Genomic DNA, 72089 nt, shown 5'->3' with positions numbered 1-72089 from the left:
AGGAGAAATTGATTTAATGACAGGCTTGATACGAACCAAAGCCTGTACAAAACAATAAATATCAGAAAGATTAGCAATTTTTCTGTGAAACAGAACTGAAAGAGCAGAGATTTGTCCTTTCAAGGAACTTGCAGACAAACCCTTATCTAAACCATCCTGAAGAAACTGTAAAATTCTAGGAATTATAAAAGAATGCCAAGAGAATTTATGAGAAGAACACCATGAAATGTAAGTCTTCCAAACTCGGTAATAAATTTTTCTAGACACAGATTTACGAGCCTGCAACATAGTATTAATCACTGAGTCAGAGAAACCTCTATGACTAAGCACTAAGCGTTCAATCTCCATACCTTCAAATTTAATGATTTGAGATCCTGATGGAAAAACGGGCCTTGAGATAGAAGGTCTGGCCTTAACGGAAGTGGCCAAGGTTGGCAACTGGACATCCGAACAAGATCCGCATACCAAAACCTGTGTGGCCACACTGGAGCCACCAGCAGTACAAACGAACGCACCATTATGATTTTGGAAATCACTCTTGGAAGAAGAACTAGAAGTGGAAAGATATAAGCAGGTTGATAACTCCAAGGAAGTGTCAACGCATCCACTGCTTCCGCCTGAGGATCCCTGGACCTGGACAGATACCTGGGAAGTTTCCTGTTTAGATGAGAAGCCATCAGATCTATTTCTGGAAGCCCCCACATCTGAACAATCTGAAAAAACACATCTGGGTGAAGAGACCACTCTCCTGGATGTAAAGTCTGGCGACTGAGATAATCCGCTTCCCAATTGTCTATACCTGGGATATGGACCGCAGAAATTAGACAGGAGCTGGATTCCGCCCAAGCAAGTATCCGAGATACTTCTTTCATAGCTTGAGGACTATGAGTCCCACCTTGATGATTGACATATGCCACGGTTGTGACATTGTCCGTCTGAAAACAAATAAACGGTTCTCTCTTCAGAAGGGGCCAAAACTGAAGAGCTCTGAGAATCGCACGGAGTTCGAAAATATTGATTGGTAATCTCGCTTCTTGAGATTTCCAAACCCCCTGCGCTGTCAGAGATCCCCAGACAGCTCCTCAACCTGAAAGACTTGCATCTGTTGTGATCACAGTCCAGGTTGGATGAACAAAGGAAGCCCCTTGAACTAGATGCTGGAGATTTAACCACCACGTCAGAGAGTCTTACATTGGGATTTAAGGATATTAACTGTTATATCTTTGTATAATCCCTGCACCATTGGTTCAGCATACAAAGCTGAAGAGGTCTCATATGAAAACGAGCAAAAGGGATCGCGTCCGATGCTGCAGTCATGAGACCTAAAACCTCCATACACATAGCTACTGAAGGGAATGATCAAAACTGAAGGTTCCGACAAGCTGCAACCAATTTCAGACGTCTCTTGTCTGTTAGAGACAAAGTCATGGATACTGAATCTATTTGGAAACCTAAAAACCATGTTTTCAAAGAAACAACACTAGTTGATTTGTGTGAGATTCTGCAGAACGTAAAGACTGAGAAAGTACCAAGATATCGTCCAAATAAGGAAACACTGCAATACCCCGCTCTCTGATTACAGAGAGTAGGGCACCGAGAACCTTTGAAAAGATCCTTGGAGCTGTCGCTAAGCCAAAAGGAAGAGCAACAAATTGGCAATGCTTGTCTAGAAAAAGATAATCTCAGAAACTGATGGTGATCTGGATGAATCGGAATATGAAGATATGCATCCTGTAAGTCTATTGTGGACATATAATTCGCTTGCTGAACAAAAGGCAGAATAGTCCTTATAGTCACCATTTTGAATGTTGGAATTCTCACATAACGATTCAAAATTTTTAGATCCAGAACTGGTCTGAAAGAATTCTCCTTCTTTGGGACAATGAAAAGATTTGAATAAAATCCCAAACCCCGTTCCTGAACAGGAACTGGCACAATTACCCCAGATACCTCCAGGTCTGAAACACACTTCAGGAAAGCCTTTTCTGGGTTCACTGGAATGCGTGAGAGAAAGAAACTTCTCACAGGTGGTCTTACTTTAAAACCTATTCTGTACCCTTGAGAAACAATGTTCTGAATCCAATGATTTTGGATTTAATTGATCCAAACATCCTTGAAAAATTTTAATCAACAGCTGAGCTGGAATGAGGGCCGCACCTTCATGCGGACTTGGGGGCTGATTTAGATCTTTTAAATGGCTTGGATTTATTCCAGACTGAAGAAGGCTTCCAATTGGAAACCGTTCCCTTAAGGGAAGGATCAGGTTTCTGTTCCTTATTTTGTCAAAAGGAACGAAAACGGTTAGCAGCCTTAAATTTACCCTTAGATTTTTTTATCCTGTGGCAAAAAAGCCCCCTTCCCCCCAGTGACAGTTGAAATAATTGAATCCAACTGAGAACCAAATAATTTATTACCTTGGAAAGAGAGAGATAGCAACGTTGATTTAGAAGTCATATCAGCATTCCAAGATTTAAGCCATAAAGCTCTTCTAGCTAATATAGCTAAAGACATATATCTGACATTAACTCTAATGATATAAAAAATGGCATCACAAATGAAATTATTAGCATGTTGAATTAGCTTAACAATGCTATACACATTATGATCTGATACTTGTTGCGCTAGGGTTTCCAACCAAAAAGTTGAAGTAGCTGCAACATCAGCCAAAGAAATAGCAGGCCTAAGAAGATGACCATAACATAAATAAGCCTTCCTTAGATAAGATTCAAGTTTCCTATCTAAAGGATCTTTAAAAGAAGTACTATCTGCCGTAGGAATAGTAGTACGTTTAGCAAGAGTAGAGATGGCCCCATCAACTTTGGGGATCTTTTCCCAAAACTCCAGTCTATCAGACGGCAAAGGGTACAGCTTCTTAAACCTTGAAGGAGTAAAAGAGGTACCCAGTCTATTCCATTCCCTAGAAATTACATCTGAAATAGCATCAGGAACTGGAAAAACTTCAGGAATAACTACATGAGGTTTAAAAACTGAATTTAAACGTTTACTAGTTTTAATATCAAGAGGACTAGTCTCCTCCATATCTAATGCAATCAACACCTCTTTCAATAAAGAACGAATATACTCCATTTTAAATAAGTATGAAAATTTGTCAGTGTCAATATCTGAGGCAGAATCTTCTGAACCAGATAGATCCTCATCAGAGATAGATAAAACAGAATGTTGTCGGTCATTTAAAAATTAATCAATTTTATGAGAAGTTTTAAAAGACCTTTTACGTTTATTAAAAGGTGGTATGACAGACAAAGCCTTCTGAATAGAATTAGAAACAAATTCTCTCACATTAACAGGAATATCCTGAGCATTAGATGTTGAAGGAATAACAATAGGTAATTGATTACTACTAATGAAAATATTGTCTGCATGTAAAAGTTTGTCATGACAACTATCACAAATTACAGCCGGAGGTACAGTTACCACAAGTTTACAACAAATGCACTTAGCTTTGGTAGAACCGACATCAGGCAGCAGGATTCCAATAGTGGATTTTGAAACAGGATCAGATTGAGACATCTTGCAATATGTAAGAGAAAAAATAACATATAAAGCAAAATTATCAATTTCCTTATATGACAGTTTCAGGAATGGGAAAAAATGCAAACAAAATAAGCCTCTGGAAACCAGAAGCAAAAATAAATGAAGACTTAAATAATGTCAAAAAGTCTGGCGCCAAGTATGACGCCCACAACTGACAAAATATTTTTGCCGCCAAAAACGTCTGCAACAAACACGAGCGTCATAGATGACGCAACTACGTGAAAGTTCTTGGCGCCAACTAAGACGCCAGAAATGACGAATTTACGTCAACAAACGTAATTCTCGCGCCAAAAAAGTCTCGCGCCAAGAATGACGCAATAAATTATAGCATTTTGCGCACCCGCGAGCCTAACAGCCCGCCATTTAGAAAGAAAGTCAAATAGAAAATTTCAGGTAAGAATTTTTTTATTTTTTTTTTATATGCATTTCCCAAAATGAAACTGACAGTCTGCAAAAAGGAAATATACTGATAAACCTGAATCATGGCAAATATAAGTACAAACATTATATTTAGAACTACATATAAAGTGCCAAACCATAGCTGTGAGTGTCTTAATAAAGGAAAACATTCTTACCAAAAGACACTCATCTACATAAAGTAGATAGCCAAACCAGTACTGAAACGAGAATCAGCAGAGGTAATGGTATATAAGAGTATATCGTCGATCTGAAAAGGGAGGTAGATGAATCTCTACAACCGATAACAGAGAACCTATGAAATAGATCCCCGTTAAGATGACCTTTGCATTCAATAGGTAATACTCCCTTCACATCCCTCTGTCATTCACTGCACTCGGAGAGGAACCGGGCTTCAGCATGCTGAGAAGCGCATATCAACGTAGAAATCTAGCACAAACTTACTTCACCACTTCCTTAGGAGGCAAAGTTTGTAAAACTGAATTGTGGGTGTGGTGGGGGGTGTATTTATAAGCATTTTGAGGTTTGGGAAACTTTGCCCCTCCTGGTAGGAATGTATATCCCATACGTCACTAGCTCATGGATTCTTGCCAATTACATGAAAGAAACATACATTACCTGAGGAACTAAACACACATGGACATGAAAGAACACACAGCAAACTCCTGCCTGCTTTAGATGTTGAGGAACCTAAAACGTAAGTCTATTAAAAAGGTTGCACAGTAGATTTCTCACATCTCCGATGATGAAGAACCTAGAACATATGTACTTTTAACATGAACTACACTATTACTTATCAGGATGGCAATAAACCTAGACAAGTTTGAAATTAAAGTTAAAATACACTCACCGGCCACTTTATTAGGTACACCTTGCTAGTACCCGGTTGGACCCCCTTTTGCCTTCAGAACTGCCTTAATTCTTCATGACATAGATTCAACAAGGTGTTGGAAACATTCCTCAGACATTTTGGTTCATATTGACATAACATCACGCAGTTGCTGCAGATTTGTCGACTGCACATCCATGATGCGAATCTCCCATTCCCCCACATCCCAAAGGTGTTCTATTGGATTGAGATCTGGTGACTGGAGGCCATTGGAGTAGTGAACTCATTGTCATGTTCAAGAAACCAGTTTGAGATGATTTGAGCTTTGTGACATGGTGCATGATCCTGCTGGAAGTAGCCATCAAAAGATACACTGTAGTCATAAAAGGATGGACATGGTCAGCAACAATACTTAGGTAGGCCGTGGTGTTTAAACAATGCTTAATTGGTACGAATGGGCACAAAGTGTGCCAAGAAAAAATCCCCTCACAACATTACACCACCACCCTGAACCGTTGATACAAGGCAGGTTGGATCTATGCTTTTATGTTGTTTACACCAAATTATGACCCTACCATCTTAATGTTGCAGCTGAAATCAAGACTCATCAGACCAGGCAACGTTTTTTCCAATCTTCTATTGTCCAATTTTGGTGAGCCTGTGTGAATTGTAGCCTCAGTTTCCTGTTCTTAGCTGGTCTTCTGCTGCTGTAGTCTTCTTCAAGGTTCGATGTGTTGTGCATTCAGAGATGGTATTCTGCATACCTTGGTTGTAACGAGTAGTTATTTGAGTTACTATTGCCTTTCTATCACCTCAAACCAGTCTGCCCATTCTCCTCTGCCTCTCACATTAACCCCCTTTTTTCCCCCTTCTGATGCTCGGTTTGAACTTCAGCAAGTCGCCTTCACCACATCTAGATGCCTAAATGCATTGAGTTGCTGCCATGTGATTGGCTGATTAGCAATTTGTGTTACCAAGCAATTGAACAGGTGTTCCTAATAAAGTGGCGAGTGTGTGTGTGTATATATATATATATATATATATATATATATATATATATATATATATATTTACACACACACACATATACACACACACACATACATATATATATTTACACACACACACATATACATACACACACATACTTGTCCAGTTGAACCATCAAGAAAATACACCATCCATCAGTAGAACAAGGCGTAGCACAAAAAACAGAATTTATGCTTACCTGATAAATTTCTCTCTCTTGCGATGGATCGAGTCCATGGATTCATCCATACTTGTGGGATATTCTCCTTCCCAACAGGAAGTGGCAAAGAGAGCACCCACAGCAGAGCTGTCTATATAGCTCCTCCCTTAGCTCCACCCCCCAGTCATTCGACCGAAGGTTAGGAAAAAAAAGGAGAAACTATAGGGTGCAGAGGTGACTGAAGTTTTTTAAATAAAAATATACTCCCTGTATTAAATAGACAGGGCGGGCCGTGGACTCGATACATCGCAAGAGAAAGAAATTTATCAGGTAAGCATAAATTCTGTTTTCTCTTGCAAGATGTATCGAGTCCACGGATTCATCCATACTTGTGGGATACCAATACCAAAGCTTTAGGACACGGATGAAGGGAGGGACAAGACAGGTACCTTAAATGGAAGGCACCACTGCTTGTAGAACCTTTCTCCCAAAAATAGCCTCAGAAGAAGCAAAAGTATCGAATTTGTAAAATTTGGAAAAAGTATTAAGCGAAGACCAAGTCGCCGCCTTACAAATCTGTTCAACAGAAGCCTCATTTTTAAAAGCCCATGTGGAAGCCACTGCTCTAGTAGAATGAGCAGTAATCCTTTCAGGAGGCTGCTGGCCAGCAGTCTCATAAGCCAAACGGATGATGCTTTTCAGCCAAAAAGAAAGAGAGGTAGCCGTAGCCTTTTGACCTCTCCGCTTACCAGAATAAACAACAAAATATGAAGATGTTTGACGGAAATCTTTAGTCGCTTGTAAGTAGAACTTTAAAGCATGAACCACATCAAGATTGTGCAACAGACGTTCCTTCTTGGAAGAAGGATTAGGACACAGCGAAGGAACAACAATTTCCTGATTGATATTCCTATTAGAAACAACCTTAGGAAAGAATCCAGGTTTGGTACGCAAAACCACCTTATCTGCATGGAAAACAAGATAAGGTGAGTCACACTGTAAAGCAGATAACTCAGAAACTCTTCGAGCCGAAGAGATAGCTATTAAAAACAGAACTTTCCAAGATAGAAGCTTAATCCTTTGAGTGCTAAGCTGAATTCTATATTTTCTGTTTTTAAAAAAAACTTTTTTTAAAACTTTTTTATTTTTCCCCCAGATCCCCAAGACTTATACCATTGCAAAAGGCGATTACCTTTCCAATGGTAGGCCTTGGGGGTCTGTAGCTGCTTAGATCCCTGAGATACAGGTTTCTAAGCAGCATGCCCCCTTTCCCTATACTTTGTATGGAATATTTTAAATAAAGTTGCGCGGTGACGTCATCACGTCATTGCGCGTGACGTCACTACACGCAACGGGAAGCCCGATCGCCGGGGTAGGAGCTGGTGGGGGCCCGCAGATTGGAAAAAAGTAGTTGAGTGCTAATGACGGCTCTGAGCCGTCATTAGCACTCAAGGGGTTAATATCTATGGAATGCATAGGTTCAAACGGAACCCCTTGAAGAACTTTAAGAACTAAGTTTAAGCTCCATGGCGGAGCAACAGGTTTAAATACAGGCTTGATTCTGACTAAAGCCTGACTAAACGCCTGAACGTCTGGGACATCTGCCAGACGTTTGTGTAAAAGAATAGACAAAGCAGATATCTGTCCTTTTAAGGAGCTAGCTTATAATCCCTTCTCCAATCCTTCTTGGAGAAAAGACAATATTCTAGGAATCCTAATCTTACTCCATGAGTAACCCTTGGATTCACACCAATAAAGATATTTCCTCCATATCTTATGATAGATTTTCCTGGTGACAGGCTTTCTAGCTTGAATCAGGGTATCGGTATCAATGACCGACTCAGAGAAACCACGCTTTGATAAAATCAGGCGTTCAATCTCCAAGCAGTCAGACGCAGAGAAATTAGATTTGGATGCTTGAATGGACCTTGGATTAGAAGGTCCTGCCTCATCGGCAGAGTCCACGGTGGAACAGATGACATGTCCACCAGGTCTGCATACCAAGTCCTGCGCTGCCACGCAGGTGCTATCAAAATCACTGAAGCTCTCTCCTGCTTGATTCTGGCAACCAGACGTGGAAGGAGAGGAAACGGTGGAAATACATAGGCCAGGTTGAAGGACCAGGGCACTGCTAGAGCATCTATCAGTACTGCCTGGGGATCCCGGGACCTGGACCCGTAACAAGGAAGCTTGGCGTTCTGACGGGACGCCATCCGATCCAATTCTGGTGTGCCCCATAGCTGAGTAAGCTGGGCAAATACTTCCGGATGGAGTTCCCACTCCCCCGGATGAAAAGTCTGGCGACTTAGAAAATCCGCCTCCCAGTTCTCTACCCCTGGGATATGGATTGCTGAAAGACGGCAAGGGTGAGTCTCCGCCCATCGGATTATTTTGGTCACCTCCATCATCGCTAGAGAACTCCGTGTTCCTCCTTGATGATTGATATAAGCTACAGTCGTGATGTTGTCCGACTGAAATCTGATGAATTTGGCCGTAGCCAGTTGAGGCCATGCCTGAAGCGCATTGAATATCGCTCTCAGTTCTAGGATGTTTATCGGGAGGAGAGCCTCCTCCTTAGTCCATAAACCCTGTGCTTTCAGGGAGTTCCAGACTGCACCCCAGCCCAGTAGGCTGGCATCTGTCGTGAACCTGTGACAACCACCAAAGAAGAGAATCTCTGGTCTCCTGATCCAGATGTATTTGAGGAGATAAATCTGCATAATCCCCATTCCACTGTTCGAGCATGCATAGTTGCAGTGGTCTGAGGTGTAGGCGGGCAAAAGGAACTATGTCCATTGCCGCTACCATAAGTCCGATTACCTCCATACACTGAGCCACTGATGGGCGAGGAATGGAATGAAGAGCTCGGCAGGTGGTTATGAGTTTTGATTTCCTGACCTCCGTCAGAAATATTTTTATTTCTACCGAGTCTATCAGAGCCCCTAGGAAGGAAACTCTTGTGAGAGGGAAGAGAGAACTCTTTTTTATGTTCACCTTCCACCCATGAGATCTCAGAAAAGCCAACACGATGTCCGTGTGAGACTTGGCTAGCTGGAAAGTCGACGCTTAAATTAAGATGTCGTCTAGATAAGGCGCCACTGCTATGCCCCGCGGTCTTAGAACTGCCAAAAGGGACCCTAGCACCTTTGTGAAAATTCTGGGAGCCGTGGCCAACCCGAAGGGAAGGGCCACAAACTGGTAATGCCTGTCCAGAAAGGCGAATCTGAGGAATTGATGATGATCTCTGTGAATAGGGATGTGCAGATACGCATCCTTTAAGTCCACGGTGGTCATATATTGACCCTCCTGGATCAGAGGCAGAATAGTCTGAATAGTCTCCATCTTGAACGATGGTGCCCTGAGGAATTTGTTTAGAATTTTGAGATCCAAGATTGGTCTGAAAGTTCCTTCTTTTTTGGGAACCACAAACAGGTTTGAGTAAAACCCTAGCCCTTGTTCCGCTTTTGGAACTGGGCGAATCACTCCCATGTTTATGTAGGTCTGCTACGCAGCGTAAGAACGCCTCTCTCTTTGTCTTGTTTGCAGACAATTGAGAAATGTGAAATCTCCCCCTGGGGGGGGGGGGGGGGAGTCTTTGAAGTCCAGAAGATAACCCTGGGTAACAATTTCTAAAACCCAGGAATCGTGAACATCTCTTGCCCCAGCCTGGGTGAAGAGAGAGAATCTGCCCCCTACTAGATCCAGTCCCGGATCGGGGGCTACCCCTTCATGCTGTCTTAGAGGCAGCAGCAGGCTTCTTGGCCTGTTTACCCTTGTTCCAAGCCTGGTTAGGTCTACAGACTGACTTGGATTGGGCAAAATTCCCCTCTTGCTTCGCAGCTGGGGAAGAGGAAGAGGGACCACCCTTGAAGTTCCGAAAGGAACGAAAATTATTTTGTTTGGTCCTCATTTTATTTGTTTTTTTGTTTTTGATGAACAAAAATTTTCTTTAGGAGACCCTCTAATTTTTTATCCATAGGATCTTTGAAAGCACAACTGTCTTCGATAGGTATAGTCGTACGCTTGGCGAGAGTAGAAATAGCTCCCTCCACCTTAGGGACCGTCTGCCACGAGTCCCGCATGGTGTCAGATATGGGAAACATTTTCTTAAAAACAGGAGGGGGAGCGAACGGTATACCTGTTCTATCCCACTCCTTAGTAACAATGTTCGCAATCCTCTTAGGGACTGGAAAAACATCAGTGTAAACAGGAACCTCTAAGTATTTGTCCATTTTACACAATTTCTCTGGGACCACTATAGGGTCACAATCATCCAGAGTCGCTAATACCTCCCTGAGCAACAAGCAGAGGTGTTCAAGCTTAAATTTAAAGACCGTCATATCAGAATCTGTCTGAGGGAGCGTCTTCTCTGAATCAGAAATCTCTCTCTCAGACAGCCAATCCCTTACCCCTACTTCATAACATTGTGAGGGTACTACTAAAGCGTCAGAAGGCTCAGCATTTGTTCTTAACCCAGAGCTGTCACGCTTTCCTTGTAACCCAGGCAGTTTAGATAAAACCTCTGTGATGGTTGTATTCATAACTGTGGCCATGTCTTGTAAAGTAAACGAAATCGACGCACTAGAGGTACTTGGCATCACTTGTGCGGGCGTTACTGGTTGTGACACTTGGGGAGAGCTAGATGGCATAACCTCATTTCTTTCTGTCTGAGAATCATCTAGCGCTATATTTTTAAGTGCTATAATATGCTCTTTAAAATTTATAGACATATCAGTGCAAGTGGGACACATTCTAAGAGGGGGTTCCACAATGGCTTCTAAACACATTGAACAAGGAGTTTCCTTGATGTCAGACATGTTAAACAGGCTAGTAATGAAACAAGCAAGCTTGGAAAACACTTTATTCAAAGTAAACAATACTTAGAAAAAAACGGTACTGTGCCTTTAAGAGAAAAAAAGATGCACAAACTCTGCAAAACAGTGTAAAAAAACAGTAAACTTTTCGAAATTTTTACAGTGGAATCATAAAGCCTTAGTAAGATTGCCCTACCAGTCAAATAAACGATTAACCCCTTAATAGAAAAACCGGATTGACAAAAACGTCAAAAAACGGTATAAAAACGTTCAGCACCTTGCCACAGCTCTGCTGTGGCGCCTACCTGCCCTTAGGGATAGATTTGTGGGGAAAAAGCTTCCTTTAGGCCCTCAAGTACAGCAGGACCCTCTGGAGTAGCAGCTGGATGTCTTGTGTGTAAAATAAACTGCGCATCTGAGGCGCGAAAATAGGCCCATCCCACCTCACTTGATGTCAGTGGGGCCTAAAAGAAACACACCAAAGTGTTTCTAAACTAGCCATGTGGGTTAATAACCCTTAAATTAGCCAAAATGAACCTCCAAAGTCCCTCAAAACGTTAATCTCTTTTAGTAAAGAACGTTTTTCTTATAAGTGTCACCAGTAACAACTTAGCCCTTTATGCAAGCTGGAAATCCATACTAAGTCTCTGAATACAGTTTACCCTTCCCTCATGGGGATACGGTCAGCCTTTTCTAGAATTATCACAGTCTGTCTAGAAAAAAAATTGACTGAACATACCTCAATGCAGCTTAGCATGCAAACCGCTCCCCCAACTGAAGTTTTCCTGTACTCCTCAGCCTCTGTGGGAACAGCAGTGGATCTTAGTTACAAAGTGCTAAGATCATTATCCTCCTTGCTGAAATCTTCATCCCTTTTCTGCTAGAGAGTGAATAACACACACCGGTAGCATTTAAAATAACAAACTTTTAATTAACATTTTTGTCACCACACTCACTTTACCCTTCCTATTGCTTAGAGCCGGCAAAGAGAATGACTGGGGGGTGGAGCTAAGGGAGGAGCTATATAGACAGCTCTGCTGTGGGTGCTCTCTTTGCCACTTCCTGTTGGGAAGGAGAATATCCCACAAGGATGAATCCGTGGACTCGATGCATCTTGCAAGAGAAACTATTTTTAAATAGTTAGGGGGGGAGGAGGATGTATTTTAGGAAACGTGAGGGGTGCAAGGAAAGAAGAAGAGGTGAAGAGTGAATAAACCGATACTTGTTTATGAGTTTGGAAGGGTCCTTTAGTTGTATTAATAGTTTGTGAGTTACATTGAGTTGTGGAGGTAGAGTAAAAATTGAGAAAGAGGAAGCCGGGAGAGGCTGCCAGCCTATTACATTATCAGGTTGGGTGAGTGGTTGTGGCACTCAATATGTTTAAATTGTGTACCCTAAAAAAAAAAAAAAAAATCATTTCTCCAGAGAAAGCGTGTCAGTAATGGGTTTTATCCATTCAGGACAAAACATTTTACTTCTGGATCCAATTGCTTTGAGATGTTCTAATTATAGGGTAATACGCAACATGGTTTGTGGCTGACTGGTAATTTCTATATACATACACGTGTCAGCCTTTGGTTGAGAACTGGAAAACATCTGAAGTTCTACACCAATAACAAATATCTGTCTGATTTTAATATAACTGTTGGTGGTATATATATATATATATATATATATATATATTTATATATATGAAAAACACGTTCTGAAGAAAGCACAAATACTAAAATAGTCTATAAACAAACATGAGATAAAGAGAAAACACAAATAATCACAGACTCTATGTATACAGCTCCTGCTTTGTTTGTTTATTAAGCTTGGCATGTGGCGACACACAGTACATAAAAACGTACAAGGGGAACTAGGCTGATAACTTTAAACCAACCCAGCTTAACAGCCTCCAATACCAAAAAGCTGTTGGACCCGTTGTTTGGTGTCTGCTTTAGATATCCAGTAAATAAACATGTCCAACTTAGCCACTGAAACTAGATGATATAACTTGAAAACCCCCACAAAATTCCTGGACAAAAAAAATAAAATAAAAACGCTATCTAATCAGACTAACAAGCCCACCTAATTAGTCTGGTTAACCACCCTACTTAGTTAAACCATTAGCAAAGTGATAAATAAATTAACATGTACTGTACATTTGGTCATCGTAAACATAAAAAAAATGTGGGAAATGTTCTATATAGAGAGTATATGTAAATTATATACACATCCCTGTATATAACATTTCTTTCTCTATGACGCGGTTACTGCTGGTGGCCTGCATACTGTTTTTTTGGCACAGATCATAATATGGTTGCCTCAGATATTGCTTCACTATGGCAGCCAATTTTTTCCATGGTTCTTCTAAATGTGTGATACCAGCTTGAGTTATTTGCTAAAACACGCGGGAGGAGAACGATGTATACTATGTATCAATATGGCAAAGAAAACAAAACTGGGATATGGGTGGGGCAAGTCAGGTATTTAAGGTAAGAGGCAAAAAGTAGAGATATTGCGGGAGGTCACATCTCATCATCCAAACCATAGTCTTCTTCTGGGAAGTCTCCAACTACTACAAACTGAGGCTTCATGAAGGCACCATACTTCAGAGGACATGTGAAGTAGCGTTTTCCCTCAACACTAGAAAGAAAATGAGAAAATGTTAATGCAGTTATGGAAGGAAACAGATAACCCGTTTGTCTCACAGTATCAGTTTGTAGATGGGCTGGGCCATGTCTGATATTTATATGTCTATATCAGAAATGATTTATTACCGCTTCTTGCGTTTTCATCTCTCTTCTGCACCTTCTGACTATCTACATGCTGTTCCTTTGTCTCTTTTAATACAATCACTTTCTATTTATCCCTCTTTTGTCACAGTTTCAGATGCAAAATTGTCAAGCTAGGGATAGCTGCTTAAACATGAGATATATATATATATATATATATATATATATATATATATATATATATATATATATATATATATATATATATATATATATATATATATATATACACACACATACATATATACACACACACACATTATATATATATATATATATATATATATATACCCATATAGTATGTCTCTTGTCATTGGCTAGCTTACAGTACTGCACTGCTGTTCCTGAGCCTACTCTTCAACAAAAGATACCAAAGGAACAAAGTAAATTGATATGACATAAGTTGGATAAAACTTCATGCTCTCTCTAAATCATGAAAGTTTAATTCTGACTTTACGGTTTCTTTATCTGTCAAAACTGTGGGCTTTCTAGTTCCCTGTGAGAATTGGAGGTGAAGATTCCAGACGTCATAAGCCTAAAATTGCTAAATTCCACAGTGATTTATTGTTCGCTCTAGTGACTCATTCTTATCTGTTCCTAACTGAATGCAGCAAAGGAGATAAGGAAAACTATTTTACAGCAGTATATGTGAAAAAATGACTGCTGGAAAGCTATGTCGAACAGAACCAATATACGTAGCTGAAAGGTTCCGTTGAGGGCTAGCACTCAATGGTCTCAAGCCACTTATTCGACCAAGGTAGTCCTCTGCAATGTGTTGTTTGTAAATTAAATGCCTCTGTGTGAACCAAGCACTACAAAAAAACATACTTTATGTAAGAACTTACCTGATAAATTCATTTATTTCATATTGGCAAGAGTCCATGAGCTAGTGACGTATTGGATATACAATCCTACTAGGAGGGGCAAAGTTTTCCAAACCTCAAAATGCCTATAAATACACCCTCACCACACCCATAATCCAGTTTAACAAATATCCAAGAAGTGGGGTGATAAAGAAAGGAGTAAAAAGCATCAACAAAGGAATTTGGAAATAATTGTGCTTTATACAAAAAAAATCATAACCACCATAAAAAAAAAGGGTGGGCCCCATGGACTCTTGCCAATATGAAAGAAATTAATTTTTATCAGGTACGTTCTTACATAAATTATGTTTTCTTTCATGTAATTGGCAAGAGTCCATGAGTTAGTGACGTATGGGATAGCAATAACCAAGATGTGGAACTCCATGCAAGAGTCACTAGAGAGGGAGGGATAAAAACAGCCATTTTCTGCTGAAAAAAAATTAATCCACAACCCAAATATAAATTTAATCTCATAAATGAAAGGAAAAACTTAAAACATCAGCAGAAGAATCAAACTGAAACAGCTGCCTGAAGAACTTTTCCACCAAAAACTGCTTCCAAAGAAGCAAATACATCAAAATGGTAGAATTTAGTAAATGTATGCAAAGAAGACCAAGTAGCAGCTTTGCAAATCTGATCAACTGAAGCTTCATTCTTAAAAGCCCAGGAAGTGGAAACTGATCTAGTAGAATGAGCTGTAATTCTCTGAGGCGGGACTTGACCCGACTCCAAATAGGTTTGATGAATCAAAAGCTTTAACCACGAAGCCAAAGAAACGGCAGAAGCCTTCTGACCTTTCCTAGAACCAGAAAAGATAACAAATAGACTAGAAGTCTTCCTGAAATCTTAGAAGCTTCAACATATTATTTCAGAGCTCTCACCACATCCAAAGAATGTAAAGATCTCTCCAAAGAATTCTTAGGATTAGGACACAAGGAAGGAACAACAATTTCTCTATTAATGTTGTTAGAATTCACAACCTTAGGTAAGAATTTAAATGAAGTCCGCAAAACTGCCTTATCCTGATGAAAAATCAGAAAAGGAGATTCACAAGAGAGAGCGGATAATTCAGAAACTCTTCTAGCAGAAGAGATGGCCAAAAGAAACAACACTTTCCAAGAAAGTAGTTTAAATGTCCAAAGAATGCATAGGCTCAAACGGAGGAGCCTGTAAATCCTTCAAAACCAAATTAAGACTCCAAGGAGGAGAGATTGATTTAATGACAGGCTTGATACCAACGAAAGCCTGTACAAAACAATGAATATCAGGAAGTTTAGCAATCTTTCTGTGAAATAAAACCCGAAAGAGCAGAGATTTGTCCTTTCAAGGAACTTGCAGACAAACCTTTATCCAAACCATCCTGAAGAAACTAAAATTCTAGGAATTCTAAAAGAATACCAAGAAAATTTATGAGAAGAACACCATGAAATGCAAGTCTTCCAAACTCGATAATAAATCTTACTAGAAATAGATTTACGAGTCTGCAACATAGTATTAATCACGGAGTCAGAAAAACCCCTATGACTAAAGCGTTCAATTTCCATACCTTCAAATTTAATGATTTGAGATCCTGATGGAAAAAAACGGACCTTGAGATAGAAGGTCTGGCCTTAATGGAAGTGGCCAAGGTTGGCAACTGGACATCTGAACAAGATCCGTATACCAAAACCTGTGAGGCCATGCTGGAGCCACCAGTAGCACAAACGATTGCTCCATGATGATTTTGGAGATCACACTTGGAAGAAGAACTAGAGGCGGGAAAATATAAGCCTGTTGATAACACCAAGAAAGTGTCAACGCACCCACTGCTTCCGCCTGAGGATCCCTGGACAGGTACCTGGGAAGTTCCTTGTTTAGATGAGATGCCATCAGATCTATTTCTGGAAGCCCCCACATCTGAACAACTTGAGAAAACACATCTGGGTGGAGAGACCATTCTCGGATGTAAAGTTCGACAACTGAGGTAATCCGCTTCCCAATTGTCTATACCTGGGATATGAACCGCAGAAATTAGACAGGAGCTAGATTCCGCCCAAACAAGTATCTGAGATACTTCTTTCATAGTTTGAAGACTGTGAGTCCCACCCTGATGATTGACATATGCCACAGTTGTGATATTGTCTGTCTGAAAGCAAAAGAATGGTTCTTTCTTCAACAGAGGCCAAAACTGAAGAGCCCTGAGAATCGCACGGAGTTACAAAATATTTATTGGTAATCTCGCCTCTTGAGATTTCCAAACCCCTTGTGCTGTCAGAGATCCCCAAACTGCTCCCCAACCTGAAAAACTCGCATCTGTTGTGATTAGGTCTTTTATCCTGAGGCAAAAAAACTCCCTCCCCCCCCCCTCGTGACAGTTGAAATTATTGAATCCAACTGAGAACCAAATAATGTATTACCTTGGAAAGAAAGAGATAGCAATCCAAGATTTAAGCCACAAAGCTCTTCTAGCTAAAATAGTTAAAGCATAGATTTAACATCAATTTTGATGATATCAAAAATGGCATCACAAATGAAATTATTAGCATGTTGAATCAAGTTAACCATGCTAGACAAATCATGATCCGATACTTGTTGCGCTAAAGTTTCCAACCAAAAAGTTGAGGCAGCTGCAACATCAGCCAAAGAAATAGCAGGCCTAAAAAGATGACCTGAATAAAAATAAGCTTTCCTTAGATAAGATTCAAGTTTCCTATCTAAAGGATCTTTAAAAGAAGTACTATCTTCCGTAGTGATAGTAGTACATTAGCAAGAGTAGAGATAGCTCCATCAACTTTGGGGATCTTTTCCCAAAACTCCAATCTAACTGCTGGCAAAGGATAAAAAAAATTAAACCTTGAAGAAGGAATAAAAGAAGTACCAGGCCTATTCCCTTCCTTAGAAACCATAATAGAAATAGCATCAGTAACTGGAAAAACCTCTGGAATAACCACAGGAGGTTTATAAACAGAATTTAAACGATTACTAGTTTTAATATCAAGAGGACTAGTCTCCTCAATATCCAATATGATCAACACTTCTTAAACAAAGAACGAATGTACTCTATTTTAAATAAATAAGTAGATTTGTCACTGTCAATATCTGAGGAAGGATCTTCTGAATCAGATAGATCCTCATCAGAGGAGGATAATTCAGTATGTTGTCGGTCATTTGATATTTCATCAACTTTATGAGAAGTTTTAAAAGACCTTTACATTTATAAGAAGGCGGGATGGCAGACAAAGCCTTCTGAATAGAATCAGCAATAAATACTTATAAAATTCACAGGTATATCTTGTATATTATATGTTAAAAGAACAGCAACAGGGAATGTACTATTACTGATGGACACATTCTCTGCATGTAAAAGTTTATCATGACAACTTAATACAAACACACACAAGATTACAACAAATGTACTTAGCTTTTGTAGAACTATTATCAGTCAGCAGGGTTCCAAGTAATTTCTGAGACAGGATCAGATTGAGACATCTTGCAAATGTAAGAGAAAAAAAAAAAAACATATAAAGCAAAATTATCAATTTCCTTATATGGCAGTTTCAGGAATGGGGAAAAAATGCAAACAGCATACATAGCCCTCTGATAAAAAAAAGGCAAGAGGCATATAGGAATGGGGTTTAAAATAATGAAAATATTTGGCGCCAAGTATGACGCACAAACAGAGAAAACATTTTGGCGCGAACAACATCCGGAAATGACACACTCGCGTCATTGACGACGCAACCTTGTGAAAGGACTTGGCGTCGACAAAGACGTCGGAAATTACGAATTTGCGTCATCTAACGTAACTTTGCGCCAAAATAATCTTGCGACAAAAATTACGCAATATAGTTTGGCATTTCATGCCCTCGCGAGCCTAATTCTGCCTGCGAATTTAAAATGACAGTCAATTGAAAAAAAGGCTATACCCCAGGTAAGAAATACATTTTCCTAAAAAATGCATTTCCCAGATATGAAACTGACAGTCTGCAAAAGGAAATATACTGAAACCTGAATCATGGCAAATATAAGTACAATACATATAGTTAGAACTTTATATAAATACATAAAGTGCCAAACCATAGCTGAAAGTGTCTTAAGTAATGAAAACATACTTGCCAAAAGACACCCATCCACAAATAGCAGATAACCGTTTTAGTACTGGTTTGGCTATCAGTAGAGGTAATGGAATATGAGAGTATATTGTCGATCTGAAAGGGGAGGTAAGAGATGAATCCCTACGACCGATAACAGAGAACCTATGAAAAAGATCTCCCGTGAGGAAAAACCATTGCATTCAATAGGTGATACTCCCTTCACATCCCTCTGACATTCACTGTACTCTGAGAGGAATCAGGCTTCAAAAATGCTGATAAGCGCATATCAACTTAGAAATCTTAGCACAAACTTACTTCACCACCTCCATAGGAGGCAAAGTTTGTAAAACTGAATTGTGGGTGTGGTGAGGGGTGTATTTATAGGCATTTTGAGGTTTGGGAAACTTTGCCCCTCCTGGTAGGATTGTATATCCCATACGTCACTAGCTCATGGACTCTTGCCAATTACATGATAGAAAAGGCTATGTTAGTTGGGAAAGATAGTAGTAATGTCCCTTTAATATAGTAATAGGAGATTTGCGTGTTTGAAGCTTTTGAGACAAAACTTTTATTTTTCAACAGCGCCCATTACTTTATATAGAATACAACTTTACACATATTTCTTCAGTATTTACATTTGTTTTGCAGTCTAGTAACACGAAATAAAAGCAAGTGGCTTTTCAAAGGTTATCTAATTTGTGGCCTGATAGTGACATATAAATGAGTGCCTGCACTCAAACAATTAACGTATACCATCTTGCAGGGTCACGGACAGCAGGACAGAGTTAAATTAAAGGGACACTCAGGTTTTATTAAATTTTCAGGATTCAGATACAGCATGTAATTTTAAACAACTTTCCAATTTACTTCCATTAAAAAAAATGTGCAGTGTCTTTTATATTTACACTTTTTTTGAGTCACCAGCTCCTACTGAGCATGTGCAAGAACTCAGACTATACGTATATGCATTTGTGATTGGCTGATTGCTATCACATGGTACAGGGGGAGCGGAAATATACATAACTTTGAAATGTGTTAGAAAAGAATCTACTACTCATTTGAAATTCAGAGTAAATGTTATTGTATTGTCTTGTTATCTTGCATTTGTTGATTATGCAAATCTGCTGTTTACTGGTCATTTAAGATCATAACAACCAAATGAAATAAATAGTGATAGAATAATGTAAAGTTTGTTAATCCATATATTAAAGTGAATGTCAATTTAGATGAATCGGTGCCCGGTTTTTAATAATCCTATTATAAATAATGGCACTTTAAAATCATCAAAATTTACATTTCACGCGTTTCCTTACCTTTTAATTTTCACAGCAGCTCCAGCGATTGCCCCGGCCGTCGGAAGCCTCTTCATACGTCAGAATTCACAAATCCGGCTTCCTCCAATCACAGCTTCCCCCCGGGGGAATCTTGGCCTGAGGCAACGCCGTGATTGGAGAAAGCTAGATTCGTCATTTTGGACCTGCGAAGAGGGCTTGCGACGGGCGGAGGAAGCGCTGTAAATTTTTGAAGAAAATGAGTGAAATGTAAATTTTGATGAATTAAAGTGCCCTTGTTTTTATGCCGATTTATGGCTAAATTGACATTCACTTTAAATAATTTTATGTAGCACTAAAAGGTTTAGTTAAGAAGAAATTACAGATCTGTTTTTTAGAGGAACCACTCAAGTGTCACCAGGTATAGTCTCCTCACCTGCCATCATGTTTTCCTAATGGTTCGTCATATTTAACTCCGATCCAGTAACCAGGTTTAAAATCTGTTAAACCTAAAAACAAAATATAAGTGAAAAAAGATCTCCCAGACAAATATTGGTCTTTTTATAAACCCATAAATGTATCTCTATCCGAGTTACAAAACGCTTGTCCATTGGTGCAAACTGACCAAACCAAACATTCATCTGTTCACACGTAGCTTGTCCATTGGTGCAAAGTGACCACACCAAACCAACCATTCATCTGTTCACACGTAGCTTGTCCTATGGTGCAAACTAACCTCACCAAATCATTCATCTATTCACACGTAGCTTGTTCTATGGTGCAGAGTGACCTCACCAAACCATTCATCTGTTCACACGTAGCTTGTCCTATGGTGCAAAGTGACCTCACCAAACCATTCATCTGTTCACACGTAGCTTGTCCTATGGTGCAAAGTGACCTCACCAAACCATTCATCTGTTCACACGTAGCTTGTCCTATGGTGCAAAGTGACCTCACCAAGCCAACCATTCATCTGTTTACACGTAGCTTGTCCTATGGTGCAAAGTGACCTCACCAAGCCAACCATTCATCTGTTCACACGTAGCTTGTCCATTGGTGCAAAGTGACCTCACCAAACCAACCATTCATCTATTCACACGTAGCTTGTCCTATGGTGCAAAGTGACCTCACCAAACCAACCATTCATCTGTTCACACGTAGCTTGTCCTATGGTGCAAAGTGACCTCACCAAACCAACCATTCATCTGTTCACACGTAGCTTGTCCTATGGTGCAAAGTGACCTCATCAAACCATTCATCTGTTCACACGTAGCTTGTCCTATGGTGCAAAGTGACCTCACCAAACCATTCATCTATTCACACGTAGCTTGTCCTATAGTGCAAATTGACCTCACCAAACCATTCATCTGTTCACACGTAGCTTGTCCATTGGTGCAAAGTGACCTCACCAAACCAAACATTCATCTGTTCACACGTAGCTTGTCCTATGGTGCAAAGTGACCTCACCAAACCAACCATTCATCTGTTCACACGTAGCTTGTCCTATGGTGCAAAGTGACCTCATCAAACCATTCATCTGTTCACACGTAGCTTGTCCTATGGTGCAAAGTGACCTCACCAAACCATTCATCTATTCACACGTAGCTTGTCCTATAGTGCAAATTGACCTCACCAAACCATTCATCTGTTCACACGTAGCTTGTCCATTGGTGCAAAGTGACCTCACCAAACCAAACATTCATCTGTTCACACGTAGCTTGTCCTATGGTGCAAAGTGACCTCACCAAACCAACCATTCATCTGTTCACACGTAGCTTGTCCTATGGTGCAAAGTGACCTCATCAAACCATTCATCTGTTCACACGTAGCTTGTCCTATGGTGCAGAGTGACCTCACCAAACCATTCATCTGTTCACACGTAGCTTGTCCTATGGTGCAAAGTGACCTCACCAAACCATTAATCTGTTCACACAAAGCTTGTCCTATGGAGCAGAGTGACCTCGCCAAACCATTCATCTGCTCACACAAAGCTTGTCCTATGGAGCAGAGTGACCTCGCCAAACCATTCATCTGCTCACACAAAGCTTGTCCTATGGTGCAGAGTGACCTCACCAAACCATTCATCTGTTCACACGTAGCTTGTCCTATAGTGCAAAGTGACCTCACCAAACCATTCATCTGTTCACACGTAGCTTGTCCTATGGTGCAGAGTGACCTCGCCAAACCATTCATCTGTTCACACGTAACTTGTCCTATGGTGCAAAGTGACCACACCAAACCATTCATCTGTTCACACGTAACTTGTCCTATGGTGCAGAGTGACCTCACCAAGCCAACCATTCATCTGTTCACACGTAACTTGTCCTATAGTGCAAAGTAACCTCACCAAACCATTCATCTGTTCACACGTAGCTTGTCCTATGGTGCAGAGTGACCTCACCAAGCCAACCATTCATCTGTTCACACGTAACTTGTCCTATAGTGCAAACTGACCTCACCAAGACATTCATCTGTTCACACGTAGCTTGTTCTATGGTGCAGAGTGACCTCACCAAACCATTTATCTATTCACACGTAGCTTGTCCTATGGTGCAAAGTGACCTCACCAAACCATTTATCTGTTCACACGTAACTTGTCCTATGGTGCAAAGTGACCTCACCAAACCATTCATCTGTTGACACGTAACTTGTCCTATGGTGCAAAGTGACCTCACCAAACCATTAATCTGTTCACACGTAGCTTGTCCTATAGTGCAAAGTGACCTCACCAAACCATTCATCTGTTCACACGTAGCTTGTCCATTGGTGCAAAGTGACCTCACCAAACCAAACATTCATCTGTTCATACGTAGCTTGTCCTATGGTGCAAAGTGACCTCACCAAACCAACCATTCATCTGTTCACACGTAGCTTGTCCTATGGTGCAAAGTGACCTCATCAAACCATTCATCTGTTCACACGTAGCTTGTCCTATGGTGCAAAGTGACCTCACCAAACCATTCATCTGTTCACACGTAGCTTGTCCTATGGTGCAAAGTGACCTCACCAAACCATTTATCTATTCACCCGTAGCTTGTCCTATGGTGCAAAGTGACCTCATCAAACCATTCATCTGTTCACACGTAGCTTGTCCTATGGTGCAGAGTGACCTCACCAAACCATTCATCTGTTCACACGTAGCTTGTCCTATGGTGCAAAGTGACCTCACCAAACCATTCATCTGTTCACACGTAGCTTGTCCTATGGTGCAGAGTGACCTCACCAAGCCAACCATTCATCTGTTCACACGTAACTTGTCCTATAGTGCAAACTGACCTCACCAAGACATTTATCTATTCACACGTAGCTTGTTCTATGGTGCAGAGTGACCTCACCAAACCATTTATCTATTCACACGTAGCTTGTCCTATGGTGCAAAGTGACCTCACCAAACCATTTATCTGTTCACACGTAACTTGTCCTATGGTGCAAAGTGACCTCACCAAACCATTCATCTGTTCACACGTAGCTTGTCCATTGGTGCAAAGTGACCTCACCAAACCAAACATTCATCTGTTCATACGTAGCTTGTCCTATGGTGCAAAGTGACCTCACCAAACCAACCATTCATCTGTTCACACGTAGCTTGTCCTATGGTGCAAAGTGACCTCATCAAACCATTCATCTGTTCACACGTAGCTTGTCCTATGGTGCAAAGTGACCTCACCAAACCATTTATCTATTCACCCGTAGCTTGTCCTATGGTGCAAAGTGACCTCATCAAACCATTCATCTGTTCACACGTAGCTTGTCCTATGGTGCAGAGTGACCTCACCAAACAATTCATCTGTTCACACGTAGCTTGTCCATTGGTGCAAAGTGACCTCACCAAACCAAACATTCATCTGTTCATACGTAGCTTGTCCTATGGTGCAAAGTGACCTCACCAAACCAACCATTCATCTGTTCACACGTAGCTTGTCCTATGGTGCAAAGTGACCTCACCAAACCATTCATCTGTTCACACGTAGCTTGTCCTATGGTGCAAAGTGACCTCACCAAACCATTTATCTATTCACCCGTAGCTTGTCCTATGGTGCAAAGTGACCTCATCAAACCATTCATCTGTTCACACGTAGCTTGTCCTATGGTGCAGAGTGACCTCACCAAACCATTCATCTGTTCACACGTAGCTTGTCCTATGGTGCAAAGTGACCTCACCAAACCATTAATCTGTTCACACAAAGCTTGTCCTATGGAGCAGAGTGACCTCGCCAAACCATTCATCTGCTCACACAAAGCTTGTCCTATGGTGCAGAGTGACCTCGCCAAACCATTCATCTGTTCACACAAAGCTTGTCCTATGGAGCAGAGTGACCTCGCCAAACCATTCATCTGCTCACACAAAGCTTGTCCTATGGTGCAGAGTGACCTCACCAAACCATTAATCTGTTCACACGTAGCTTGTCCTATAGTGCAAAGTGACCTCACCAAACCATTCATCTGTTGACACGTAACTTGTCCTATGGTGCAAAGTGACCTCACCAAACCATTAATCTGTTCACACGTAGCTTGTCCTATAGTGCAAAGTGACCTCACCAAACCATTCATCTTTTCACACGTAGCTTGTCCTATGGTGCAAAGTGACCTCACCAAACCATTAATCTGTTCACACGTAGCTTGTCCTATAGTGCAAAGTGACCTCACCAAACCATTCATCTGTTCACACGTAGCTTGTCCTATGGTGCAGAGTGACCTCACCAAACCATTTATCTATTCACACGTAGCTTGTCCTATGGTGCAAAGTGACCTCACCAAACCATTCATCTGTTGACACGTAACTTGTCCTATGGTGCAAAGTGACCTCACCAAACCATTAATCTGTTCACACGTAGCTTGTCCTATAGTGCAAAGTGACCTCACCAAACCATTCATCTGTTCACACGTAGCTTGTCCTATAGTGCAAAGTGACCTCACCAAACCATTCATCTGTTCACACGTAGCTTGTCCATTGTTACAAACTGACCTCACCACACCGTTCATCTGTTCACACAGATATTTATGTAACATAATACAGCTTATACATGTAACCTAAAGGTAGTTTTATATCATGTTTATACACAGCACCCTCAGACAGTACAGTAATCAGACAGTAATATTTATATGTTATATAATACAGCTTATACATGTAACCTAAAGGTAGTTTTATATCATGTTTATACACAGCACCCTCAGACAGTACAGTAATCAGACAGTAATATTTATATGTTATATAATACAGCTTATACATGTAACATAAAGGTAGTTTTATATCATGTTTATACACAGCACCCTCAGACAGACAGTACTGTAATCAGACAGTAATATTTATATGTTATATAATACAGCTTATACATGTAACCTAAAGGTAGTTTTATATCAGTTTATACACAGCACCCTCAGACAGACAGTACTGTAATCAGACAGGTAATATTTATATGTTATATAAAACAGCTTATACATGTAACCTAAAGGTAGTTTTATATTGTTTATACACAGCACCCTCAGACAGACAATACTGTAATCAGACAGGTAATATTTATATGTTATATAATACAGCTTATACATGTAACCTAAAGGTAGTTTTATATCATCTTTATACACAGCACCCTCAGACAGACAGTAATCAGACAGTAATATAACATAATTTATGCTTACCTGATAAATTCCTTTCTTCTGTAGTGTGATCAGTCCACGGGTCATCATTACTTCTGGGATATTAACTGCTCCCCTACAGGAAGTGCAAGAGGATTCACCCAGCAGAGCTGCATATAGCTCCTCCCCTCTACGTCACTCCCAGTCATTCGACCAAGGACCAACGAGAAAGGAAAAGCCAAGGGTGAAGTGGTGACTGGAGTATAAATTAAAAAATATTTACCTGCCTTAAAACAGGGCGGGCCGTGGACTGATCACACTACAGAAGAAAGGAATTTATCAGGTAAGCATAAATTATGTTTTCTTCTGTTAAGTGTGATCAGTCCACGGGTCATCATTACTTCTGGGATACCAATACCAAAGCAAAAGTACACGGATGACGGGAGGGATAGGCAGGCTCTTTATACAGAAGGAACCACTGCCTGAAGAACCTTTCTCCCAAAAATAGCCTCCGATGAAGCAAAAGTGTCAAATTTGGAAAATTTGGAAAAAGTATGAAGCGAAGACCAAGTTGCAGCCTTGCAAATCTGTTCAACAGAGGCCTCATTCTTAAAGGCCCAAGTGGAAGCCACAGCTCTAGTAGAATGAGCTGTAATCCTTTCAGGAGGCTGCTGTCCAGCAGTCTCATAAGCTAAACGAATTATGCTACGAAGCCAAAAAGAAAGAGAGGTAGCAGAAGCTTTTTGACCTCTCCTCTGCCCAGAGTAAACGACAAACAGAGAAGACGTTTGTCGAAATTCCTTAGTTGCCTGTAAGTAAAATTTTAGAGCACGGACTACATCCAGGTTGTGCAGAAGACGTTCCTTCTTCGAAGAAGGATTTGGGCATAAAGAAGGAACAACAATCTCTTGATTGATATTCCTGTTAGTAACTACCTTAGGTAAGAACCCAGGTTTAGTACGCAGAACTACCTTATCCGAATGAAAAATCAAATAAGGAGAATCACAATGTAAGGCTGATAACTCAGAGACTCTTCGAGCCGAGGAAATAGCCATTAAAAATAGAACTTTCCAAGATAACAACTTTATATCAATGGAATGAAGGGGTTCAAACGGAACGCCCTGTAAAACATTAAGAACAAGGTTTAAACTCCATGGTGGAGCAACAGTTTTAAACACAGGCTTAATCCTGGCCAAAGCCTGACAAAAAGCCTGGATGTCAGGAACTTCTGACAGACGTTTGTGTAACAGAATGGACAGAGCTGAGATCTGTCCCTTTAATGAACTAGCAGATAAACCCTTTTCTAAACCTTCTTGTAGAAAAGACAATATCCTAGGAATCCTAACCTTACTCCAAGAGTAACCTTTGGATTCACACCAATATAGGTATTTACACCATATCTTATGGTAAATCTTTCTGGTAACAGGTTTCCTAGCCTGTATTAAGGTATCAATAACTGACTCAGAAAACCCACGTCTTGATAAAATCAAGCGTTCAATTTCCAAGCAGTCAGCTTCAGAGAAGTTAGACTTTGATGTTTGAAGGGACCCTGTATCAGAAGGTCCTGTTTCAGAGGTAGAGACCAAGGTGGACAGGATGACATGTCCACCAGATCTGCATACCAAGTCCTGCGTGGCCACGCAGGTGCTATTAGAATCACTGATGCTCTCTCTTGTTTGATTCTGGCAATCAATCGAGGAAGCATCGGGAAGGGTGGAAACGCGTAAGCCATCCTGAAGTCCCAAGGTGCTGTCAGGGCATCTATCAGGACTGCTCCTGGATCCCTGGATCTGGACCCGTAACGAGGAAGCTTGGCGTTCTGTCGAGACGCCATGAGATCTATCTCTGGTTTGCCCCAACGTCGAAGTATTTGGGCAAAGACCTCCGGATGAAGTTCCCACTCCCCCGGATGAAAAGTCTGACGACTTAAGAAATCCGCCTCCCAGTTCTCCACTCCCGGGATGTGGATTGCTGACAGGTGGCAAGAGTGAGACTCTGCCCAGCGAATTATCTTTGATACTTCCATCATAGCTAGGGAGCTTCTTGTCCCTCCCTGATGGTTGATGTAAGCTACAGTCGTGATGTTGTCCGACTGAAACCTGATGAAACCCCGAGTTGTCAACTGGGGCCAAGCCAGGAGGGCATTGAGAACTGCTCTCAATTCCAGAATGTTTATTGGCAGGAGACTCTCCTCCTGACTCCATTGTCCCTGAGCCTTCAGAGAATTCCAGACGGCACCCCAACCTAGAAGGCTGGCGTCTGTTGTTACAATTGTCCAGTCTGGTCTGCTGAATGGCATCCCCCTGGACAGATGTGGCCGATAAAGCCACCATAGAAGAGAATTTCTGGTCTCTTGATTCAGATTCAGAGAAGGGGATAAGTCTGAGTAATCCCCATTCCACTGACTTAGCATGCACAGTTGCAGTGGTCTGAGGTGTAGGCGTGCAAAGGGTACTATGTCCATTGCCGCTACCATTAAGCCGATTACCTCCATGCATTGAGCCACTGACGGGTGTTGAATGGAATGAAGGGTGCGGCAAGCACTTTGAAGTCTTGTTAGCCTGTCCTCTGTCAGGTAAATCTTCATTTTTACAGAATCTATAAGAGTCCCCAGGAAGGGAACTCTTGTGAGTGGAACGAGTGAACTTTTCTTTTCGTTCACCTTCCATCCATGTGACCTTAGAAATGCCAGTACTAACTCTGTATGAGACTTGGCAGTTTGAAAGCTTGAAGCTTGAATCAGAATGTCGTCTAGGTATGGAGCTACCGAGATTCCCCGCGGTCTTAGTACCGCCAGAAGAGCACCCAGAACCTTTGTGAAGATTCTTGGAGCTGTAGCCAATCCGAATGGAAGAGCCACAAACTGGTAATGCCTGTCTAGGAAGGCAAACCTTAGGTACCGGTAATGATCTTTGTGAATCGGTATGTGAAGGTAAGCATCTTTTAAATCTACAGTGGTCATGTACTGACCCTCTTGGATCATAGGTAAAATTGTCCGAATAGTCTCCATCTTGAACGATGGAACTCTTAGGAACTTGTTTAGGATCTTTAAGTCCAGGATTGGTCTGAAAGTTCCCTCTTTTTTGGGAACCACAAACAGATTTGAGTAAAACCCCTGTCCCTGTTCCGATCGTGGAACTGGATGGATTACTCCCATTAACAAGAGCTCTTGTACGCAGCGTAGAAACGCCTCTTTCTTTGTCTGGATTGTTGACAACCTTGACAGATGAAATCTCTCTCTTGGAGGAGAGTATTTGAAGTCCAGAAGGTATCCCTGAGATATTATCTCTAGCGCCCAGGGATCCTGGACATCTCTTGCCCAAGCCTGGGCGAAGAGAGAAAGTCTGCCCCCCACTAGATCCGATCCCGGATCGGGGGCCCTCAATTCATGCCGTTTTAGGGGCAGCAGCAGGTTTCCTGGTCTGCTTGCCCTTGTTCCAGGACTGGTTAGGTTTCCAGCCTTGTCTGTAGCGAGCAACAGCTCCTTCCTGTTTTGGTGCAGAGGAAGTTGATGCTGCTCCTGCTTTGAAATTACGAAAGGAACGAAAATTAGACTGTCTAGTCTTAGCTTTGGCTTTGTCCTGAGGCAGGGCATGGCCTTTACCTCCTGTAATGTCAGCGATAATCTCTTTCAACCCGGGCCCGAATAAGGTCTGCCCTTTGAAAGGTATATTAAGCAATTTAGACTTAGAAGTAACATCAGCTGACCAGGATTTTAGCCACAGCGCCCTGCGTGCCTGAATGGCGAATCCTGAATTCTTCGCCGTAAGTTTAGTTAGATGTACTACGGCCTCCGAAATGAATGAATTAGCTAGTTTAAGGACTCTAAGCCTGTCCGTAATGTCGTCCAGAGTAGCTGAACTAATGTTCTCTTCCAGAGACTCAATTCAGAACGCCGCTGCAGCCGTGATCGGCGCAATGCATGCAAGGGGTTGCAATATAAAACCTTGTTGAACAAACATTTTCTTAAGGTAACCCTCTAATTTTTTATCCATTGGATCTGAAAAGGCACAGCTATCCTCCACCGGGATAGTGGTACGCTTAGCTAAAGTAGAAACTGCTCCCTCCACCTTAGGGACCGTTTGCCATAAGTCCCGTGTGGTGGCGTCTATAGGAAACATTTTTCTAAATATCGGAGGGGGTGAGAACGGCACACCGGGTCTATCCCACTCCTTAGTAACAATTTCAGTAATTCTCTTAGGTATAGGAAAAACCTCAGTACTCGTCGGTACCGCAAAATATTTATCCAACCTACACATTTTCTCTGGTATTGCAACTGTGTTACAATCATTCAGAGCCGCTAACACCTCCCCTAGTAATACACGGAGGTTTTCCAGTTTAAATTTAAAATTTGAAATATCTGAATCCAGTCTGTTTGGATCAGAACCGTCACCCACAGAATGAAGTTCTCCGTCCTCATGTTCTGCAACCTGTGACGCAGTGTCTGACATGACCCTAATATTATCAGCGCACTCTGTTCTCACCCCAGAGTGATCACGCTTACCTCTTAGTTCTGGTAATTTAGCCAAAACTTCAGTCATAACAGTAGCCATATCCTGTAATGTGATTTGTAATGGCCGCCCAGATGTACTCGGCGCTACAATATCACGCACCTCCCGAGCGGGAGATGCAGGTACTGGCACGTGAGGCGAGTTAGTCGGCATAACTCTCCCCTCGTTGTTTGGTGAAATTTGTTCAATTTGTACAGATTGACTTTTATTTAAAGTAGCATCAATACAGTTAGTACATAAATTTCTATTGGGCTCCACTTTGGCATTGCAACAAATGACACAGGTATCTTCCTCTGAATCAGACATGTTTAACACACTAGCAAATAAACTTGCAACTTGGAATACAATTCAATTAGAATAATATTAAAAACGTACTGTGCCTTTAAGAAGCACAGAAGATCTATGACAGTTGAAAATTAATAAATTGAAACAGTTATAGCCTCAATCCTTGTAAACAACACAACTTTAGCAAAGGTTTAATCCCATTAGCAAAGATAACAAATTCTGAAAGCAGGAAACAATTACAGAATAAACGTTTTTTATCTCAGTCAACTAAAATTCTCACAGCTCTGCTGAGAGAAATTACCTCCCTCAAAATAAGTTTTGAAGACCCCTGAGTTCTGTAGAGATGAACCGGATCATGCAGGAAATACAATGAGCTGCTGACTGAAATATCTGATGCATAGCAAAAAGCGCCAAAAAACGGCCCCTCCCCCTCACACACAGCAGTGAGAGAGAACAGAAACTGTCAGAAAAAGATTAAGCAACTGCCAAGTGGAAAAATGGTGCCCAAACATTTATTCACTCAGTACCTCAGCAAATGAAAACGATTTTACATTCCAGCAAAAACGTTAAACATAATTTCTAGTTATTAAACAGCTTTATGTACTTCTTACAGTGTAATTCTAGTGAAGTACCATTCCCCAGAATACTGAAGTGTAAAGTATACATACATGACATTATATCGGTATGGCAGGATTTTCTCATCAATTCCATTGTCAGAAAATAAAAGCTGCTACATACCTCTATGCAGATTCATCTGCCCGCTGTCCCCTGATCTGAAGTTTACCTCTCCTCAGATGGCCGAGAAACAGCAATATGATCTTAACTACTCCGGCTAAAATCATAGCAAAAACTCTGGTAGATTCTTCTTCAAACTCTGCCAGAGAGGTAATAACACACTCCGGTGCTATTTTAAAATAACAAACTTTTGATTGAAGATATAAAACTAAGTATAATCACCATAGTCCTCTCACACATCCTATCTAGTCGTTGGGTGCAAGAGAATGACTGGGAGTGACGTAGAGGGGAGGAGCTATATGCAGCTCTGCTGGGTGAATCCTCTTGCACTTCCTGTAGGGGAGCAGTTAATATCCCAGAAGTAATGATGACCCGTGGACTGATCACACTTAACAGAAGAAATATATGTTATATAATACAGCTTATACATGTAACCTAAAGGTAGTTTTATATCATGTTTATACACAGCACCCTCAGACAGACAGTACTGTAATCAGACAGTAATATGTATATGTTATATAATACAGCTTATACATGTAACCTAAAGGTAGTTTTATATCATGTTTATACACAGCACCCTCAGACAGACAGTACTGTAATCAGACAGGTAATATTTATATGTTATATAAAACAGCTTATACATGTAACCTAAAGGTAGTTTTATATCATGTTTATACACAGCACCCTCAGACAGTACAGTACTGTAATCAGACAGGTAATATTTATATATTATATAATACAGCTTATACATGTAACCTAAAGGTAGTTTTATATCATGTTTATACACAGCACCCTCAGACAGACAGTACAGTAATCAGACAGGCAATATTTATATGTTATATAATACAGCTTATACATGTAACCTAAAGGTAGTTTTATATCATGTTTATACACAGCACCCTCAGACAGACAGTACAGTAATCAGACAGGTAATATTTATATGTTATATAATACAGCTTATACATGTAACCTAAAGGTAGTTTTATATCATGTTTATACACAGCACCCTCAGACAGACAGTACAGTAATCAGACAGGTAATATTTATATGTTATATAATACAGCTTATACATGTAACCTAAAGGTAGTTTTATATAATGTTTATACATAGCACCCTCACACAGACAGTACAGTAATCAGACAGGTAATATTTATATGTTATATAATACAGCTTATACATGTAACCTAAAGATAGTTTTATATCATGTTTATACACAGCACCCTCAGACAGACAGTACTGTAATCAGACAGGTAATATTTATATGTTATATAATACAGCTTATACATGTAACCTAAAGGTAGTTTTATATAATGTTTATACATAGCACCCTCACACAGACAGTACAGTAATCAGACAGGTAATATTTATATGTTATATAATACAGCTTATACATGTAACCTAAAGGTAGTTTTATATCATGTTTATACACAGCACCCTCAGACAGACAGTACTGTAATCAGACAGGTAATATTTATATGTTATATAAAACAGCTTATACATGTAACCTAAAGGTAGTTTTATATCATGTTTATACACAGCACCCTCAGACAGTACAGTACTGTAATCAGACAGGTAATATTTATATATTATATAATACAGCTTATACATGTAACCTAAAGGTAGTTTTATATCATGTTTATACACAGCACCCTCAGACAGACAGTACAGTAATCAGACAGGCAATATTTATATGTTATATAATACAGCTTATACATGTAACCTAAAGGTAGTTTTATATCATGTTTATACACAGCACCCTCAGACAGACAGTACAGTAATCAGACAGGTAATATTTATATGTTATATAATACAGCTTATACATGTAACCTAAAGGTAGTTTTATATAATGTTTATACATAGCACCCTCACACAGACAGTACAGTAATCAGACAGGTAATATTTATATGTTATATAATACAGCTTATACATGTAACCTAAAGGTAGTTTTATATCATGTTTATACACTGCACCCTCAGACAGACAGTACTGTAATCAGACATGTAATGTTTATATGTTACATAATACAGCTTATACATATAACCTAAAGGTAGTTTTATATCATGTTTATACACCGCACCCTCAGACAGACAGTACACAGTAATCAGACAGGTAATATGTATATGTTATATAATACAGCTTATACATGTAACCTAAAGGTAGTTTTATATCATGTTTATACACAGCACCCTCAGACAGTACTGTACTGTAATCAGACAGGTAATATTTATATGTTATATAATACAGCTTATACATGTAACCTAAAGGTAGTTTTATATCATGTTTATACACAGCACCCTCAGACAGTACTGTAATCAGACAGGTAATATTTATATGTTATATAATACAGCTTATACATGTAACCTAAAGGTAGTTTATATCATGTTTATACACAGCACCCTCAGACAGACAGTACAGTAATCAGACAGGTAATATTTATATGTTATATAATACAGCTTATACATGTAACCTAAAGGTAGTTTTATATCATGTTTATACACAGCACCCTCAGACAGACAGTACAGTAATCAGACAGGTAATATTTATATGTTATATAATACAGCTTATACATGTAACCTAAAGGTAGTTTTATATCATGTTTATACACAGCACCCTCAGACAGACAGTACAGTAATCAGACAGTAATATTTATATGTTATATAATACAGCTTATACATGTAACCTAAAGGTAGTTTTATATCATGTTTATACACAGCACCCTCAGACAGACAGTACAGTAATCAGACAGTAATATTTATATGTTATATAATACAGCTTATACATGTAACCTAAAGGTAGTTTTATATCGTTTATACACAACACCCTCAGACAGACAGTACAGTAATCAGACAGTAATATTTATATGTTATATAATACAGCTTATACATGTAACCTAAAGGTAGTTTTATATCATGTTTATACACAGCACCCTCAGACAGACAGTACAGTAATCAGACAGTAATATTTATATGTTATATAATACAGCTTATACATGTAACCTAAAGGTAGTTTTATATCATGTTTATACACAGCACCCTCAGACAGACAGTACAGTAATCAGACAGTAATATTTATATGTTATATAATACAGCTTATACATGTAACCTAAAGGTAGTTTTATATCATGTTTATACACAGCACCCTCAGACAGACAGTACAGTAATCAGACAGTAATATTTATATGTTATATAATACATCTTATACATGTAACCTAAAGGTAGTTTTATATCATGTTTATACACAGCACCCTCAGACAGACAGTACTGTAATCAGACAGTAATATTTATATATTATATAATACAGCTTATACATGTAACCTAAAGGTAGTTTTATATCATATTTATACATAGCACCCTCAGACAGACAGCACAGTACAGTAATCAGACAGGTAATATTTATATGTTATATAATACATCTTATACATGTAACCTAAAGGTAGTTTTATATCATGTTTATACACAGCACCCTCAGACAGACAGTACTGTAATCAGACAGGTAATATTTATATGTTATATAATACATCTTATACATGTAACCTAAAGGTAGTTTTATATCATGTTTATACACAGCACCCTCAGACAGACAGTACAGTAATCAGACAGGTAATATTTATATGTTATATAATACAGCTTATACATGTAACCTAAAGGTAGTTTTATATCATGTTTATACACAGCACCCTCAGACAGACAGTACAGTAATCAGACAGGTAATATTTATATGTTATATAATACAGCTTATACATGTAACCTAAATGTAGTTTTATATCATGTTTATACACAGCACCCTCAGACAGACAGTACTGTAATCAGACAGGTAATATTTATATGTTATATAATACAGCTTATACATGTAACCTAAAGGTAGTTTTATATCATGTTTATACACAGCACCCTCAGACAGACAGCACAGTATTGTAATCAGACAGGTAATATTTATATGTTATATAATACAGCTTATACATGTAACCTAAAGGTAGTTTTATATCATGTTTATACACAGCACCCTCAGACAGACAGACAGTACTGTAATCAGACAGGTAATATTTATATGTTATATAATACAGCTTATACATGTAACCTAAAGATAGTTTTATATTGTTTATACACAACACCCTCAGACAGACAGTACTGTAATCAGACAGGTAATATTTATATGTTATATAATACAGCTTATACATGTAACCTAAAGGTAGTTTTATATCATGTTTATACACAGTACCCTCAGACAGACAGTACTGTAATCAGACAGTAATATTTATATGTTATATAATACAGCTTATACATGTAACCTAAAGGTAGTTTTATATCATGTTTATACACAGCACCCTCAGACAGACAGTACAGTAATCAGACAGGTAATATTTATATGTTATATAATACAGCTTATACATGTAACCTAAAGGTAGTTTTATATCATGTATATACACAGCACCCTCAGACAGACAGACAGTACTGTAATCAGACAGGTAATATTTATATATTATATAATACAGCTTATACATGTAACCTAAAGGTAGTTTTATATCATGTTTATACACAGCACCCTCAGACAGACAGTACAGTAATCAGACAGGCAATATTTATATGTTATATAATACAGCTTATACATGTAACCTAAAGGTAGTTTTATATCATGTATATACACAGCACCCTCAGACAGACAGACAGTACTGTAATCAGACAGGTAATATTTATATATTATATAATACAGCTTATACATGTAACCTAAAGGTAGTTTTATATCATGTTTATACACAGCACCCTCAGACAGACAGTACAGTAATCAGACAGGCAATATTTATATGTTATATAATACAGCTTATACATGTAACCTAAAAGTAGTTTTATATCATGTTTATACACAGCACCCTCAGACAGACAGTAATCAGACAGTAATATTTATATGTTATATAATACAGCTTATACATGTAACCTAAAGGTAGCTTTATATCATGTTTATACACAGCACCCTCAGACAGACAGTACTGTAATCAGACAGGTAATATTTATATGTTATATAATACAGCTTATACATGTAACCTAAAGGTAGTTTTATATCATGTTTATACACAGCACCCTCAGACAGACAGTAATCAGACAGTAATATTTATGTTATATAATACAGCTTATACATGTAACCTAAAGGTAGCTTTATATCATGTTTATACACAGCACCCTCAGACAGACAGTACAGTAATCAGACAGATAATATTTATTTGTTATATAATACAGCTTATACATGTAACCTAAAGGTAGTTTTATATCATGTTTATACACAGCACCCTCAGACAGACAGTACTGTAATCAGACAGTAATATTTATATATTATATAATACAGCTTATACATGTAACCTAAAGGTAGTTTTATATCATGTTTATACACAGCACCTTCAGACAGACAGTACAGTAATCAGACAGGTAATATTTATATGTTATATAATACAGCTTATACATGTAACCTAAAGGTAGTTTTATATCAGTTTATACTCAGCACCCTCAGACAGACAGTACTGTAATCAGACAGGTAATATTTATATGTTATATAATACAGCTTATACATGTAACCTAAAGGTAGTTTTATATCATGTTTATACACAGCACCCTCAGTCAGACAGTACTGTAATCAGACAGGTAATATGTATATGTTATATAATACAGCTTATACATGTAACCTAATGGTAGTTTTATATCATGTTTATACACAGCACCCTCAGACAGACAGTACAGTAATGTAATCAGACAGTAATATTTATATGTTATATAATACAGCTTATACATGTAACCTAAAGGTAGTTTTATATCATGTTTATACACAGCACCCTCATACAGACAGTACAGTACTGTAATCAGACAGGTAATATTTATATGTTATATAATACAGCTTATACATGTAACCTAAAGGTAGTTTTATATCATGTTTATACACAGCACCCTCAGACAGACAGTACTGTAATCAGACAGGTAATATTTATATGTTATATAATACAGCTTATACATGTAACCTAAAGGTAGTTTTATATCATGTTTATACACAGCACCCTCAGACAGACAGTACTGTACTGTAATCAGACAGGTAATATTTATATGTTATATAATACAGCTTATACATGTAACCTAAAGGTAGTTTTATATCATGTTTATACACAGCACCCTCAGACAGAGAGTACAGTACTGTAATCAGACAGGTAATATTTATATGTTATATAATACAGCTTATACATGTAACCTAAAGGTAGTTTTATATCATGTTTATACACAGCACCCTCAGACAGACAGTACTGTAATCAGGCAGGTAATATTTATATGTTATATAATACAGCTTATACATGTAACCTAAAGGTAGTTTTATATCATGTTTATACACAGTACCCTCAGACAGACATACAGTAATCAGACAGTAATATTTATATGTTATATAATACAGCTTATACATGTAACTAAAGGTAGTTTTATATCATGTTTATACACAGTACCCTCAGGCAGACAGTACTGTAATCAGACAGGTAATATTTATATGTTATATAATACAGCTTATACATGTAACCTAAAGGTAGTTTTATATCATGTTTATACACAGCACCCTCAGACAGACAGAACTGTAATCAGACAGTAATATTTATATGTTATATAATACAGCTTATACATGTAACCTAAAGGTAGTTTTATATCATGTTTATACACAGTACCCTCAGACAGACTGTACTGTAATCAGACAGGTAATATTTATATGTTATATAATACAGCTTATACATGTAACCTAAAGGTAGTTTTATATCATGTTTATACACAGCACCCTCAGACAGACAGTACAGTAATCAGACAGTAATATTTATATGTTATATAATACAGCTTATACATGTAACCTAAAGGTAGTTTTATATCAGTTTATACACAGCACCCTCAGACAGACAGTACAGTAATCAGACAGATAATATTTATTTGTTATATAATACAGCTTATACATGTAACCTAAAGGTAGTTTTATATCATGTTTATACACAGCACCCTCAGACAGACAGTACTGTAATCAGACAGTAATATTTATATATTATATAATACAGCTTATACATGTAACCTAAAGGTAGTTTTATATCATGTTTATACACAGCACCTTCAGACAGACAGTACAGTAATCAGACAGGTAATATTTATATGTTATATAATACAGCTTATACATGTAACCTAAAGGTAGTTTTATATCAGTTTATACTCAGCACCCTCAGACAGACAGTACTGTAATCAGACAGGTAATATTTATATGTTATATAATACAGCTTATACATGTAACCTAAAGGTAGTTTTATATCATGTTTATACACAGCACCCTCAGTCAGACAGTACTGTAATCAGACAGGTAATATGTATATGTTATATAATACAGCTTATACATGTAACCTAATGGTAGTTTTATATCATGTTTATACACAGCACCCTCAGACAGACAGTACAGTAATGTAATCAGACAGTAATATTTATATGTTATATAATACAGCTTATACATGTAACCTAAAGGTAGTTTTATATCATGTTTATACACAGCACCCTCATACAGACAGTACAGTACTGTAATCAGACAGGTAATATTTATATGTTATATAATACAGCTTATACATGTAACCTAAAGGTAGTTTTATATCATGTTTATACACAGCACCCTCAGACAGACAGTACAGTAATCAGACAGTAATATTTATTTGTTATATAATACAGCTTATACATGTAACCTAAAGGTAGTTTTATATCATGTTTATACACAGCACCCTCAGACAGACAGTACTGTAATCAGACAGGTAATATTTATATGTTATATAATACAGCTTATACATGTAACCTAAAGGTAGTTTTATATCATGTTTATACACAGCACCCTCAGACAGACAGTACTGTACTGTAATCAGACAGGTAATATTTATATGTTATATAATACAGCTTATACATGTAACCTAAAGGTAGTTTTATATCATGTTTATACACAGCACCCTCAGACAGAGAGTACAGTACTGTAATCAGACAGGTAATATTTATATGTTATATAATACAGCTTATACATGTAACCTAAAGGTAGTTTTATATCATGTTTATACACAGCACCCTCAGACAGACAGTACAGTAATCAGACAGGTAATATTTATATGTTATATAATACAGCTTATACATGTAACCTAAAGGTAGTTTTATATCATGTTTATACACAGCACCCTCAGACAGACAGTACTGTAATCAGGCAGGTAATATTTATATGTTATATAATACAGCTTATACATGTAACCTAAAGGTAGTTTTATATCATGTTTATACACAGTACCCTCAGACAGACATACAGTAATCAGACAGTAATATTTATATGTTATATAATACAGCTTATACATGTAACTAAAGGTAGTTTTATATCATGTTTATACACAGCACCCTCAGACAGACAGTACAGTAATCAGACAGGTAATATTTATATGTTATATAATACAGCTTATACATGTAACCTAAAGGTAGTTTTATATCATGTTTATACACAGCACCCTCAGACAGACAGAACAGTAATCAGACAGGTAATATTTATATGTTATATAATACAGCTTATACATGTAACCTAAAGGTAGTTTTATATCATGTTTATACACAGTACCCTCAGACAGACTGTACTGTAATCAGACAGGTAATATTTATATGTTATATAATACAGCTTATACATGTAACCTAAAGGTAGTTTTATATCATGTTTATACACAGCACCCTCAGACAGACAGTACAGTAATCAGACAGTAATATTTATATGTTATATAATACAGCTTATACATGTAACCTAAAGGTAGTTTTATATCAGTTTATACACAGCACCCTCAGACAGACAGTACAGTAATCAGACAGATAATATTTATTTGTTATATAATACAGCTTATACATGTAACCTAAAGGTAGTTTTATATCATGTTTATACACAGCACCCTCAGACAGACAGTACTGTAATCAGACAGTAATATTTATATATTATATAATACAGCTTATACATGTAACCTAAAGGTAGTTTTATATCATGTTTATACACAGCACCTTCAGACAGACAGTACAGTAATCAGACAGGTAATATTTATATGTTATATAATACAGCTTATACATGTAACCTAAAGGTAGTTTATATCATGTTTATACACAGCACCCTCACACAGACAGACAGTACAGTAATCAGACAGGTAATATTTATATGTTATATAATACAGCTTATACATGTAACCTAAAGGTAGTTTTATATCAGTTTATACTCAGCACCCTCAGACAGACAGTACTGTAATCAGACAGGTAATATTTATATGTTATATAATACAGCTTATACATGTAACCTAAAGGTAGTTTTATATCATGTTTATACACAGCACCCTCAGTCAGACAGTACTGTAATCAGACAGGTAATATGTATATGTTATATAATACAGCTTATACATGTAACCTAATGGTAGTTTTATATCATGTTTATACACAGCACCCTCAGACAGACAGTACAGTAATGTAATCAGACAGTAATATTTATATGTTATATAATACAGCTTATACATGTAACCTAAAGGTAGTTTTATATCATGTTTATACACAGCACCCTCATACAGACAGTACAGTACTGTAATCAGACAGGTAATATTTATATGTTATATAATACAGCTTATACATGTAACCTAAAGGTAGTTTTATATCATGTTTATACACAGCACCCTCAGACAGACAGTACTGTAATCAGACAGGTAATATTTATATGTTATATAATACAGCTTATACATGTAACCTAAAGGTAGTTTTATATCATGTTTATACACAGCACCCTCAGACAGACAGTACTGTACTGTAATCAGACAGGTAATATTTATATGTTATATAATACAGCTTATACATGTAACCTAAAGGTAGTTTTATATCATGTTTATACACAGCACCCTCAGACAGAGAGTACAGTACTGTAATCAGACAGGTAATATTTATATGTTATATAATACAGCTTATACATGTAACCTAAAGGTAGTTTTATATCATGTTTATACACAGCACCCTCAGACAGTACAGTACTGTAATCAGGCAGGTAATATTTATATGTTATATAATACAGCTTATACATGTAACCTAAAGGTAGTTTTATATCATGTTTATACACAGTACCCTCAGACAGACATACAGTAATCAGACAGTAATATTTATATGTTATATAATACAGCTTATACATGTAACTAAAGGTAGTTTTATATCATGTTTATACACAGTACCCTCAGGCAGACAGTACTGTAATCAGACAGGTAATATTTATATGTTATATAATACAGCTTATACATGTAACCTAAAGGTAGTTTATATCATGTTTATACACAGCACCCTCAGACAGACAGAACTGTAATCAGACAGTAATATTTATATGTTATATAATACAGCTTATACATGTAACCTAAAGGTAGTTTTATATCATGTTTATACACAGTACCCTCAGACAGACTGTACTGTAATCAGACAGGTAATATTTATATGTTATATAATACAGCTTATACATGTAACCTAAAGGTAGTTTTATATCATGTTTATACACAGCACCCTCAGACAGACAGTACAGTAATCAGACAGTAATATTTATATGTTATATAATACAGCTTATACATGTAACCTAAAGGTAGTTTTATATCATGTTTATACACAGTACCCTCAGACAGACAGTACTGTAATCAGACAGGTAATATTTATATGTTATATAATACAGCTTATACATGTAACTAAAGGTAGTTTTATATCATGTTTATACACAGTACCCTCAGACAGACAGTACTGTAATCAGACAGGTAATATTTATATGTTATATAATACAGCTTATACATGTAACCTAAAGGTAGTTTTATATCATGTTTATACACAGCACCCTCAGACAGACAGTACAGTACTGTAATCAGACAGTAATATTTATATGTTATATAATACAGCTTATACATGTAACCTAAAGGTAGTTTTATATCATGTTTATACACAGCACCCTCAGACAGACAGTACAGTAATCAGACAGTAATATTTATATGTTATATAATACAGCTTATACATGTAACCTAAAGGTAGTTTTATATCATGTTTATACACAGCACCCTCAGACAGACAGACAGTACAGTAATCAGACAGGTAATATTTATATGTTATATAATACAGCTTATACATGTAACCTAAAGGTAGTTTTATATCAGTTTATACACAGCACCCTCAGACAGACAGTACAGTAATCAGACAGGTAATATTTATATGTTATATAATACAGCTTATACATGTAACCTAAAGGTAGTTTTATATCATGTTTATACACAGCACCCTCAGACAGACAGTAATCAGACTGGTAATATTTATATGTTATATAATACAGCTTATACATGTAACCTAAAGGTAGTTTTATATCATGTTTATACACAGCACCCTCAGACAGACAGTACTGTAATCAGACAGTAATATTTATATGTTATATAATACAGCTTATACATGTAATCTAAAGGTAGTTTTATATCATGTTTATACACAGCACCCTCAGACAGACAGTACAGTAATCAGACAGTAATATTTATATGTTATATAATACAGCTTATACATGTAACCTAAAGGTAGTTTTATATCATGTTTATACACAGCACCCTCAGACAGACAGTACACAGTAATCAGACAGTAATATTTATTTGTTATATAATACAGCTTATACATGTAACCTAAAGGTAGTTTTATATCATGTTTATACACAGCACCCTCAGACAGACAGTACAGTAATCAGACAGTAATATTTATATGTTATATAATACAGCTTATACATGTAACCTAAAGGTAGTTTTATATCATGTTTATACATAGCACCCTCAGACAGACAGTACTGTAATCAGACAGGTAATATTTATATGTTATATAATACAGCTTATACATGTAACCTAAAGGTAGTTTTATATCATGTTTATACACAGCACCCTCAGACAGACAGTACACAGTAATCAGACAGGTAATATTTATATGTTATATAATACAGCTTATACATGTAACCTAAAGGTAGTTTTATATCATGTTTATACACAGCACCCTCAGACAGACAGTACAGTACAGTAATCAGACAGGTAATATTTATATGTTATATAATACAACTTATACATGTAACCTAAAGGTAGTTTTATATCATGTTTATACACAGCACCCTCAGACAGACAGTACAGTAATCAGACAGGTAATATTTATATGTTATATAATACAGCTTATACATGTAACATAAAGGTAGTTTTATATCATGTTTATACACAGCACCCTCAGACAGACAGTACTGTAATCAGACAGGTAATATGTATATGTTATATAATACAGCTTATACATGTAACCTAAAGGTAGTTTTATATCATGTTTATACACAGCCCCCTCAGACAGACAGTACTGTAATCAGACAGGTAATATGTATATGTTATATAATACAGCTTATACATGTAACCTAAAGGTAGTTTTATATCATGTTTATACACAGCACCCTCAGACAGACAGTACAGTAATCTGACAGTAATATTTATATGTTATATAATACAGCTTATACATGTAACCTAAAGGTAGTTTTATATCATGTTTATACACAGCACCCTCAGACAGACAGTACAGTAATCAGACAGGTAATATTTATATGTTATATAATACAGCTTATACATGTAACCTAAAGGTAGTTTATATCATGTTTATACACAGCACCCTCAGACAGACAGTACTGTAATCACACAGGTAATATTTATATGTTATTTAATACAGCTTATACATGTAACCTAAAGGTAGTTTTATATCATGTTTATACACAGCACCCTCAGACAGACAGTACTGTAATCACACAGGTAATATTTATATGTTATATAATACAGCTTATACATGTAACCTAAAGGTAGTTTATATCATGTTTATACACAGCACCCTCAGACAGACAGTACTGTAATCACACAGGTAATATTTATATGTTATTTAATACAGCTTATACATGTAACCTAAAGGTAGTTTATATCATGTTTATACACAGCACCCTCAGACAGACAGTACAGTAATCAGACAGGTAATATTTATATGTTATATAATACATCTTATACATGTAACCTAAAGGTAGTTTTATATCATGTTTATACACAGCACCCTCAGACAGACAGTACAGTAATCAGACAGGTAATATTTATATGTTATATAATACAGCTTATACATGTAACCTAAAGGTAGTTTTATATCATGTTTATACACAGCACCCTCAGACAGACAGTACAGTAATCAGACAGTAATATTTATATGTTATATAATACAGCTTATACATGTAACCTAAAGGTAGTTTTATATCATGTTTATACACAGCACCCTCAGACAGACAGTACTGTAATCAGACGGTAATATTTATATGTTATATAATACAGCTTATACATGTAACCTAAAGGTAGTTTTATATCATGTTTATACACAGCACCCTCAGACAGACAGTACAGTAATCAGACAGTAATATTTATATGTTATATAATACAGCTTATACATGTAACCTAAAGGTAGTTTTATATCATGTTTATACACAGCACCATCAGACAGACAGTACAGTAATCAGACAGTAATATTTATTTGTTATATAATACAGCTTATACGTGTAACCTAAAGGTAGTTTTATATCATGTTTATACACAGCACCCTCAGACAGTACAGTACTGTAATCAGACAGTAATATTTATATGTTATATAATACAGCTTATACATGTAACCTAAAGGTAGTTTTATATCATGTTTATACACAGCACCCTCAGACAGACAGTACAGTAATCAGACAGTAATATTTATATGTTATATAATACAGCTTATACATGTAACCTAAAGGTAGTTTTATATCATGTTTATACACAGTACCCTCAGACAGACAGACAGACAGCACTGTAATCAGACAGTAATATTTATATGTTATATAATACAGCTTATACATGTAACCTAAAGGTAGTTTTATATCATGTTTATACACAGCACCCTCAGACAGACAGTACTGTAATCAGGCAGGTAATATTTATATGTTATATAATACAGCTTATACATGTAACCTAAAGGTAGTTTTATATCTTGTTTATACACAGCACCCTCAGACAGACAGTACTGTAATCAGACAGTAATATTTATGTTATATAATACAGCTTATACATGTAACCTAAAGGTAGTTTTATATCATGTTTATACACAGCACCCTCAGACAGACAGTACTGTAATCAGACGGTAATATTTATATGTTATATAATACAGCTTATACATGTAACCTAAAGGTAGGTTTATATCATGTTTATACACAGCACCCTCAGACAGACAGTACAGTACTGTAATCAGACAGGTAATATTTATATGTTATATAATACAGCTTATACATGTAACCTAAAGGTAGTTTTATATCATGTTTATACACAGCACCCTCAGACAGACAGTACTGTAATCAGACATGTAATGTTTATATGTTACATAATACAGCTTATACATATAACCTAAAGGTAGTTTTATATCATGTTTATACACAGCACCCTCAGACAGACAGTACAGTAATCAGACAGGTAATATTTATATGTTATATAATACAGCTTATACATGTAACCTAAAGGTAGTTTTATATCATGTTTATACACAGCACCCTCAGACAGACAGTACAGTAATCAGACAGGTAATATTTATATATTATATAATACAGCTTATACATGTAACCTAAAGGTAGTTTTATATCAGTTTATACTCAGCACCCTCAGACAGACAGTACTGTAATCAGACAGGTAATATTTATATGTTATATAATACAGCTTATACATGTAACCTAAAGGTAGTTTTATATCATGTTTATACACAGCACCCTCAGACAGTCAGGACAGTACTGTAATCAGACAGGTAATATTTATATGTTATATAATACAACTTATACATGTAACCTAAAGGTAGTTTTATATCATGTTTATACACAGCACCCTCAGTCAGACAGTACTGTAATCAGACAGGTAATATGTATATGTTATATAATACAGCTTATACATGTAACCTAATGGTAGTTTTATATCATGTTTATACACAGCACCCTCAGACAGACAGTACAGTAATGTAATCAGACAGTAATATTTATATGTTATATAATACAGCTTATACATGTGATCTAAAGGTAGTTTTATATCATGTTTATACACAGCACCCTCGGACAGACAGTACAGTAATCAGACAGGTAATATTTATATGTTATATAATACAGCTTATACATGTAACCTAAAGGTAGTTTTATATCAGTTTATACACAGCACCTTCAGACAGACAGTACAGTAATCAGACAGGTAATATTTATATGTTATATAATACAGCTTATACATGTAACCTAAAGGTAGTTTTATATCAGTTTATACTCAGCACCCTCAGACAGACAGTACTGTAATCAGACAGGTAATATTTATATGTTATATAATACAGCTTATACATGTAACCTAAAGGTAGTTTTATATCATGTTTATACACAGCACCCTCAGACAGACAGTACAGTAATCAGACAGTAATATTTATATGTTATATAATACAGCTTATACATGTAACCTAAAGGTAGTTTTATATCATGTTTATACACAGCACCCTCAGACAGACAGTACAGTAATCAGACAGGTAATATTTATATATTATATAATACAGCTTATACATGTAACCTAAAGGTAGTTTTATATCAGTTTATACTCAGCACCCTCAGACAGACAGTACTGTAATCAGACAGGTAATATTTATATGTTATATAATACAGCTTATACATGTAACCTAAAGGTAGTTTTATATCATGTTTATACACAGCACCCTCAGACAGTCAGGACAGTACTGTAATCAGACAGGTAATATTTATATGTTATATAATACAACTTATACATGTAACCTAAAGGTAGTTTTATATCATGTTTATACACAGCACCCTCAGTCAGACAGTACTGTAATCAGACAGGTAATATGTATATGTTATATAATACAGCTTATACATGTAACCTAATGGTAGTTTTATATCATGTTTATACACAGCACCCTCAGACAGACAGTACAGTAATGTAATCAGACAGTAATATTTATATGTTATATAATACAGCTTATACATGTGATCTAAAGGTAGTTTTATATCATGTTTATACACAGCACCCTCGGACAGACAGTACAGTAATCAGACAGGTAATATTTATATGTTATATAATACAGCTTATACATGTAACCTAAAGGTAGTTTTATATCAGTTTATACACAGCACCTTCAGACAGACAGTACAGTAATCAGACAGGTAATATTTATATGTTATATAATACAGCTTATACATGTAACCTAAAGGTAGTTTTATATCAGTTTATACTCAGCACCCTCAGACAGACAGTACTGTAATCAGACAGGTAATATTTATATGTTATATAATACAGCTTATACATGTAACCTAAAGGTAGTTTTATATCATGTTTATACACAGCACCCTCAGACAGACAGTACAGTAATCAGACAGTAATATTTATATGTTATATAATACAGCTTATACATGTAACCTAAAGGTAGTTTTATATCATGTTTATACACAGCACCCTCAGACAGACAGTACAGTAATCAGACAGGTAATATTTATATGTTATATAATACAGCTTATACATGTAACCTAAAGGTAGTTTATATCATGTTTATACACAACACCCTCAGACAGACAGTACAGTAATCAGACAGGTAATATTTATATGTTATATAATACAGCTTATACATGTAACCTAAAGGTAGTTTTATATCATGTTTATACACAGCACCCTCAGACAGTACAGTACAGTAATCAGACAGTAATATTTATATGTTATATAATACAGCTTATACATGTAACCTAAAGGTAGTTTTATATCATGTTTATACACAGTACCCTCAGACAGACAGTACTGTAATCAGACAGGTAATATGTATATGTTATATAATACAGCTTATACATGTAACCTAAAGGTAGTTTTATATCATGTTTATACACAGCACCCTCAGACAGACAGTACAGTAATCAGACAGTAATATTTATATGTTATATAATACAGCTTATACATGTAACCTAAAGGTAGTTTTATATCATGTTTATACACAGCACCCTCAGACAGTACAGTACTGTAATCAGACAGTAATATTTATATGTTATATAATACAGCTTATACATGTAACCTAAAGGTAGTTTATATCATGTTTATACACAGCACCCTCAGATAGACTGTACAGTAATCAGACAGTAATATTTATATGTTATATAATACAGCTTATACATGTAACCTAAAGGTAGTTTATATCATGTTTATACACAGCACCCTCAGACAGACAGTACTGTAATCAGACAGGTAATATTTATATGTTATATAATACAGCTTATACATGTAACCTAAAGGTAGTTTATATCATGTTTATACACAGCACCCTCAGACAGACAGTACTGTAATCAGACAGGTAATATTTATATGTTATATAATACAGCTTATACATGTAACCTAAAGGTAGTTTTATATCATGTTTATACACAGCACCCTCAGACAGACAGTACTGTAATCAGACAGTAATATTTATATGTTATATAATACAGCTTATACATGTAACCTAAAGGTAGTTTTATATCATGTTTATACACAGCACCCTCAGACAGTACAGTACAGTAATCAGACAGGTAATATTTATATGTTATATAATACAGCTTATACATGTAACCTAAAGGTAGTTTTATATCATGTTTATACACAGCACCCTCAGACAGACAGTACAGTAATCAGACAGGTAATATTTATATGTTATATAATACAGCTTATACATGTAACCTAAAGGTAGTTTTATATCATGTTTATACACAGCACCCTCAGACAGACAGACAGTACTGTAATCAGACAGGTAATATTTATATGTTATATAATACAACTTATACATGTAACCTAAAGGTAGTTTTATATCATGTTTATACACAGCACCCTCAGACAGACAGACAGTACTGTAATCAGACAGGTAATATTTATATGTTATATAATACAACTTATACATGTAACCTAAAGGTAGTTTTATGTCATGTTTATACACAGCACCCTCAGACAGACAGTACTGTAATCAGACAGTAATATTTATATGTTATATAATACAGCTTATACATGTAACCTAAAGGTAGTTTTATATCATGTTTATACACAGCACCCTCAGACAGACAGTACTGTACAGTAATCAGACAGGTAATATTTGTTGTTAGAAATAAATATGGTTGAGAGTGAACGTTCACCAACTACCGTTAACAACATTATCCGTTTTCATAAATAAAACGATGTAACTATCCGGTTGCTCGACATCACATGACAAGAGAAAGCATGTGATCTGGACTGAAGAATACGCAGCAAGTTTTGGGAAAAGAGAATACCAAGTACCAACTATACAGGTCCGGTGAGGTGCTTGCAACGGCACAAACAGTAAGAATCTGTCCCTTCAGTCGCACTATTTGGATCTAAAACCATCCGATGTCCGGTAAGATTCCCCGGGTAAGCCCGGTTGAATAAATAAAATGGCCAGATCTGAATTCTGAGGATTATATAAAGTCTAGTGTTCATCTGGCTTTTTTAAGCGAAGCATCTTGTATGTTCTTTTTGTCTTGTATATAGCACATATATATGCATTGAGTTTTATGCTATTAGGTTTTTGTCGTGGCCACAACTTTTTACTTTGTATAAATACTGTTTATAACGATTGTCTTTAGTAAACAATTGATACATAATGATATAATTGTACTTTTTATATATTTTAATATTCTACGATCCGTGTATAACCCTAGCATTTAAGCGCACCTCATTTCTTGTGTGGGTTAAGGTTTATATGTTTCTGGTTTTGAGATAGCTAGAGGGTTTAGCCTAGTGATCATTCTATATATTATAATATTCTAGGATCCGTGTATAACCCTAGCATTTAAGCGCACCTCATTTCTTGTGTGGGTTAAGGTTTATATGTTTCTGGTTTTGAGATAGCTAGAGGGTTTAGCCTAGTGATCATTCTATATATTATAATATTCTAGGATCCGTGTATAACCCTAGCATTTAAGCGCACCTCATTTCTTGTGTTGGTTAAGGTTTATATGTTTCTGTGATAGCTAGAGGGTTTAGCCTAGTGATCATTCTATATATTATAATATTCTAGGATCCGTGTATAACCCTAGCATTTAAGCGCACCTCATTTCTTGTGTTGGTTAAGGTTCATATGTTTCTGTTTTTGGGGTAGCTAGAGGGTTTAGCCTAGTGATCATTCTATATATTATAATATTATAGGATCCGTGTATAACCCTAGCATTTAAGCGCAGCTCATTTCTTGTGTGGGTTAAGGTTTATATGTTTCTGTTTCTGAGATAGCTAGAGGGTTTAACCTAGTGATCATTCTATATATTTTTTAGAAATAAATAGACTATTAATTATATTAGAGAACACAAAAAACAAAGACTCAGATACTAGAAGATTGTTGTGACTTAGTGGTGGGGAAAATGGTCATTTTTTTTCTTTTTATAAAAAATATTAATGAAAAAGTCTGGATTTTTGTAATTCCGTTTTATGTAAAGAGGCAAAATAATATTTTCATCACATGAATCTATTCGCCTTTTTATACTTAAAGGGACGACTTCTTTCAGAAGCTAAAAACAGTTGGTTATTTCAGGCTCTGAGCTCCGTATCTTTTTTATGTCTAAAGCCACTCAACTCTTCATACAAAATTCATCCTTTAATGCCGTGGGCTCCTTGTTCTTAGCCCTCTCATTCTTATACAAACCCACTTGTCTGTCTTAAAGGGATGTGACACATAGCTCCTTTAGTAGAAACAATATGTTAAATCAAAGTAAACATAAAAAGTATCAGGTTGTATTAAAAACGAATTTGTTTTTTTGGTAAACGAGCACTAAGAATCTCTGTGTTTACAGCTAGATAAGCAAGCGGGTATTACCGAACTTAGGTTCTGCTGTCGCATGATTTTTGCAGCAAAAGTCCTCTATTGAACATGGGCAATAAACTGATAGCAACTAGATAAGATGTCTCATAGCAACATGTCAAAGGAAAAACTAGTATCTTGCCTTCCTATAGAGACCCCATTCCTATTGTGGGACGGGAAGTAATGGACACTGCACAAATGACGGGGGGGGGGGGGGGGGGGTTGTAAACTTATTTTTAATTGATGAATTATACACAATACAATTATTTCTATTTAAAAAAGGGACAGAAACGCAAAATGATTGTTTCACGATTCAGACGGAGAATGCAATTTAAAAAAAGTTTCCAATTTACTTTTATTATTAAATTTGCTTTATTCTCATGTTATGCTATGTTGAAGATATCTAGGTAGGTAGCGTGCACGTGCCTGAAGTACTACATGACAGGTAATAGTGCTGTTATCTAGTGCGCTTGCTAATGTATAATATTGTGTGTTATAGAGATACCTAGGTAGTATCTGTAGCACTACATGACAGGTAATAGTGCTGTTATCTTGTTCTCTTGCAAATGTATAATATTGTGTTATAGAGATACCTAGGTAGTATCTGTAGCACTACATGACAGGTAATAGTGCTGTTATCTAGTGCTCTTGCTAATGTATAATATTGTGTTATAGAGATACCTAGGTAGTATCTGTAGCACTACATGACAGGTAATAGTGCTGTTATCTAGTGCTCTTGCTAATGTATAATATTGTGTGTTATAGAGATACCTAGGTAGTATCTGTAGCACTACATGACAGGTAATAGTGCTGTTATCTAGTGCTCTTGCTAATGTATAATATTATGTGTTATAGAGATACCTAGGTAGTATCTGTAGCACTACATGACAGGTAATAGTGCTGTTATCTAGTGATCTTGCTAATGTATAATATTGTGTGTTATAGAGATACCTAGGTAGTATCTGTAGCACTACATGACAGGTAATAGTGCTATTATCTAGTGCTCTTGCTAATGTATAATATTGTGTTATAGAGATACCTAGGTAGTATCTGTAGCACTACATGACAGGTAATAGTGCTATTATCTAGTGCTCTTGCTAATGTATAATATTGTGTGTTATAGAGATACCTAGGTAGTATCTGTAGCACTACATGACAGGTAATAGTGCTATTATCTAGTGATCTTGCTAATGTATAATATTGTGTTATAGAGATACCTAGGTAGTATCTAGTGCTCTTGCTAATGTATAATATTGTGTGTTACAGAGATACCTAGGTAGTATCTGTAGCACTACATGACAGGTAATAGTGCTGTTATCTATTGCTCTTGCTAATGTATAATATTGTGTTATAGAGATACCTGGGTAGTATCTGTAGCACTACATGACAGGTAATAGTGCTGTTATCTTGTGCTCCTGCTAATGTATAATATTGTGTTATAGAGATACCTGGGTAGTATCTGTAGCACTACATGACAGGTAATAGTGCTGTTATATAGTGCTCTTGCTAATGTATAATATTATGTGTTATAGAGATACCTAGGTAGTATCTGTAGCACTACATGACAGGTAATAGTGCTGTTATATAGTGCTCTTGCCAATGTATAATATTGTGTTATAGAGATACCTAGGTAGTATCTGTAGCACTACATGACAGGTAATAGTGCTGTTATCTAGTGCTCTTGCTAATGTATAATATTGTGTGTTATAGAGATACCTAGGTAGTATCTGTAGCACTACATGACAGGTAATAGTGCTGTTATCTAGTGCTCTTGCTAATGTATAATATTGTGTGTTATAGTGATACCTAGGTAGTATCTGTAGCACTACATGACAGGTAATAGTGCTGTTATCTAGTGCTCTTGCTAATGTATAATATTGTGTTATAGAGATACCTAGGTAGTATCTGTAGCACTACATGACAGGTAATAGTGCTGTTATCTAGTGCTCTTGCTAATGTATAATATTGTGTTATAGAGATACCTAGGTAGTATCTGTAGCACTACATGACAGGTAATAGTGCTGTTATCTAGTGCTCCTGCTAATGTATAATATTGTGTTATAGAGATACCTAGGTAGTATCTGTAGCACTACATGACAGGTAATAGTGCTGTTATCTAGTGCTCTTGCTGATGTATAATATTGTGTGTTATAGAGATACCTAGGTAGTATCTGTAGCACTACATGACAGGTAATAGTGCTGTTATCTAGTGCTCTTGCTAATGTATAATATTGTGTTATAGAGATACCTAAGTAGTATCTGTAGCACTACATGACAGGTAATAGTGCTGTTTTCTAGTGCTCTTGCTAATGTATAATATTGTGTGTTATAGAGATACCTAGGTAGTATCTGTAGCACTACATGACAGGTAATAGTGCTGTTATCTAGTGCTCTTGCTAATGTATAATATTGTGTGTTATAGAGATACCTAGGTAGTATCTGTAGGACTACATGACAGGTAATAGTGCTGTTATCTTGTGCTCTTGCTAATTTATAATATTGTGTTATAGAGATACCTAGGTAGTATCTGTAGCACTACATGACAGGTAATAGTGCTGTTATCTAGTGCTCTTGCTAATGTATAATACTGTGTTATAGATACCTAGGTAGTATCTGTAGCACTACATGACAGGTAATAGTGCTGTTATCTAATGCTCTTGCTAATGTATAATATTGTGTGTTATAGAGATACCTAGGTAGCATCTGTAACACTACATGACAGGTAATAGTGCTGTTATGTAGTGCTCTTGCTAATGTATAATATTGTGTTATAGAGATACCTAGGTAGTAACTGTAGCACTACATGACAGGTAATAGTGCTGTTATCTAGTGCTCTTGCTAATGTATAATATTGTGTGTTATAGAGATACCTAGGTAGTATCTGTAGCACTACATGACAGGTAATAGTGCTGTTATCTAGTGCTCTTGCTAATGTATAATATTGTGTTATAGAGATACCTAGGTAGTATCTGTAGCACTACATGACAGGTAATAGTGCTGTTATCTAGTTCTCTTGCTAATGTATAATAATGTGTGTTATAGAGATACCTAGGTAGTATCTGTAGCACTACATGACAGGTAATAGTGCTGTTATCTAGTACTCTTGCTAATGTATAATATTGTGTGTTATAGAGATACTAGGTAGTATCTGTAGCACTACATGGCAGGTAATAGTGCTGTTATCTAGTGCTCTTGCTAATGTATAATATTATGTTATAGAGATACCTAGGTAGCATCTGTAGCACTACATGACAGGTAATAGTGCTGTTATCTAGTGCTCTTGCTAATGTATAATAATGTGTGTTATAGAGATACCTAGGTAGTATCTGTAGCACTACATGACAGGTAATAGTGCTGTTATCTAGTGCGCTTGCTAATGTATAATATTGTGTGTTATAGAGATACCTAGGTAGTATCTGTAGCACTACATGACAGGTAATAGTGCTGTTATCTAGTGCTCTTGCTAATGTATAATAATGTGTGTTATAGAGATACCTAGGTAGTATCTGTAGCACTCCATGACAGGTAATAGTGCTGTTATCTAGTGCTCTTGCTAATGTATAATATTGTGTGTTAGAGAGATACCTAGGTAGTATCTGTAGCAAAACATGACAGGTAATAGTGCTGTTATCTAGTGCTCTTGCTAATGTATAATATTGTATGTTATAGAGATACCTAGGTAGCATCTGTAGGACTACATGACAGGTAATAGTGCTGTTATCTAGTGCTCTTGCTAATGTATAATATTGTGTGTTATAGAGATACCTAGGTAGCATCTGTAACACTACATGACAGGTAATAGTGCTGTTATCTAGTGCTCTTGCTAAAGTATAATATTGTGTGTTATAGAGATACCTAGGTAGTATCTGTAGCACTACATGACAGGTAATAGTGCTGTTATCTAGTGCTCTTGCTAATGTATAATATTGTGTTATAGAGATACCTAGGTAGTATCTGTAGCACTACATGACAGGTAATAGTGCTGTTATCTAGTGCTCTTGCTAATGTATAATATTATGTGTTATAGAGATACCTAGGTAGCATCTGTAACACTACATGACAGGTAATAGTGCTGTTATCTAATGCTCTTGCTAATGTATAATATTGTGTGTTATAGAGATACCTAGGTAGTATCTGTAGCACTACATGACAGGTAATAGTGCTGTTATCTATTGCTCTTGCTAATGTATAATATTGTGCTATAGAGATACCTAGGTAGTATCTGTAGCACTACATGACAGGTAATAGTGCTGTTATCTAGTGCTCTTGCTGATGTATAATATTGTGTGTTATAGAGATACCTAGGTAGTATCTGTAGCACTACATGACAGGTAATAGTGCTGTTATCTATTGCTCTTGCTAATGTATAATATTGTGTTATAGAGATACCTAGGTAGTATCTGTAGCACTACATGACAGGTAATAGTGCTGTTATCTATTGCTCTTGCTAATGTATAATATTGTGCTATAGAGATACCTAGGTAGTATCTGTAGCACTACATGACAGGTAATAGTGCTGTTATCTAGTGCTCTTGCTAATGTATAATATTGTGTGTTATAGAGATACCTAGGTAGTATCTGTAGCACTACATGACAGGTAATAGTGCTGTTATCTAGTGCTCTTGCTAATGTATAATATTGTGTGTTATAGAGATACCTAGGTAGCATCTGTAACACTACATGACAGGTAATAGTGCTGTTATCTAATGCTCTTGCTAATGTATAATATTGTGTGTTATAGAGATACCTAGGTAGTATCTGTAGCACTACATGACAGGTAATAGTGCTGTTATCTAGTGCTCTTGCTAATGTATAATATTGTGTTATATAGATACCTAGGTAGTATCTGTAGCACTACATGACAGGTAATAGTGCTGTTATCTAGTACTCTTGCTAATGTATAATATTGTGTGTTATAGAGATACCTAGGTAGTATCTGTAGCACTACATGACAGGTAATAGTGCTGTTATCTAGTGCTCTTGCTAATGTATAATATTGTGTTATAGAGATACCTAGGTAGTATCTGTAGCACTACATGACAGGTAATAGTGCTGTTATCTAGTTCTCTTGCTAATGTATAATATTGTGTTATAGAGATACCTAGGTAGTATCTGTAGCACTACATGACAGGTAATAGTGCTGTTATCTAGTGCTCTTGCTAATGTATAATATTATGTTATAGAGATACCTAGGTAGTATCTGTAGCACTACATGACAGGTAATAGTGCTGTTATCTAGTGCTCTTGCTAATGTATAATATTGTGTGTTATAGAGATACCTAGGTAGTATCTGTAGCACTACATAACAGGTAATAGTGCTGTTATCTAGTGCTCTTGCTAATGTATAATATTATGTTATAGAGATACCTAGGTAGTATCTGTAGCACTACATGACAGGTAATAGTGCTGTTATCTAGTTCTCTTGCTAATGTATAATATTGTGTGTTATAGAGATACCTAGGTAGTATCTGTAGCACTACATGACAGGTAATAGTGCTGTTATCTAGTGCTCTTGCTAATGTATAATATTATGTTATAGAGATACCTAGGTAGTATCTGTAGCACTACATGACAGGTAATAGTGCTGTTATCTAGTGCTCTTGCTAATGTATAATATTATGTGTTATAGAGATACCTAGGTAGTATCTGTAGCACTACATGACATTTAATAGTGCTGTTATCTAGTGCTCTTGCTAATGTATAATATTATGTTATAGAGATACCTAGGTAGCATCTGTAGCACTACATGACAGGTAATAGTGCTGTTATCTAGTGTTCTTGCTAATGTATAACATTATGTGTTATAGAGATACCTAGGTAGTATCTGTAGCACTACATGACAGGTAATAGTGCTGTTATCTAGTGATCTTGCTAATGTATAATATTGTGTGTTATAGAGATACCTAGGTAGTATCTGTAGCACTACATGACAGGTAATAGTGCTGTTATCTAGTGCTCTTGCTAATGTATAATATTGTGTTATAGAGATACCTAGGTATCATCTGTAGTACTACATGACAGGTAATAGTGCTGTTATCTAGTGCTGTTGCTAATGTATAATATTGTGTGTTATAGAGATACCTAGGTAGTATCTGTAGCACTACATGACAGGTAATAGTGCTGTTATCTAGTGCTCTTGCTAATGTATAATATTGTGTTATAGAGATACCTAGGTAGTATCTGTAGCACTACATGACAGGTAATAGTGCTGTTATCTAGTGCTCTTGCTAATGTATAATATTGTGTTATAGAGATACCTAGGTAGTATCTGTAGCACTACATGACAGGTAATAGTGCTGTTATCTAAAGCTCTTGCTAATGTATAATATTGTGTGTTATAGAGATACCTAGGTAGTATCTGTAGCACTACATGACAGGTAATAGTGCTGTTATCTAGTGCTCTTGCTAATGTATAATATTGTGTTATAGAGATACCTAGGTAGTATCTGTAGCACTACATGACAGGTAATAGTGCTGTTATCTAGTGCTCTTGCTAATGTATAATATTGTGTGTTATAGAGATACCTAGGTAGTATCTGTAGCACTACATGACAGGTAATAGTGCTGTTATCTAGTGCTCTTGCTAATGTATAATATTGTGTTATAGAGATACCTAGGTAGTATCTGTAGCACTACATGACAGGTAATAGTGCTGTTATCTAGTGCTCTTGCTAATGTATAATATTGTGTTATAGAGATACCTAGGTAGTATCTGTAGCACTACATGACAGGTAATAGTGCTGTTATCTAGTGCTCTTGCTGATGTATAATATTGTGTGTTATAGAGATACCTAGGTAGTATCTGTAGCACTACATGACAGGTAATAGTGCTGTTATCTAGTGATCTTGCTAATGTATAATATTGTGTGTTATAGAGATACCTAGGTAGTATCTGTAGCACTACATGACAGGTAATAGTGCTGTTATCTACTGCTCTTGCTAATGTATAATATTGTGTGTTATAGAGATACCTAGGTAGTATCTGTAGCACTACATGACAGGTAATAGTGCTGTTATCTAGTGCTCTTGCTAATGTATAATATTGTGTTATAGAGATACCTAGGTAGTATCTGTAGCACTACATGACAGGTAATAGTGCTGTTATCTAGTGCTCTTGCTAATGTATAATATTGTTGCAAAACCGCTGCTATATAGTACTGCAGACACCTGCACACTCCTGATTGTACCTACCTGCTTTTCAACAAAAGATAACAAGAAAACAAAGAAAATTTGATAACAGAATTAAATTGGAAAGTTGTTTAAAATTTCTATGCTCTATCTGAATCATGAAAGAAAAACAAATTAGGTTTAATCTCCCTTTAAAAGGGACACTGAACCCACATTTTTTCTTTTGTGATTCAGATAGAGCATGATATTTTAAGCAACTTTCTAATTGAGTCCTATTATCATTTTTTCTTCATTCTCTTGCTATCTTTGTCTGAAAAAGAAGGCATCTAAGCTTTTTTTTTGTTCAGACTCTGGACAGCACTTTTTGTATTGGTGGAGGAATTTATCCACTAATCAGCAAGGATAACCCAGGTTGTTCACCAAAAATGGGACGGCATCTAAACTTACATTCTTGCATTTCAAATAAAGATACCAAGAGAATGAAGAAAATGTGACAATAGGAGTAAATTAGAAAGTGGCTTAAAATTTCATGATCTATCTGAATCACGAAAGAAAACATTTCGGTTCGGTGTCCCTTTAAGTATAACCCACTGCTTAGTGTGAAACAGACTGCTTTGTATCCCTTTAACACAACAGGCTTCCCCCCCACTCTAGTCACTACACCACTCAGCTCCCAATAATCCTGCACAGCTTTTGTTGGTTTTAACACCAGGACACTTGTCTATTTACACAAACCTCATCTCTACACGCAGAACCCTCTCCCCAACGGATTCATTTGCACCTTGATCATTAATAAAACCTAATATTGTCTCACATCGCTCACACTTGAAATCATTTCACCCTGTTCTTCATCAGACACCTTTAAACCATTCCACATCCCCACTCCCTGTGCACACTTTTCATTTTCTTAGTATGAGCAAGATCCTAACTGGTATGTTGTGAAAAGGAAATAAATCATAAAGATCTGGAGGAGCACTTACCTACGTACATAACTGTACCCCGCTTGGTGGGTTGGCCTATCGACCGCACTTCGCATCGCTCCCCTACATTAATGGTTTCTGCTGCTGCTTTCTCCTCATCCAGTTTCCGCTGTTGCTCCGCCGCCTTCTGGGCAGTTTCCTCCTCGTTAAATTTACCCATCCTATTCTTCTTGAGAAATGAGCGCACTGAATCTGGAATCAGAATACAATTACATTATAAAATTGGCTTCATAAATTTACCAGGAGCTGTTGAAAAGGACTATGGGTAAAATGAAACACTGGAAAATACCTGATCTTTTCTCATAGGCGTCTTGTGATATTTCATATTTCTCCACTCTGGAAAGGTCCTCAAATTCTCCGATTCTGGCTCCGCTCTTGTCTATCACCTGTTGGTAATCATTCATTATTTTTAGCACCAGAGAAAATACTGTAAAGAATCTGTTGTCTCAGTAGCGTCTTTCTAAACTGCTAGAAAAACAGAGATTTACAGACATTCCAATCTACTTGAAAACTAGACGTGCATTAAATATTCAGACGAATGTTTTTTTGTAGACAAGTTATTTGAGAAGTTTTCTGAGGGACTGTGATTAAACCCAAAGGCAGGAATACACTTTTAAATTTAAAACTATGAAACTTGTACCCAAATTTCAATGACATAATAGTTATAACTGAAATGTGCTAGAATGTATTTAAAGCGATAGTAAACCCAAAAATCGTCTTTCATGATTTGGATAGAACATACAATTTTAAAAAAAACTTTCCAATTTACTTCTATTATCAAATTTGCTTCATTCTCTTGTTATCCTTTGCTGAAGGAATTGCATTGCACTACTGGCCGGAAGCTGAACACATCTAGTTAGCCAATCACAAGAGACAAATGTGCGCAGGCACCAGCAGCTCCCACTGGTGTAGGATATGTGCGTATTCTTTTTCAACAAGGGATACCAAGAGAACGAAGCACATTTAAAAATAGAAGTGAATTTAAAATCGTCTTAAAATGACCGGCTCTATCTGAATCGTGCAAGTTTCATTTTGACTTTCCGATCCCTTTAAATTTTCAAAAGAAGCATTTTTACATTTTACTTGTATTAGAAAAAACTTTTCTAGTAAATGCTATTACTGTGAAATAGATCTAAAAAGAAGGGGTGGTTGTAACCAAGCGCTAAGATATATCCCTAAGCTGTGCACAAGAGGGGTCCTAACTAGCCCCCAAATAGGTAAATTGACAGTGAGAGTAATGTGTACAGCGCCAAAGGCTAATGGATAAAAAGTATGAGTACAGTAAAGACACTCATAGGTGTAGATTAAGTCTGCTGTGTTATAGTGTCAGCAGTAGATGATAGTGTTCATCAAGTGTAAAGTTAAATACAATAAATTTATTACAGAAATGAGCATAAAAGTACAATTAAAAATTCAATAAAACAGTAAAAGATGCATGGATCCATGATAAGACAAAAATGTAACAAGTTAAAAGGATGACAATGATAATAAATGGGTTGACTTGATTGGTATGCAATGCTGGTTTGGGTTTGCAGGGACCGATAAGAAAGTGATTTTCAAAAGGTGCACACAATAAGTTAGACAATAAAAGCAATGATGTCAATTAGAGAATGATGATGATAAAAATGTGAGAATCAATGTAATAATGCAAGGGGGCACAGCAGTGCAAAAAGCAATTTTTAAATTGAAAAAATGGTGAAAAGTCTTGATAAAGGCCTGTGTTATAGGGCCGAAACGCGTTGACCCACTGGTAAGAATTACTCCAAGGATATTACATTACTGTGGACATATTACGCTATGTTTATATTTTTTCACAGGAACGTTTTAGGACATTGAGCTAGCAGCTGACCGTTGTCAGGGATTCGCCTAGGGATCATCACCATCAACATCCAAGGTTTTTTCTGTTTTTATTCATTTGGATTACAAAATTGGCTTTTTGTTCCTTCTATGATCATCACTAACATTTGTTGAACAGCACCATATTTTTCACTATTATTGATTAATTTTTTCATTTTTTGGTTTGTTTCACATTAATTGTGTCACCTCCTATCACCATTTTTCCTTTTTTCACCATTTTTTCAATTTTAAAATTGCTTTTTGCACTGCTGTGCCCCCTTGCATTATTACATTGATTCTCACATTTTTATCATCATCATTCTCTAATTGACATCATTGCTTTTATTGTCTAACTTATTGTGTGCACCTTTTGAAAATCACTTTATCAGTCCCTGCAAACCCAAACCAGCATTGCATACCAATCAAGTCAACCCATTTATTATCAATGTCATCCTTTTAACTTGTTTCATTTTTGTCTTATCATGGATCCATGCATCTTTTACTGTTTTATTAAATTTTTAAATTGTACTTTTATGATCATTTCTGTAATAAATTTATTGTATTTAACTTTACACTTGATGAACACTATCATCTACTGCTGACACTATAACACAGCAGACTTAAAGGGCCACTAAACCCAAAATCTTTCTTTCATGATTCAGATAGAGAATACAAATTTAAACAACATTACAATTTACTTCTATTATTTATTTTGCTTCATTTTTTAGATATCCTTAGTTGAAGAAAAAGCAATGCACATGGGTAAGCCAATCACACAAGGTTTCTATGTGCAGCAACCAATCAGCAGCTACTGAGCATATCTAGATATGCTTTTCAGCAAAGAATATCAAGAGAATAAAACAAATTAGATAATAGAAGTAAATTAGAAAGATGTTTAAAATTGCATTTTCTTTCTGAATCATGAAAGAAAAAATTTGGGTTTCATGTCCCTTTAACCCCTTAATGACCGAGGACGTACGCCACACGTCCTCAGAAAAAAGGCAGTTAACGCCTGAGGACGTGTGGCGTACGTCCTCGGTTTGGAAAGCAGCTGGAAGCGATCCTCATCGCTTCCAGCTGCTTTCCTGTTATTGCAGGATGCCTCAATATCGAGGCATCCTGCAATAACAATTTGTGGCCCTCTCTACACCGGCCATCGATGGCCGCAATCGTTGGTGGGTGGGAGCTGCAGTGGGAGGCGGGTGGGCGGCCATCGATGGCTTCAGATACACAGAGGGGGGCGGGATCGGGGGCGGGAGAGTCAGGGGCGCGCACAGACACGCGCGCGTGCACGTGGGATCGGTGGGCGGGCGCGTGCACGGGAGGGAGCGGGTGGGAACCGCTTACACTACAGAAATAATTATGTAGTAAGTGGGAGGAAGAGGGGGAGTAAATGCCCCCAAAAACTAATCTAAGGGATCTGGGAGGGGGTGGGGGTAGGGGTTGGTCGTGGGGAAGCTACACTACAGCAAAATGTAAAAAAAAAAAAATACAAAAAGAGGAAAAAATGTTGTTAACTGGGTACTGGCAGACAGCTGCCAGTACCCAAGATGGCCCCCAATAAGGCAGGGGGGGGGTTAGAGAGCTGTTTTTGGGGGGGATCAGGGAGGTTGGGGGCTAAGGGGGGATCCTACAAAGTAGCATATGTAAATATGCTAAAGATGTATTTTTTTTAAAAAAAAAAAAACTTTTATTTTAGTACTGGCAGACTTTCTGCCAGTACTTAAGATGGCGGGGACAATTGTGGGGTGGGGGAGGGAAGGGAGCTGTTTGGGAGATATCAGGGGGTCTGATGTGTCAGGTGGGAGGCTGATCTCTACACTAAAGCTAAAATTAACCCCGCAAGCTCCCTACAAACTACCTAATTAACCCCTTGACTGCTAGCCATAATACATGTGTGATGCGCAGCAGCACTTTGCGGCCTTCTAATTACCAAAAAGCAACCCCAAAGTCATATATGTCTGCTATTTCTGAACAAAGGGGATCCCAGAGAAGCATTTACAACTATTTGTGCCATAATTGCACATGCTGTTTGTAAATAATTTCAGTGAGAAACCTAAAATTGTGAAAAATTTAGCGTTTTTTTTAATTTGATTGCATTTGGCGGTGAAATGGTGGCATGAAATATACCAAAATGGGCCTAGATCAATACTTGGGGTTGTCTACTACACTACACTGAAGCTAAAATTAACCCTAGAAGCTCCCTACATGCTCCCTAATTAACCCCTTCACTGCTGGGCATAATACACGTGTGGTGCGCAGTCGCATTTAGCAGCCTTCTAATTAGTAAAAAGCAAAACCAAAGCCATATATGTCTGCTATTTATGAACAAAGGGGATCCCAGAGAAGCATTTACAACCATGTATGCTATAATTGCATAAGTTTTTTGTAAATAATTTCAGTGAGAAACCTTAAGTTTGTGAAAAAAATTGTGAAAAAGTGAACATTTTTTTTTATTTGATCGCATTTGGCGGTGAAATGGTGGCATGAAATATACCAAAATGGGCCTAGATCAATACTTTGGGATGTCTTCTAAAAAAAAAAATATACATGTCAAGGGATATTCAGGGATTCCTGAAAGATATCAGTGTTCCAATGTAACTAGCGCTAATTTTGAAAAAAAGTGGTTTGGAAATAGCAAAGTGCTACTTGTATTTATGGCCCTATAACTTGCAAAAAAAGCAAAGAACATGTAAACATTGGGTATTTCTAAACTCAGGACAAAATTTAGAAACTATTTAGCATGGTTTTTGTTTGGTGGTTGTAGATGTATAACAGATTTTGGGGGTCAAAGTTAGAAAAAGTGTGTTTTTTTCTATTTTTTCCTCATATTTTATAAAAATTTTTATAGTAAATTATAAGATATGAGGAAAATAATGGTATATTTTGAAAGTCCATTTAATGGCGAGAAAAACGGTATATAATATGTGTGGGTACATTAAATGAGCAAGGGGAAAATTACAGCTAAACACAAACACCGCAGAAATGTAAAAATAGCCTTGGTCCCAAACGGACAGAAAATGGAAAAGTGCTGTGGTCATTAAGGGGTTAATCTACACCTTTGAGTGTCTTTACTGTACTCATACTTTTTATCCATTAGCCTTTGGCGCTGTACACATTACTCTCACTGTCAAATGCTATTACTGTTTCAAATGCATATACTAATAAGCTGTGCATGCACAGTTACACTATATATATATATATATATATATATATATATATATATATATATATATATATATATATATATATATATATATTTATTTTTTTTGCACAAAAATACCCACGTGGATCCTGCAGCCATTGTCAACAGGATAGGATCCCAGGAGGGCATCGTCCTGATCCAGGTTGAGCAGAAATCTGTTGTCGGTGTTGTACAGCTGCAAGTCCATACAAGATGCCGGAGATCCCACCACAAGCTCCAGCTTACACTGTGACGTAAAGGGGCATGAGTTACAAGAACAACTATATCACATATATGGGTCAGGGTAAATCATATCTAATATACACTTATATGGCAGATACAAGGTCAGATCAGACAACACAGCTCTTTGCTAATCTCCTTTTAAAGAACATAAACCTGTAAAAAATAGATCTGCACCATAAGGACAATCCTCTTCTTCAAGTATCAGGACATGGTCTCATTAGCTCTTCACGCATCTTTATTAGCTGCTTCTGCCTTATTAAAGTCTCCATCTCTTTCCTTATTAGCCAATCCTACATCATACGTTTTTAGCTCCATATTCAAAATAAGCTCCTCCTCCCTCTGACTCTTTATTAGTCCTCTCCCAGCCTGTCCCTCCTACATTATGTTTTTACATAGCAGAGCCTCCTCATTAGCGCCTCCTACATGTCAAGATCCAGAACATTTACATACGTGTGAACCTCTCAAGAATGTGCTATCACATAAGAGTTAATACTTAGGAACAGATCCATTTGAGCTACTTCAATGTAACAACTTTGTTTCCTCCAAATTAGCAAGATCCAATCATAATTACCCTAGTCCAGACCCCTGCTTAATATATAGCTCCTCCCATATATTGACATGGGTGATCTCACCTCAGGTTGCACCTTTCGCCCCTCCCACACCCCTGCTTAATAATATACAGACCATCCCACATCATGATATTGGTGATCTAACCTCAGGTTGCACCTTTAGCCCCTCCCACACCCCTGCTTAATAATATACAGACCATCCCGCATCATGACATGGGTAATCTCACCTCAGGTGACAACTTTAGCCCCTCACACACCCCTGCTTATTAATATACAGACCATCCCACATCATGACATGGGTGATCTCACCTCAGGTGACACCTTTAGCCCCTCACATACCCCTGCTTATTAATATACAGACCATCCCACATCATGATATTGGTGATCTAACCTCAGGTTGCATCTTTAACCCCTTCAACACATAATTATTAATATTTAGCTTCTATCACTTCACATTAGCCCCTCCCACATAAGGTACCACATATTTAGCTCCTCCCACATCACATTACATCAGTTCTTTACAACTCACCTAAACCCATTTTTAGCTCATCCAAATTCTAAAGTCACTAACAGCCCCTCTCACACCTTTTTGTTCATCGTTTTTTATTTTAAATCAAGCTCCTCCCTCCCACACCCCTGATTATTAATATACAGACCATTCCACATCATGATATTGGTGATCTAACCTCAGGTTGCACCTTTAGCCCCTCCCACACCCCTGCTTATTAATATATAGACCATCCAGCATCATGATATTGGTGATCTAACCTCAGGTTGCACCTTTAGCCCTTCCCACACCCCTGCTTATTAATATACAGACCATCCCACATCATGATATTGGTGATCTAACCTCAGGTTGCACCTTTAGCCCCCCCCACACCCCTGCTTATTAATATATAGACCATCCAGCATCATGATATTGGTGATCTAACATCAGGTTGCACCTTTAGCCCCTCCCACACCACTGCTTATTAATATACAGACCATTCCACATCATGATATTGGTGATCTAACCTCAGGTTGCACCTTTAGCCCCTTCAACACATAATTATTAATATTTAGCTTATATCGCTTCACATTAGCCCCTCCCCCATCACATTACATCAGTTCTTTACAACTCACCTAAACCCATTTTTAGCTCATCCAATACCTAAAGTCACTAACAGCCCTCCCACACCTTTTTGTTCATCTTTATTTATTTTAAATAAATCAAGCTCCTCCCACTTGCATTTTTCACCTCCCATTGACCCATGCTAGCAGTGCAGCTTCACATTAACCCAATTAGTCGCTTCAAAATTATATAGCACATTAGCACCTACTACCTAACGTAATAGCTTTTATCCCTCCCCCTTTCATGACTCCTCCCACTAGGTGCCACCATTCTCCCCATCACGTGACAACTTAACAGCTCCTCCCCCTCGGTCTCTGACTGTGACCTCTCACACCGGCTTGTCCCTGCTCCCTATGTCACGCTGCTCTATGGGAGCCGCCATGTTTTTGTTTAAATCCCAACCTTCATCTCTGCAAGAGTGAGGCCCCGGTCCAGCCTCTTCTCAGCCGTAAAGGAGTTCAGGCTGCTGCTGATCGTTACGGTCACGGTCGGAGCCGTATTAACGATGACGGAGCTCATGTTGGCTGTGGCGGCTCCAAAACCCGGGAATGAACTGAAGGAATTGGACAACCAATCAGGATACAACAATGAACTGGACAACCAATTAAAAGCCCTTTCCAGACACACCCGATGTCAAATGGATAACGGGTTGAAGAAACAACGAATCAGCTGCTGGCTCTTGCCAACCAGGGGAGTGGATTAGGCTATTAGTACCGTTTAGAGGGCGGAGCAAGCCAATGAACGGATGGCTTTGTTGACAGCTGACAACCAGTCAGAGACGTAAGCGTCGCTGAGGAGGGCGGAATATCATTTTCCTATCGTACTGCCCACTGCTTATCCAATCGCAGGAAAGAGTCAGATCTTATATGTGATTGACAGCTCTGTCCGCAAATAGAAAAATACGTATTTGTGCAACTGCGTAAAAATCATGGAACGCAGACCACAATGGCGGAAAGGGGTGTGGTAATAAAAAATAAAAGTGCGACATATATTACTGTAGAAAACAGTTTAATTCAAATAAAATTACATTAAGATACATTTTTGAAGTCATTTGATTTTGTGTTTGCTATCATATAATTTATTGTAGATATGTGTTTAGTTATTTTAGGTCTGACATAAAATCATCACTGTAGGTTGCCATAGAAACAACAAACAAAGCATTAGTTGTTATAGTTAGAAGTGGCCCTTGCATACCCCAGTATTTAGTTTTCATGCAATGGTTATAATAGAGATAATTCCTAATACAATCCAAACACAAAACAAAACTGTTGATGCAGAAACATTTTTTATATCATTTTTATTTTATGAGTCCAAATGGAACATTAATTTATAACATACATTTAACTACTGGTCAATCTCCTGAGAATGCAGTGATCTAGGAGCAGGTGCTAATAAATACAACTGTGTTAAATATATTCCAGACATCCCAACTCTCCCTGAAGTTCAGGGAGTCTCCCTGATTGTAATAGCGGCTCCCTGATGCCAGCAAATGGAGTGCAATCTCCCTGAAACTCCAAGTACCATGATCCAATGTGGCCCAAATCCGAAAAGTGTTTCTTTAAGGAATTCCTTTAGTTGCTGGGACGTTATAGAACCCTCAAAGCATCAGTAACCAAAAGCCCCCACTGATTCTAATAAAATAAAACACAAATACTACCTTATTTACTACACGTAATTAAACTTCGTATTCTAAAATATTTAAGCATTCAACTAGCGTACAATCACTGGAAAATAGGTTTGTTGTATGTGGTTGTGCAATAAACCTACTTTTTTTTAAATGTGACTTTAGTGGGAAGCTATTTTAATGATATAAGTCTCTATCTTATTTAGAGTTTCAAGGTGTCCAATATATAACTGGGAGGGGGGGTGGCGGCGGCGCAGTAGCGGATGAAGCCACCTCACTGAAATGAGCTTTTGCAGGTTGGGATGTCTGATATTCACCAATTTTCCTATAACTGCATGTAATAGACACTACTAGAGAGAAGAATGTGCACAGATACTGATATAAATATACAGTATATACTAATTGTCATATAACTGCATGTAATAGACACTACTATACAGAATATGTACAGATACTGATATAAATATACAGTATACACTAATTGTCATATAACTGCATGTAATAGACACTACTATACAGAATATGTACAGATACAGATATAAATATACAGTATACACTAATTGTCATATAACTGCATGTAACAGACACTACTATACAGAATATGTACAGTATACACTAATTGTCATATAACTGCATGTAATAGACACTACTATACAGAATATGTACAGATACTGATATAAATATACAGTATACACTAATTGTCATATAACTGCATGTAATAGACACTACTATACAGAATATGTACAGATACAGATATAAATATACAGTATACACTAATTGTCATATAACTGCATGTAACAGACACTACTATACAGAATATGTACAGTATACACTAATTGTCATATAACTGCATGTAATAGACACTACTATACAGAATATGTACAGATACTGATATAAATATACAGTATACACTAATTGTCATATAACTGCATGTAATAGACACTACTATACAGAATATATACAGACACTGATATAAATATACAGTATACACTAATTGTCATATAACTGCATGTAACAGACACTACTATACAGAATATGTACATATACTGATATAAATATACAGTATACACTAATTACATATAACTGCATGTAATAGACACTACTATACAGAATATGTACAGGTACTGATATAAATATACAGTATACACTAATTGTCATATAACTGCATGTAATAGACACTACTATACAGAATATGTACAGATACTGATATAAATATACAGTATACACTAATTGTCATATAACTGCATGTAATAGACACTACTATACAGAATATGTACAGATACTAATATAAATATACAGTATACACTAATTGTCATATAACTGTATGTAATAGACACTACTATACAGAATATGTACAGATACTGATATAAATATACAGTATACACTAATTGTCATATAACTGCATGTAATAGACACTACTATACAGAATATGTACAGATACTGATATAAATATACAGTATACACTAATTGTCATATAACTGCATGTAATAGACACTACTATACAGAATATGTACAGATACTGATATAAATATACAGTATATACTAATTGTCATATAACTGCATGTAACAGACACTACTATACAGAATATGTACGGATACTGATATAAATATACAGTATACACTAATTGTCATATAACTGCATGTAACAGACACTACTATACAGAATATGTACAGATACTGATATAAATATACAGTATATACTAATTGTCATATAACTGTATGTAATAGACACTACTATACAGAATATGTACAGATACTGATATAAATATACAGTATACACTAATTGTCATATAACTGCATGTAATAGACACTACTATACAGAATATGTACAGATACTGATATAAATATACAGTATACACTAATTGTCATATAACAGCATGTAACAGACACTACTATACAGAATATGTACAGATACTGATATAAATATACAGTAAACACTAATTGTCATATAACTGCATGTAATAGACACTACTATACAGAATATGTACAGATACTGATATAAATATACAGTATACACTAATTGTCATATAACTGCATGTAATAGACACTACTATACAGAATATGTACAGATACTGATATAAATATACAGTATACACTAATTGTCATATAACTGCATGTAATAGACACTACTATACAGAATATGTACAGATACTGATATAAATATACAGTATACACTAATTGTCATATAACTGCATGTAACAGACACTACTATACAGAATATGTACAGATACTGATATAAATATACAGTATACACTAATTGTCATATAACTGCATGTAACAGACACTACTATACAGAATATGTACAGATACTGATATAAATATACAGTATACACTAATTGTCATATAACTGCATGTAATAGACACTACTATACATACAGAGTATGTACAGATGCTGATATAAATATACAGTATATACTTATTGTCATATAACTGCATGTAATAGACACTACTATACAGAATATGTACAGATACTGATATAAATATACAGTGTACACTAATTGTTATATAACTGCATGTAATAGACACTACTATACAGACTACAGATACTAATATAAATATACAGTATACACTAATTGTCATATAACTGCATGTAACAGACACTACTATACAGAATATGTACAGATACATATATAAATATACAGTATACACTAATTGTCATATAACTGCATGTAATAGACACTACTATACAGAATATGTACAGATACTGATATAAATATACAGTATATACTAATTGTCATATAACTGCATGTAATAGACACTACTATACAGAATATGTACAGATACTGATATAAATTTACAGTATACACTAATTACATATAACTGCATGTAACAGACACTACTATACAGAATATGTACAGATACTGATATAAATATACAGTATACACTAATTGTCATATAACTGCATGTAATAGACACTACTATACAGAGTATGTACAGATACTGATATAAATATACAGTATACACTAATTGTCATATAACTGCATGTAATAGACACTACTATACAGAGTATGTACAGATACTGATATAAATATACAGTATACACTAATTGTCATATAACTGCATGTAATAGACACTACTATACAGAGTATGTACAGATACTGATATAAATATACAGTATACACTAATTGTCATATAACTGCATGTAATAGACACTACTATACAGAATATGTACAGATACTGATATAAATATACAGTATACACTAATTGTCATATAACTGTATGTAATAGACACTACTATACAGAATATGTACAGATACTGATATAAATATACAGTATACACTAATTGTCATATAACTGCATGTAATAGACACTACTATACAGAATATGTACAGATACTGATATAAATATACTGTATACACTAATTGTCAATTAACTGCATATAATAGACACTACTATACAGAATATGTACAGTATACACTAATTGTCATATAACTGCATGTAATAGACACTACTGTACAGAATATGTACAGATGCTGATATAAATATACAGTATACACTAATTACATATAACTGCATGTAATAGACACTACTATACAGAATATGTACAGATACTGATATAAATATACAGTATATACCAATTGTCATATAACTGCATGTAATATACACTACTATACAGAATATCTACAGATACTGATATAAATATACAGTATATACTAATTGTCATATAACTGCATGTAATAGACACTACTATACATAATATGTACATATACTGATATAAATATACAGTATACACTAATTGTCATATAACTGCATGTAATAGACACTACTATACAGAATATGTACAGATACTGATATAAATATACAGTATGCACTAATTGTCATATAACTGCATGTAATACACACTACTATACAGAATATGTACAGATACTGATATAAATATACAGTATACACTAATTGTCATATAACTGCATGTAATAGACACTACTATACAGAATATGTACAGATACTGATATAAATATACAGTATACACTAATTGTCATATAACTGCATGTAACAGACACTACTATACAGAATATGTACAGATACTGATATAAATATACAGTATACACTAATTGTCATATAACTGCATGTAACAGACACTACTATACAGAATATGTACAGATACTGATATAAATATACAGTATACACTAATTGTCATATAACTGCATGTAATAGACACTACTATACAGAATATGTACAGATACTGATATAAATATACAGTATACACTAATTGTCATATAACTGCATGTAATAGACACTACTATACAGAATATGTACAGATACTGATATAAATATACAGTATACACTAATTGTCATATAACTGCATGTAATAGACACTACTATACAGAATATGTACAGATACTGATATAAATATACAGTATACACTAATTGTCATATAACTGCATGTAATAGACACTACTATACAGAATATGTACAGATACTGATATAAATATACAGTATATACTAATTGTCATATAACTGCATGTAATACACTACTATACAGAATATGTACAGATACTGATATAAATATACAGTATACACTAATTGTCATATAACTGCATGTAATAGACACTACTATACAGAATATGTACAGATACTGATATAAAT

The 72089-nt window shown here is 36.6% G+C and overlaps 1 protein-coding gene across 1 annotated transcript; it reads right to left on the bottom strand.

Moving 5' to 3' along the window:
• Positions 1-12591: 12591 nt before the first annotated feature.
• On the bottom strand, positions 12592-66467 carry TBCB (tubulin folding cofactor B). Its single transcript, XM_053688732.1, has 6 exons — positions 66281-66467; positions 64059-64202; positions 59225-59321; positions 58936-59127; positions 20228-20300; positions 12592-13435 (listed from the first exon to the last, which is right to left on the bottom strand). The coding sequence occupies exons 1-6, from the start codon at positions 66395-66397 to the stop codon at positions 13318-13320; spliced, it is 741 nt and encodes a 246-aa protein (XP_053544707.1). The 5' UTR covers positions 66398-66467; the 3' UTR covers positions 12592-13317.
• Positions 66468-72089: the final 5622 nt, after the last annotated feature.

The sequence above is a fragment of the Bombina bombina genome, chromosome 7, assembly GCF_027579735.1.
Source record: "Bombina bombina isolate aBomBom1 chromosome 7, aBomBom1.pri, whole genome shotgun sequence".
In the NCBI taxonomy this organism is placed as follows: Eukaryota; Metazoa; Chordata; class Amphibia; order Anura; family Bombinatoridae; genus Bombina; species Bombina bombina.
This window is presented reverse-complemented; position numbering and strand designations above follow the sequence as displayed.

Bases quoted from the DNA above. Each gene is read 5' to 3' on its own strand.
- TBCB (XM_053688732.1), bottom strand. From the start codon at position 66,397: ATGAGCTCCGTCATCGTTAATACGGCTCCGACCGTGACCGTAACGATC. The intron at 59,322-64,058 runs GTGGGTATTTTT...GATTACCAACAG, and splicing joins ACAATGGCTGCAGGATCCAC to GTGATAGACAAGAGCGGAGC. The intron at 59,128-59,224 runs GTATTTTCCAGT...TTCTGATTCCAG, and splicing joins CGCCTATGAGAAAAGATCAG to ATTCAGTGCGCTCATTTCTC.